This window comes from Leptonychotes weddellii, chromosome 9, assembly GCF_054177405.1.
Source record: "Leptonychotes weddellii isolate Sample4059 chromosome 9, ASM5417740v2, whole genome shotgun sequence".
Classification (NCBI taxonomy): Eukaryota; Metazoa; Chordata; class Mammalia; order Carnivora; family Phocidae; genus Leptonychotes; species Leptonychotes weddellii.
This window is the reverse complement of record NC_138377.1, coordinates 28,926,913-28,992,029: the sequence shown is the minus strand read 5'-3', so window position 1 is coordinate 28,992,029 and position 65,117 is coordinate 28,926,913. Positions and strand designations below refer to the sequence as shown.

Here is a 65,117-nt window from a genome sequence, read left to right as displayed (position 1 = left end):
AAATGTGGCCTCCTCCAAAGGCTCCCGCACAAAGCAATGCAGCCTAGTGGCCAGAGTATGGGCCAGAGCCAGCTGCCCGGGGCTGAAATCAGAGTACCTGACCCACCCACCACTGCAAGTGACTTCCCTTCTCTAGGCCTCATCTGGAAAGTGGGAGTAATCCAAGTACCTCTTCTTTGGGTTGCTGTAGGGATTACATGAGTCAATACATGTATAAATATATACATGCACATACTTAAATACATACTTACTATAAACAAATAGAACATAATACCCAATCAACTTGAGTTGTCCCCATTCTTTGGGAGTTGAGATACCCTTGATGTCCACTGCTATTAGGAAAATACATGAGCACAGCTTCTCCCCCTACTCAGGCAGGGGCTGAGGCCTTCAACTCCCCATTGCAAGACTGCTGCACCCAGGAGCCATGTACTGGGGAACAACCAGCACCAGGAACAGGCGAAGCCTGCCTCAGTGTCCCTGTGGGCCCCTCCGGCACCCAGGAAATCCTGCCTGCTGAGGCCAGGGCTGGGTATTCATACCTAGATGCCCCAGAGTCCTCAGACAGTAATGTGTCAGTGACATTGCAAGACTGGAGCTACCAGTCTTGGGACCCTTTGCCCTGCAGAGAAGAAGCCGACTTGCAAGAGGACCCTGGGAAGCAGAGCCCTGCTTGCCCACGAGGGTGGGTCCCCTGAGAAAGGGGTCAAGAGAGTACCCAGAACACCACTGATTTTACTCCGGGGAAGAGCAAGAAAATTCTCTGAACAGGAGAGGCACCGAGGTGCAGCGGGAGAGCAGGGGAAGGGCAGGGAGGCAGAAGGGGGGTTCAAGCCCTAGCGCCCTTTCCCTGTGTGAGCCACGTATCTTCCCTAACCTCAGGCTCCTCATCCCACCTTGGAGGAGAGTGCCACCCCTCTGCAGGGGATACCTGCTGCTGTAAGGAGCAAAGGGGAGAGCAGGGGAGGCCCCTGGGGCATCCGGCCTTTTCTGTCCAGGTCCCAGGCCACTGTTCTGGCTGTGGGCTTGGCCAAGGGTAGGAGCCCCAGTCAATACAAAGGGCCCTCTAGGGAACAAAGAACCAGGAGGAGGAAAACAACCTCTAGGGCTTGGAGAGGCTGCCTATGCCCCGCCCCCCAACCCCTCACTCCCGGGCCACTGGAGCTGGGCCTGGCTCACAGCCCTGGAGGGAAGGAACCCGCTCCTTCTTGCCCCATCGCTCCTGGCTGGGCTTCCTGGTACCTTGGTCCCTCTCCTCCCAGCACCTCCCGGCACCAGCAGAACTGAGGAGGGCAGCGGGGGGTCAGGAGGCTGCTGGGCTGGGTGCCTCTCCATGCAGGGCAGGGAGGGGTGGGTGGACAGCCCTTGGCCAAAGCCTCGGGGAGGAGGGCAGAGCATTCTTTTGAGTCCATTCAGCCACTTAGCTATTTCCTGCCCTGCTCCAGCACCCGGCATGCTCCACCTGCTCTTACTTAACCATTTCCTGTTTACTGCCTGCCTCCTGCAGCCTCTAAGCTCCAGCAGCGCTCAGCAGCCCAGCAAGAGCTCCCCGGATGGATGCCTGGACAGAACAAGGCCAGACCATGCTCTCTGGGAGGGGCACCCGGTCCTTCCTTCCAGGCACCTGATCAACCCCAGCACTAGGGAGCATGCGCCCTGGAGGAGGAAGAGGACCCTTCCGGGGCCCAGGCTGACTCATGGCAACATTAGTCACCCCTCCCAGGAATCAGTCGCGTCCTCTGGTAGCCTCCTCTTTCCTAGCGGCCCAAAGCCTCTCTCCTGGTCCCCCCTACTCATACCCATACAGTTCTGGAAGACACAAGAGCCCCTGTGGTCTTTTCACTTAGAAAGTTCCTCTATGATGCTGACTTCTTACAGGAGTAATCTTTGGCGGTGTTCCAATTACCGATTTGGGGGCCAAGGACTTGGTCCCAATCTCAGCACCACCCCTTCTACCTACATGACTTGGGCAAGTTACATAACTACTCCGGACCTCAAGGAGTAACAGTAGCTATTTCATAGCTTGTGACAATGATACCATATCATGTGTGTGAAAGTTCCAGGTACAAAATAAGCAATCAATTGCATGGTGGTGAATAATGGTTATCATATAGGGGATGAAAGAAAATAAAATGTTCCTTCATATATAGCGTTTTTGGAAAAATGGGAGGAAAGCCCTTGCTTCCTGGCCCTTCTGAAACTGTGGGCTGATAGGAGGCAAAATAAAGGAAGGTAAGAGGATTTCTCAGCATCTAATACCTGCTGGCTGCAGAAATGCGCCCCCCTCCCAGGGCCGGAATTGTGGAGGTGGGGACGCGGGGAGGACCGTGCGGAGCAGGGCGAGGGCAGGGAGACGCTGGTGGCTCCCTGTGCGGACCCGCAGGGGCAGCTTAGCTTGCATAGGCTGCACGTGCGCCCTAAGAACAAGTCATCCCCCCGACAAATGAAAACCTGCTTAAGCCCACCTCTCAGACATGAGGCCCCTATCCCAGCCAGCCCCAGCCTCTTTTCTCTAAAGGAGGGTTTTTCAACTTTGGCACTGTGGACACTGTGGGTCAAATAATACTTTGTCGTGGGGGCTGTTCTGTGCATTGGCGGGATGTTTAGCAGCATCCCCAGCCTCTACATCCTGAATGCCAGCAGCTCTCCCCTCCCCCTGCCAGTTGTGACAACCAAAAACACCTCCAGACATTGCCAAATGCCCCAGGCAGGTGAGGGTGGAGAGAGGAAATCACCCTGCCTCATTGAGAACAACTGCTGTAAAGAAAGGCTATGGACAGTAGAAGGGGGCCCCTTGGTCTCCCCCAGGCCCATTCCCCATCTCCCTACATTCTCCTGGGCCTTTCTCCCCCGCTCACCCTACCCCCAGGCCTGGCTGGGCTAGCTCCCCCAACATTCACTGGAGGAAGCCATGCCAGTTCCCCAGCAAACGAGCCACCCAGAGTCGGCCTCCATGCGCAGGCAGCCCGCTGCATCTCGGGAAGGCAGCCTGGCCAGCTGGTGGCAATTAGCAGAGGGCTGACTCAGCAGGAAAGGCCAGGGAGCGGTCAGTGGAGGAGTCTGGGGGATAAAGGAGGAACCCAGTGCCTCCGAGATGAGCCAGAGAAGGCGGGTGTGAGGCTGAAACAAGCCACAGGTGGTGTGCATGGGCACTGACCCGGGTACTTCCTGCTTGGGCAGCAGCCCCCCTCTGGGGAGGCCACTGGAAGCGGAAAGGGAAGTCAAAGCCCTGGTTGCAGGCATTGTCTCCCAGAGACCCTCCAAGTCCAGCCAGGCTAGACCCCAAACATTCAGTGGACCCGGGCTGGGTCAGGGAGTAACTGTGGAGACTTGCACAGGGCCGGGAGCTGGGGACACAAAGCTTCCAGAGCAAGAGGTTTTGTAAGCGCTCTCTCCAGCAAAGGGACAGAAGAGAGCCCTCAGAAGAAGGCGTCAAAGGAGAAAACTGGCAGGCTTCATGGGAGAGATGACTTTGGGGCAAGTTTTGTCCCCTAAGGAGTTCTCCAGACAGAGAAGTTGATGGAAGAAGGACATTCAGGGAAAGGGTACACAGTCCATGCAGAGGCCAGGGCTGCCAAAAGAATGGGGAAAGGCTGCCGGTCTGTGGGGCTGGGGTAGGACCCCTAATGGGCATCACGGTTTAGCTCTTGGGCAATGAGGTGTGAGGGTAAAGTGAGCCTGTGAGTCTTTCCCATGGGAAAGTGGCTGGCACGATGAGGATGAACGGGCAGTTTGCACGTTGCCTCCCCCCCGCCCCCATTCTCAGCCCTGAAGTTCGGGTCACCTTGATGCCAAGGTGAAGCCATCCAGGCGTGAGCAAGCTAGCTGTTGTTACTGCAGGAGACATGAGCCCAAGTACACCTTGGCCTTGGTCAGTCCCCCAGGGAAGACACACACCCACTCTGCCCCTGGGAGGAAGAGGCAGCAGTCACCTGGCCTAAGACCTGCGGGCAGCAGGCAGGAAATGGTGTGTTTGAGTTAGGGTTTGAACACCTTGCATTCACTGAGTACTGATCCCATGCTGGGGGGTGGGGGGATGGCTTAATGTTCTCCCTCCTCCCTGGGGCCACACCTGTCCTCCAGGCCATTCTGGAAAGTCACCCTTGCTATAAGCCCAGCCCTCAATCACCCCAGGGTAGGGAGAAGATCAGATAGAGCCAGGGACCCAGGTCCCTGCCCCTGCTGGAGGAGCCTCCTCCCTCCTGCCCTGCCCCTGTGGATCTGTCCCGTCCCACCCAGTCCCAGGAAAGGGCTGGAACAGTTGCCATCTCCAACATGTCTGGGCCTCTCCTTTCTTGCCCAGGTAGCTCTTCTGGGAAAACCTGGAACAGCTGAGTGGGCTTTTCAGGATTGGCTTGGCGCCAGGGCCAAAGCAAGGGATGAGCTGGTCACGTAGCAGCAATCTCATGTGCTGCCAAAGTACTTTTCTTTGGAGGATCTCAAAACATTTTACAAGAAATAGGGGTTGTCTTAGCTGCAGGAGGACCCACAGAAGAAGGGTCAGCTTTGGCAATGGAATGGATCTTTAAGGGACTGGCTGGAGGCAAAATAATAGAATGCAAGGCTGAAATTGCATCCCTAATAAATATTATCTGAGGTTAAAACGAGTTCATTTTCTGTGGAAACCTATATAAACCGAATAAGCAACAGTGGGGTGTGTGTGTGTGTGTGTGTGTGTGTGTTGCAGAGAGGTGGCTTCCCACCTCTCTACCCTTCTGGATCCTTCCCTCCTATCCTTAGGAACCAGCTCTTCCAGGAAGCCTTCCCATCACAAATCTCCTTCCACTAAGTCTGTTGCCCAGAAGATCGCATTACCTCCTTGGATTTACATCCAGAACTCTCCCTTCTCCAAAGGCCCCATTATCTGTACTTCTCGCTCTGTCTTTATTAAACACACTGCCTGGGTTGTGAGCTATTTCCCCCAAGAAATTAGGTTGCCAGATTTAGCAAGTAGAAATACAAGACTCCCAGTGAAATTTGAATTTTAAATAAACAACAAAATTCACTAGGATAAGTATATCCCCTATAATATTTGGAACATACTTATACTAAAAATTTATTTGTTGTTTATCTGAAATCCAAATTTAACTGGACAATCTTGTATTTTCTTGAGCAACCCAACAAAACAAGCACAAGCCCTTGTCAGGTGCTTTGTATCTCCCTTGGGCTATGACACTCAGAGGAGTTCCTCAGGACCTGTATTGCAGATCGATTCCTTTTTTATTGAATAGAGAATTCCTAGCTTTCATCTGCTGTTGGTCCCAAGACCCGGAGTCCATTTGGCCCAGTCTAAAAAACTGTAACTGTAACAAGCTCACAGCCGGCCACCTATGAGAATACCTCTTCCTTCACTTCCCCATTTTCTCTTTAAAATATTCGTCCTCAAGACTACACTGGCAGCAGACAGATTTCGGGTAATAAAACTGAGTGTTTCTCTCTAACCAAAGGAGGCAGAAGCTCTGGAGCTGACCTACCTGGTGTCAAAGTTCAGGTCAACTGCACAGTGCTGTGAGGCCTCAAGGAACGAGTTAGCATCACTGGATCTCAGTGTAGTGAAGACTAAGTGAGACTGTGCACGCAAGTTGGAAAGTCACCGACTCTCATATGGAAAGCACCAATAGATGTGAGCTGATGTTGTCAGGGATTATCTAAGACTCTCTGTGGCCATTGGCATCAGCACAGGCCCCTTTTGAGGGCTCTTTCAATAGCCACTATGCTGTCAGGGTGAAACCCAAAATGGTGGCCATGTGCAAATTTGCGTAAGCAACAAACTACGACAGAGTCACAGAGGAAGGTCACCCAGGGGAGAAAGTAGATTCTTGTGGGGAAGTCCCCCCTTAGGTGAGGGGTGTAAGACATACGGTGGCTCCCTCTAAGAATGTAATCTGTCCCCACTTCTCCAATTGCATTGCAAACCATTACCTTCCTTTCTGAAACTCCATAGAATGGGTCTTAACATCTCTAACAGTGGTTAAGGGCTGCTTTCTCCCTGTGATGAAACAGTCGGCAGGCTCCAGCCCCCACTGGATGTGGAAAGAGGAAGAGCTACCATTGGCCTCCTCAGGACTCTCAGGGTGAGTATCAGGACCTCTTAGGAGACACCTCCCACACCCAGATCCTTACTCAGCCTGCTGACCCAACCTTAGCCTCCTAGACCTTCACCTGCTCCTGAACCTCAGCGTAGCCCAGAGTCCCTTGGGCTTTTCGAGAGGACTCTAGGTCAATTCAACAAAAGTTGAATCCCTCAAAGGATCAATTTGCTGAATGACAACTCTGAATTCACTAAATTTACTAATTTCACAAAAACTTCTTGAATATTCTCAACGAATATTTTTTTTCTTAACAGCAATTTAAGGAATATTCCATTTTTCAAAAACTCAGAGACCTAGAATGACTTAATTTTCATATAAATATATCCTTCTTATGAAATATTTTCTTTTAAGTATGTTATTTAATGAAAATATTTTGCAAGAAATATATTCATGAGGAATATATTGAATCAAATAAGAATATATTCTGAATGCATAGTTCCCAACATATTCAGGCAGAATGCAATCAGATGTTCATGGAGAATATATTCATTGAATATATTTTGGAAGATTACTGTTTAAAACAAGTTTAAAATAAGTTTGCTAAGTTGAAAAATTTGGTCTGCTTCTCAGGAAAGAAAATCAATTTCTCCCTCTTGTCATTTGTTCACAATTTGATTCTGAGAACTTCTACAACAGTGGTTCTCAAACATGAATGGGCATTAGAATCATTTCACAGCCTGGCTGAACTTCTCATTCTTGGATTACTGTTGCAGGGGATTCTGGTCCCAGGTGAGGCAGGGCCCGATCAACGTGTTGAAAATGATGTCAAGGTCACCCCACGCCTCACTTTGAGAATCAATTTTAGGGTCATAGGGAAAATGGCTAATCATTGAAGGGTTACTATGATATTTTAAAGTAGCATTTTTTTCTTTTAGAGTGCATTTAAATTACATTTAACATTAACACTAATTTTGTAAAATAATAAAATCCCCAGCATTCCACCATTGTAATACAATTATCTCTTTTGCAAACAGCCTTCAATATCAATGCATACCTTACAGATTGCCAAAATATACGTACTTGTTTATATTCTACCTTTTCCATTTACTGCCGAATAAGAAATATTTTCCACCATTCTGCAAAGGCATTCTTACTACCATTTCTTATGGTTGTATCTTGTACCATTTACAGATTTGCTATCATCTCCTCAACTAGCTTTCTAACATTTCATATCTCCTATGTGCTAAGTTGTTTCCCATTTTTAACAACAGCAAGCATCGTGGAACATGCAGTTTTTTGCTTCTGTTGAATAATTTCCTTAGAACTCATTCCCAGAACTGGAACCAGTAGTGTGGTGGGCATCGACAATGAGAACAGAGTAGAACAAGGTCCAAAGACCATTCCTGGGATGACATGAAACATGAATATTGTAATGCCCCATTAATTCACTCTCTTGGAGCCCTAGGAATAAGAGTCATAGTTAGTTTTACAGATCAATTTAAGATCAGGTCATTGAAGAAGTTGGACAAGTAGGGATTCCAAGCTTCTTACAGAATTATGATCTTCTGTATCAGGAAGCCCTGGGACACTGTAAGTATTTAATGTCTTCCAGTATTTGATGCATAATAAAGATACAGCACTTAGCTCATTAACAGCCTGGCATAATTGAATTGCATCATTAACACTCCTTGCCACATCACCCAACATGTCTAGGGAATATCCAGAGGCGTCCCACTGAGTCCCAAGACCTTGGGAAAGGTGGAACCACCTCCCCCAGTTCCCATGCTGCCCTCTCTCCAGCTGCTCTGCCAGTAGAAGTAGGAAGGGAGATCTGGATGTAATGAAGACCATTAGCCAGTCTCACTTCCTCTTTAGAGCTGATGTTGTAACAGTATGCTGAGGAACCATGGAAAACTCTGGTTGCTCTCCAGATGTGTAACATAAGGAGCTTATTCTGATTTCACTTCCATGGAAACATGAGTTGCTCAACAAATAGTTCTTGATTGAGTAAAAGAATTGATGGCTTTTGCCCAGCCTGATAAACCCTTGGGCTCCCTGTTCCCCGGGCTGCCTCTCCTTGATGTGCTCTGTAGGGGGCGCTCTCACTGCAGCCTTCACTGCAGCGAACACCTGGGATGCAGGAGGCTGTGTCTTCCTCCCTGGCATTGCTGACCTTGGCTTTATATATCTCCTGGATCTGACCTCTTGGAAGCTGTCGACAATGCTCACCCTCAGCAGGTTTTCTGAGCCTGACAAAAGGCAGACGGATGGGCGCACCAAAGCATAAACTGTGTGCACTACGTTTATTAGCTGGTTGACCACTCCGGCAGCTCCTGAGTCCCCGTTTCTTGAGGCATCACGGGAGCATCCTCTGTCTGGATGCTGGAACCCTGGGTCTCCCTCCTCGGCTGTCTTCTCTGCCTCTCTCCAGGCTGCTGGAGTTTTCCTCTCTGACTGCCCAAGTAGCATCTCCCTGCAGGTGTTCACCTCCTCTTCTGAGACCCAGCTACCCACCCTGGAAAGCCAGCTTGTACACTCAGAACCAAGGTCATTCTTCCTTTCCCTATCCTCTGCCTCCTCCCAGGCCTAGGATATCTTGGAGCCTCATGCGGGACACCCACAGCCCCCACTCTTGTTTTACCACAATCAGGAATCAGTTAAAGGCAGAGCTTTGGTCCCACCAACAGTGGGGGAGCCACCTGCCTTCCCCTTTCTGCTTCCCTCTCCTGGGATTCTGAATCTGTGGTACACAGTGAAGAGGAGTGCTTCCTGCCCTGGCCCAGCTGTCAGATGAGCTGGAGAGGGCGGCCTCCATCCAGTTGGCCCAGGTTGAGGCGCAGACAGTCATACACCTCCTAGTTCCCACGCTCAGGCAGCAGGCCTCAAGCAGAACTGGTTTCATAATCTCACCTCTGCCGGTGCTTTTTGCATAATGATCTGCCATTTGGTTCCCACATCACAATCATAGTATTTATCTATGCAAAGCAGCACCTCATTAAAAAAAAGAAAGAAACACACCACCGTTGGCCCAACCTCTCATTAGAGTATAATGCACATGCTCTGGGCGCACCCAGGGTGGAACCAGCACCAGACTGGTCGCGTTTGGGGCTTCGAGGCCTCCTTGGTGCTCCTCATACCGGCTCTGTCTCCACGCTCGCCTCGTTCCCTGAGTTTGCTGTGCAGCTCCTCAAATCTGTGCAGTAGGAGATGACAGAGGAACCTTTTGGGACCAAGAGATGGGTCCACTGGGGGCTCCTCTCTTCCAAGGGGCCTTCTCCCCTGCAATGTTAGCTCTACTTAAACCCCTTCTTATTGTCGTCAGCCCAGTTTGTACAATGATTTTGCTGACTACTGACCTATGTTTACCTTTGTTTATCATTAGGATGAAAGCTCCAGGAGAACAGGAATGTGTCTATTTTTTAGGGCCTAACCCAGTGCTTGACACATATAGGCCCCCATTAACTATTTGCAGAATGCCTGATGTAATTTTTGACTTCATAATAATGAATTCCATGATTGTTTCTCTGCCAAAGTGCTTTCCTCCATTCGCACTGGAAGTACACCCCTTTCTGGTTCCTTAAACAATCCTTTCAGTCCTTAATGCCCCAGGTATTAGAAATAGTAGTTTAAATTCCTTCATTTTCAACAATAATCTAATGCTCTGGAGATTGTCTTGAGTGATTTGAGTTTAGTGTGCAGTATTTAAGATATACAGTAAGGAAATCAAGAAAAATATAACATCCATGCACTCACCAACCAAAAAAAACAAAAACAAAAACAAAAACAAAAAACCCAAACCAGAAAGCCTTACTATTACAACTGAAGCCCCCAGACAATCCTTATGCCACTCATCCCTCCCCCTTCTTCCCCATCTGAGGAATCTATATCCCAAATTTGGTGACCATCGGAATTTTTTACGGTCAACAAAAATTACGTTTACCATCAGATAAATGACAAACATTATTTTCCTTCTGAAGCCATTTTTTCCTGCCGTTTGGGTTTAGGTGTGAATGTGGACAGGACAGGATACAGTATGACCTACAAGCTGGGGTCAGACTTGTGTTCTCAGCCTCACTCCACGCATGCGCCACACCTGCTCTGAGCCCCCGTTTCCCTATCTGCAAGATGGTGGTAATAATACCACTTCTCAGAGTGTGCACATGGACGAGATAGATGTAGAATGCTTGCAGCATCAGGAAGAGAGGCGCTAGATAACCCCACGGGGGCAGGTAGTACACGAAGCGGATGCCCAAAGCAGATTTCTCATGACCAAGAAGAACATGCTGAGCGCTCTATCACAGCCCCATGGGAAGGCCTCCCATCAGTGCTTGTAGAATCTTAGAGCTGTGTCACTAGACAGCATCACCTTTGGGCCACAGGGGACTCATTTCATAATAGAATCAGTGATCTCTCACCTCACTGCACCTGGACCTTTCCTCTCTCCCTTCCTGCCTTCCTGTGAACCAGAGCCATGGGACCTCCGCAGCGAGCCCCTACAGAATGGCAGGGATCAGGCCAACTGTACTGGGGGGAAATGGGGAGGCAGGGAGGGAGGTCCATCTGCAACAGTCCTTGGCAGTAGCGTCCCGGCGGCAGGAGTGTCTGTGAGGTCCGTGTGAGTGTACCAAGAAACTAGGCCACAGGGATCTACAAAGTTTAAGCCTCCCTGCTCCCAGGACCCTGAGAGAGAGAGAGAGAAGATCAAAAAACCCCCCAAAAAACGCTAAGGTGACATCAAAATCCAAGCATAAAAAGTAGATCATTCCCACCCACGGCCATCTACCCACATTTGTACCAGAAGGCTTCAAGTGTGGGGACCCTGTAGGGTGAAGCAGAGTGTAATTTGTCTGGCTGGCCCACAAGACTCCAGAAGGCCAACGATGGGAGAGGCAGGATAGTCAGCGGACAGAGGCCACAGACAGCTTTGTCCAAGATGGCAGCCGCTGACTGAAGCACAGGAGGCCCCCGAGGTGTGTGACCGTGTGGTGGAAGAAAGTGGCAAGCTTGGTAGGTAAAACAGTTTACAAACGCAGATGTTATCTCTGGCGGAGAAGAAGTTACTGTCATCGGAAAATATTCCCACATGTGCTAAGTGCACTCGGCACTCAAGCGAGAAAGGTGATTCAGAAGAGCTGGTGCTGCAGATAAGAGCAAGTACGGCAGCAGCTTCTGGCTCCCTTCCTTGGACGCTCCAGGATTTGCTGCGAGTTCCAGGCATCCATCCTGTGGCTAGTACTCAAGACAGCTCTCAAGGCAGACAGGGCTCTAAGAGAAATCCCAGAGAGGCGCTCTGCTGGGAGGAACTCCAACGTGGGATGTCAGGAGTGGCAGATGAGAACAGGGAGGGTCGGGATTGTAAAGCCAGGCCACTGTTGGGAGCCCTCCCAGTGGCAGAGCGGGGAAGGCAGCTGGTGGTGGCTGGGAGCTGAGTTCCAGACCTAGCCCAGCCACTTCCCATCTGTGGGACCGTGGGCAAGTCATTTCTTCTCTCTGGGCCTCAGTTTCTCATATGTGCCACAAAGGGATTGGGCTAGGTTGCCTCTAGGGTCCCACTGTATTAACATCCTAAGGACAGTATCAAAGGACAAGGAAGAGCCGGACACTGGGATATCCCTAAATGGAACACTCAGAGCCACCTGAACAGAATACAGTGCAGAATTAGAACCCTTATTTGAAGACTGTACCAACAAGCGGGAAGGCTGTCCTACCCCCATCAGCCCCGCCTCCCACAGCCGCACACAGGATCCTGACCTCATGGCCCTGACGGTCAGAGTGTGAGCCAATGGGCTCCAAGTTGGGCAACCCAATTCTGGATCCAGTGCCTCTGCCGGCTGTGTGACTTCAGGCAAGGCACTTATCTTTTCGCCATGCATGTTTCATCTCTAATAACCTCCGCCCCTCCTGCCACCTGAGGAAGCTGTGAGAATTCACTGAGTAATGCCCGGAAAACACTTAGCTTGCAAGGGGAGAGGAGTCCCACATAAGTAGGAGATGGTGCTGATTGTTGAGACAGCTGCTGAGCTCCCTGACCTCGTCCCCAGCCCTTTGTGTGCTGCTGACGGAAACTAACCTGTTGTGAGTCACCACGGTCTTGTTCTCAAGGTTGGTTCACAGAATTCCCCTTGAGCATCATGTTCATGTCTAGCCCCATGGCCAAGTGACAAGACATCGGAGAACAAGGCTGAGAAAACATGATGCCACAATTTCCTTGACACCTGATTCCACTTTGCCTTTTACCCACTGGACTAAATGCTTCATAAGGGCAGGGATATCTGGGCCACCATGTTGCCGAAGTGCAGGGGGCATCAATTGCTAGCTTTTAGTTGGCACTCGATAAAACTTTGTTGAGCACGGGTGCTGACTGGCTCAGTTGGTAGAGCGTGTGACTCTTGATTTTGGGGTTATGAGTTGGGGCCTCATGTTGGGTGTGGAGCCTACTTAAAAAAAATTTTTTTTAAACACAACTTTTTTTTTTTTTTAAAGATTTTATTTATTTATTTGTCAGAGAGAGAGCAAGTGAGCACAAGCAGGGGGAGCAGCAGGCAGAGAGAGAAGCAGGCTTCCTGCCGAGCAGGGAGCCCGATGTGGGACTCAACCCCAAGACCCTGGGATCATGACCTGAGCTGAAGGCAGACGCTTAACTGACTGAGCCACCCAGGCGTCCCCAAAAAAATTTTTAATAAATAGATAAATAAGCTTTTGTTGAATGAATGAATGGATGGATGGATGGATGATACAAACTTCCTTTGAGTGAAAGGATAGAAATTAATATTTTTAAATGCCCACCCTGTGCCAGGAGCATTTTATATTTTTATTTCACTTATTCCTCTCGGCAACCCCATGGAATCAAAATGATTCTCCCATTTTATGGTTGGGCTAACTGAGGCTCACGTATTATGTAGTTTGCCAAGGTCTCATACCATGTAAGTGGTAGATGTAGAATATGAAGCCCCAGGACTATCTAGCTGGGTTCCAGCCACAGTGCCTTGAATATGGGTATGGGAAGTAGGCAACCTCCTTGAGCCAAGATAAACTGAGACACCTTCTTCAACAGGTATTTCGACTGGACCAACCAAGCAAACAAGGACAAATGGCCCAGGCAGGCTTGGGCTGCCTTAAATCCTATAGGACTTGGCTTGGTCTGTCATGGACCAATAGGGTAAGAGCGTGGGAACAGTGTTGCCTGTGATCATTAACAAGGCTCTAAGGCAGGCCCCAAGGTTGCCTGCTGCTGGTTGAAAAAAAGCCCAAGTTTTAGGAGGTTGTCAAAACTTTCAGGGGAGCCAATGGAACTTGAGCTATCCCTCCTCCCCCTTTTTCTGCCTATTTTTACCCCTACCTTCCCATCACATCCCTACACCCCAAATTGCTGCTACAAGGTATCCCCCCAAATACACAGGCACACAGTGTCTATTCTCCTTTACCCGTAAAACTCCTTGGCTCCTAGGAGACCGGTGACACTGAGGAGTGAGAACGTGGCCACTATGAATTCTATCAAGAGCACCGGATGTTGCTTGGCCTCAACATCACTAACATTCAAGAGTACAGGAAGTAACCTTTATTCTCTACTCCCCACTGGGACATTTTCCTAGGGCGTACCATAGCTCCCCAGCCTGTGGATTGACCAGACTCAGCCCCTCCATTCCTGAACTTTGTGAACCTTCACTGGTCCTTTGATATAGGAACAATAATCTCTGGTCTGATATCAGAAGGAACTTGGGCTTTTTAAAAACCTACAATGGGCTGTTTGAGTGAACAGTCTTTAAAAAAAGCTCATGAGAAGTACATATTTACTCAGGCCTGTGGCACTTGTAAAGGAATTATTGGCAGTTGAGAGGCACTTCCAGCTGAATGTCTCTCCCCAGATATGGTGACTCCCCCTCACCTGGGGCCCCATGATTGCCAGGTGCCCTGTCAGTCGGCCAACTGCTCAAGGCTTCCCTAACTGTAGGGTGCTGGGACTGGGTGAGTTCACTGAATTCTTCTTGTTCTTCCCAGAGATCCACCTTAGTCATCTCTTCCAATTCCCAAAAGATGGGGTTTTGTTTTGTTTTTTAAAGTAGTCAGCATTGAGCCCAACATGGGGCTTGAACTCACAACCCTGAGATCAAGACATGCGCTGAGATCAAGATTCAAAAGCTAGACCAACTGAGCCTCCCCAGGCTCAGTGAGAATCCCAGGAGGGGGTTCTGGGCTCCAGGCGGACACATCTTCGGGGGTGTCTTTAATGGGAAAACTTCCCCAGAGTTTTGCTAAGACAAGACCTCGAGGACAACTTAACTAATCAGGGGGCAGAGGACCGAGACTTGTTTTTAACCTCTTGAGGCTACATCTCAGCTCTGTCGATTCCTACTGTATTCGTTTGCTAGGGCTGCCATAAAATCTCATAGAATTAAACATATTTACGTATTTACTCAGGCCTGTGGCACTTGTAAAGAAATTATTGGCAGTGGACAATGATCTGAGTGGCTTAAACAATGGAAATTGATTTTCTCACAGTTCTGGGGGCTAGAAGTCCAAGATCAAGGTCTTGGTAGGTTTCATCTCTTCTGAGCACTGTCTCTTTGGCTTGCAAATGGCTGTCTTGTCACTATGTCCTCACAAGCCCTTTTCTCTGCACATGTCCCCCACCCCCACCCCCTGGGTCTGTGGGTCCAGTTTCCTTTTCCTATAAACACACCAGTCAGATTGGATTAGGGCCCTCCCTAATGGCCTCATTTTAACTTAATTACCTCTTTAAAGGCCCTGTCTCCAAAAATAGTCACTTTCTGAGGTACAGAGAGATTAGAACTTCAACATACAAATTTTGGCTATAACTCAGCTCCATAATACCTGCCTTAGCTGAATCATGTTCCCATTCTGTGCCTTCATTTTCCTCACCTAGAACCCATTTCCAGGCCAGTGGGCTTTCTGAGGAAGACAGTGTGGTTGTCTGCCTTCAAGAAGATGTGTGTCATGAATGTCAGAGTGGAAAGGAGTAAAGAGCCCCCTGTGAGCTGTCCTTGAAAGGCCAGCAGCATCTGCAGAAGGAACACCACCCAGCCAGGGACCACTCTCTTTGGAATTTCTCCTTACTTTGAAAGGTGTTGTTTGTAGATTTTGATTTAGACACTTCCAGGTGAACTCCGGCCTCTGTCAGTTAAATAAAGGAGACAAATTTTCTGTCTCCATAAAATATCTGATGCTATTTCAAAAAAAAAAAAAAATTCCAAGGCCTCAGGGATAAAGAATTGAGCTAATCATGCTGTTCTACTCAAGGCATCACCATGCCCACTGCATTGCCCTCACCCCAAAGGTCACTACACAGATGTGTTTCTAGATGGCCTTAGTTACGTATATATCCTTACAAAATATATAGTATTATTTTGTGGAGAGTTGTGTTTTTAATTTATGAACAGTATGTGCTAAAGAGCATTTGGTTGCCTGCTTTTTTTTTCCCAGCTCTAGGAAAACTGTCATATTATGGAATGTGTCTGTAGTTCCCTGCTTCTAAAAGCTGGGAATAGTCCATAGTATTTGCCTGCCACAGTTAACTTACCCATTCCCTTGGCGATGGATCACTAACCTGCCACAAACAAGGCTGAAGTGAATATTCTGATGCCCCGTGCAAGAAATGCGCTGAGAATCCCAGTAGGGGGTTCTCGGCTCCAGGTGGACATATCTCCACTACACTGAGCCCTTCCAGATTGCTCTCTGAGATGACTGGACCAAACAGAGCTATTTAATTAGGGGCTTAGTACAGTGCTACTAATTTTATCAACTATTAACAAAAGAATCCTACACTGGTACCTCAGGGTGTAACTCAGCTCTGCCCCAGGCTGGCCGTGGGATCTAGTACAAGCCACACCACATTCCTAGGTCTCAGGGTCCTCTTCTGCCACATGAATATTCCAGACAAAATCAGCTCCCAGGCCAACGCTAGCCCTTGGAGGAAGGCACCTGAGGGGTAGAAGAGGGGGAAAAGAAACAGCCGTGGACCCCAATTCCTGGCTTTGGAAACTTTAGCAAGTTACTGAAGAAGAGAGTTTCCTCATCTTTCATGTGGAAATGCCCGTGTAATAGGACTCCTATGACAACTAAATGAAATGCTCTACATAAAGTACTTGGCACTTTGGGAAGATGTTCAAGCAAATCAGATCTCTTCTCTCTTTCCTTAACTCACATGTCTTTCCCTGTTGTTTTCAGTTGAAGAATCCATTTACTCTTCTCTCTCTCTTTCGAGTGTAAATACACACAAAGTGCACTAATCTTTTTTTAAAAAAACAATTTTATTGAAATGTAATCCACATACCATAAAATTCACCCTTTTTTAGACAGATTTATTTATTCATTTGAGAGAGAGAGCCTGCACGAGTGGGGGGAGGGGCAGAGGGAGAAAGAGAGAGAGAGAGAATCTCCAGCAGGCTCCCCACTAAGCACGGAGCCTGACGCAGGCTCAATCTCACAACCCCTAGATCACTACCCACTAGAGGTGAAGCCAAGTGTCAGACGCTCAACCCACTGAACCACCCTTCTAAAGTGTACGGCTCAATGGTTTCTACCATATTCACAGAATTGTCCGAACCATCACCACTGTTTGAGAACATTTTCATTCCCCCAGAAATAAACCCTGTACGCATTAGTAGTCCCTCCTCCTTGCGTCAGCTCCCGGCCGCTGGCAACCATTAATCTACTTCCTGTCTACCATCCCAGACATCTCACGTGAATGGAATCATTCAACATATGGCCCTTTGTGACCAGCCTCTTTCACTTCGCATGTTTCCAGGATTCATCCGTGTTGGAGCAGGTATCAATACTTCATTCCTCTCTATTGCTGAAGAACATTTCACTGGGTAGATACACCACATTTTGTTTATCCATTCATCAGTTGATGGACATTTGCGTGCTTATCACTTTTCGGTGAGTGTGAGTAAAGAAAGCTGCAATGAACATTCACATCCAGATATTTGTGCAGACGGATGTTTTCAATTCTCTTGAACATATTCGTAGGAGTGGAATTGCTGGCCATAGGGTAGTTCTGTGCTGAACTTTATGAAGAGCTGCCAAACTGTTTTCTAAAAAACCACTTCACAATCCCACCAGCCATCTACAAGGGCTCCAATTCCTGCTCATCCTCACTAACAAAACACTTGTTATTGTCTTTTTTGTTTTCCTAGTGGTTGTGAATGAAGTGGTATCTCACTGTGATTTGAACTGCACTAATCTTAAATTATCAGCTTGATGGATTTTTGCAAATGCATACACCTATGAAATCACCACCCAGATTGAGATACAGAACATGTCCTTCATCCCACCTCCCCTTTCCTACCCCCTACCACAGTCATCATAGTTCTGCATCATCATAGATTCCTTTTCCTGTTCTTGAACTTTCTTTAAATGAAATACTCTTTGGGGTCTGGTTTCTTTCATTCAAAAAATGTTGTGGTGTCAGTCATTTCAGCTGTTTGTTTGTTTTTTTATTTCCGTGTTGGATTCCATTGCAATCTACTTATCCATTCTCCTATTGGTGGACATTTGTGGTGGGTCCCCGTTTGGGGGTGCTATGAATAAAACTGCAAAAGCAGTCTTGTACACATATCTTTTGCTAACATGAACTCCTTTCTCTTAGGTATATCCCTAGGAATGGGATTGCTGGATCATGGGCATTCTAGCTTTACCAGATATTGCCGAGCTGTTTCCCAAAGGGGTTGTACCAATTTACACTCCCACCAGCAGTGCATGAGTTTGCAAGTTGCTCTACATCCTCCCCAGCACTTGAGTATCTCATTCTTTTTAAGTTTCAGCCATTCTGATAGATGTGTAATGGTATCTCAGGGTCTCTTTGATTCATATCCCTCCAGTGACTAATTGAACACCTTTGAACATCTTTGTTCATTGCCTTTAGTTTGAAATTTAGCTAAAGGGATCTGATAGCTAATGCTCACCTCTCCTTGCTGATTGCTGGAAGAGCTGAGCATTGGGTCCCCCAGGGGATTCCATCAAGGGTGAGGTCTTCATATCTCAGATCATTGACACACTCTACTAATAGAAGTGAACACTGATATAAAGTCAGTTAGTATGCGTTTATTCATTTTCGAATTATCAGATTTTACTTTCAACTCCTAGAACTCTCCTTGCAACATACCCTTAACCCAAAAGAGAGAGAAAGGGTGTTCTTAAAGTAACTGTAAGAAAAAAAAAAAAAATCACCCAGTCAATCTTTGCTTCAAGGCAAAGATTTAACTTTGTTTAAACAAAAGAACATTCCACTTAAAAGTTAAAGTCAAAGTTATAATCTAGTACTTAATGGGTGTTTAGGCTAGTGTTTCTCTTTGTTTTTTTTTTTAAATAGAAGGTTTTTATTTTTTACGATAGCTCAGTGGAGGGAGCACTTGAAAAGAGAGTCAGCTTTCAAGGAAAGTTCACTCTGTCCTCAAGTTAGGTAAGAGCTTCCGAGGATTCCTGAAGATATCCATATTATACAGGGTCCATGAGAAGGATATGGAATTGACAGGGGGTTGGAAGAATGCAAGAGGAACTGCTGAGGTAGTAGGTTTAAGGAGCAGTCAGGCTCCAGACCACTTCAGCTGTGTCCACCATCCAAGACTGAGGTAAGATATCCTTTGGGTGGAGGAATTTCTGGGTAGGAGACAAGATATGGAGTTCCCAACTTCTCCACTCCAGGCCCCATGTAACCAGCACCTTCCCACCCAGCAGTAAACTCCCATCTCTGTCCAACAAAGAGCACTGATGTGTTTATGTCTTGTCAAGCCATGGAGCAAAGGGGTAAGCCCCACGTTAGAGCAAATAGAGCAGAAATCATCCTACAACCTTTGTCAAATACTAAAAAAAATTTGAATGTGGAAAATTTTTTCTTAATAGGGAAATGGAAAATTACAGATATAGAATCATATAATCTTAGAGCTGGAAGGAACGTTGGAGGTCATCAGTTGAACCTCACATACTTCTGGAATTTACATTACAACATCCCTGCTGTCCTCTGCATGCAGGGTCTTGAGACTAGACCCTTTCTCTGCACCTTCAAGAAAGCTTTCCCTTCATTGCTGGATGACTGTTAGACAATTGTTCTTATATCAAACCAAAATACTCCTTCTGGAAACTTCCACCCTTCCACCCTTAAATAAGTCTATTTCCTCTTCTCCATGGCAGCCCTTTGAGTATTTTAAAGCTATAAGCCTGATCCCCCCTTGAGAGTACCCACCCACCCCCCCAAGCTAAGCATCCTCAGTTCCTCCAAGTAATGCATTCTAATGGACAGGCATCAAATTTGCTGGAGTGGGGCTTTCCTAATATTTCTTTCTCTCATCTTGAAGACCAGATCCATGTCAGGAATTGGGGCAAGGAACCCACTCTCGGGGATTCAACCGAAGGTACAGGGAGGATTCTGAGAGCTGTGAGACCTACACCATGGTATAGTAGGATTCCATTAAAAAAAAAAAAAGTTTTTAGCAAGTTGGGCTATTTTTAGGAAATAAGCATGACACTGTTGACCCCATTCTGGAACAAACCCAAGCGGTTTTCCCAAGAGAGGGGTGGGTTCGTGCTAGTCTAGTCTCATACTCAAACTCACTATCCTCCAGACATCAAAGAGGATACCAGAGGAGCTCTTTCAGGAAACTACTGGAGCTGGAATTTCCTTAGGCCTTTGTTTCATCCACCTGAGCAAAGTGACCCAGACCAGTGCAGGTGAGGAAAAGGATGTGGATGCTTTGGAGCAAGAGTTGGACACAAACAACATTCCATGTTCAACTGGAGGCTTCACCATCCCATCCCCCACAACGAGGATCCCAGCTGGTGGTATATTTGTGAGCATGTGCACAAGTGTGTTATAGACACCCACACGTCCTCAAGGCCTTTCCTATCAGCGCGTGCCGCCCTTGATTCAACTGCCCATCAGGGACAGGAAATAAAAACCAGGTCATGGCAGAAGAATCCTGGCCTCCCCTTGGAGGCTGAAGGATTTTATGGTACAGGCAATTTTGCCAGCCAGCAAAACAAGACAAAGGTCTTATTTGGTTTATCAAACCCAGGTTACACCCATTGTTCAGTGGGCCAAGCAGCGTTAATCAGTACCCAGACCTTTGAATAGAATCTTTACCAAATAAATCTGGGTAGATATTCTTGCTACATAACGATAAAAGTGCTATTCTGGGGAGGAAGCAAAATCACGAAGATTTTAGGCAATAATCTCTCCTTGCCTGTATAAAATGGGAAGTAATGCCTGCCATGGAGATATAAAGGCAGAGAAACCCATAACTTAATGATAAAATCCATTACCAAAACAGTGCCAAATGGGGCTTTCTGGAAAGAAGGCATTGCGATTGAAAGTCTTAGGAGAATCCTGTCTCCTGAGCTCCTTTTTTGCATGCCCATACAAACACACAAGGGGAAAACTGCATGGTTTTGAAACCAAAGTATCCCATACAAAAACAATCATATGTCAAAATTCGAGAATGCAAAAGAATTCTAATTACAACACCAAGAGGAAGAGTTATGAAATACCAATAATGGTTGATAAATGCTCAACCTATTCAGGGAAACACATAAACAAACCTTTGGCCAGAATCATGGACATTAACAGGTCACCATCAGGGTGATAAAGGCTCGGAACACACCTCTGACACGGGGGAAGGTAATTAGAGAACCGGGTGTCTCCCCTTTGATAAATGCTGCTCTCTGAGAAGCCCAGCTTGACAGGGAGCTGGAAATAATCAACCAGTGTTTTGGAAAGGGCTCTCTTAGATCCTCTTGGGTTCTCATGCAGCCCATTCTACCGGCCTCCCATCTTCCCTCCTGGTTGGCAAAACAAGTCTGTGGGAGAGGCGTTCTCAGGAATGTATGATGCTTTGTTTAATATGGAAAATGAGCCTCCCGAGGCCTGGGAAGAAATGAAGAAGCAGATTTTCTCTGAAACCTTCACAACACAATCTCCAAGGAAAGGGGCAGTTTAACAGGGTATTCAGAAAGGTGTCAGAGTTGTTGCTCCTTCAGAAAGTAAGTGCCTCTGAGTTTAATTGTAGGCATCCAAAGGGTTAAGTCGACTCGGTGGACTGTGATTCCATCTGAGCTGTTCTCTCTCATTCTCTTCTTCTAAGGATCTTATTAAGATGGGAACTATTTACCCACAGCTTAGAGAAGGAGGATGGGAGGAAAGTACTCTCCTTTTCTGATGCATAGAGTTACCACCCTCCGTAAGGGTGATGGAATTTTTAAAGGATTGGCATACAATGAAACACTATTGCACTTAACCAGGCTCTTCATTCTGAATCTCAGCCTCCAGATTTACAGCTGTAGGCTCTTACTCTCTGAATCTCCATTTCCTCACCTATAAAATGGGGTTAGAACTGACCTCCGAATGATTGCAAGGATTAAATTAGTGAAACGAATGAAAATGTCATCTCAGCACCTGGTGCATCCAAGAAACAGTAGCTATTATTATAATTGACTTTTCATTGCTGACTCATTCCTAAGCCCTATAAATTTTGTGCAGAAGAATCAATAATGAAGGGGCTCCTGGGTGGCTCAGTCGTTAAGCGTCTGCCTTCGGCTCAGGTCATGATCCCAGAGTCCTGGGATCGAGTCCCACATCGGGCTCCCTGCTCAGCGGGAAACCTGCTTCTCCCTCTCCCACTCCCTCTGCTTGTGTTCCTGCTCTAGCTATCTCTCTCTGTGAAATAAATAAAATCTTAAAAAAAAAAAAAAATCAATAATGAAAATCAGTTATTGTGTAGGTAGGCAGGATAAGCTTTCAAAGTATAGAGAAATAACTTAGTAATAAAGTGCTGAAATCCATGTGATTTTTACCCCTGAGATTCCTTTTTTTTTTTTTTTTTTTTGGATCCATGTCTATTTTACTGGAGATTTACCCCTGAGATTCTGAACAGACACGCTCCTACAAGATCCAACTAGTATATTTCTACTACGATCCAATGGAAGGGCCTGGGTTTTCAGCCAGGCAGACATGAGTTGCAGTTCCAGCAACACTACCATTTCATCATGGGATCATGGAAAAGTTACTCAGAAAATAATATGGAAAGTTATAAAGCATTTACATGTTTTGACAATTTTATAATGCCATGTTTTCTTTTTATAGTCGATGGTATTTTAATAGCAAGACCTTGCACTTTTAAAAAACTGAAAATTTAAGCACAGTTTCAAATTTTGGGTTTTTGTTTTTTTTTAAAGATTGTTTTTTTCTAAGTCATCTCTACACCCAACATGGGGCTCGAACTCACAACCCCAAGATCAAGAGTCGCATGCTCCACTGACTGAGCCAACCAGGCGCCCAGTTTTATTTTTAAATTAGAGAACTATAGGGGCACCTGGTTGGTTCAATCAGTAGAGCATATGATTCTTGATCTCGGGTTTGTGAGTTCAAGCCCCATGTTGGGTGTAGAGATTACTTAAAAATAAAATCTTATTTATGTATTTATTTATTCAAGTATTTGAGAGAAAGAGGGAACATGCGAGCAGGGGGTGGGGAGGGGCAGAGGCAGAGGGAGAGAGAGAATCTCAAGCAGACTCCCTGATGAGAGCAGAGCCCAACACGGGGCTCGATCCCACAACCCTGAGATCGTGACTTGAGCTGAAACCAAGAGTCGACACTCAACCGACACTGCCACCCAGGCACCCCAAAAATAAAATCTTAAAAAAAAATTAGAGAATTATATTGCATGGTTTAGAAAGCAGAAGAGAGAGAAGAATCATAATTTAAGCCTCCGAACACAGTCACCGTCTCCATTGTGGAGTTTCTTGTGTTGAAAGCACTATCAGGACCACAGTGTCATCTTTCTTACCTCTATTTCCTTCTCCACTCTTGCCGTTGTTTTACTAGGTTGTTATCAGACTCACACACACACACACACCCCACACACACAATACACACGCACATATAACACATACAACACACACAATAGAAAAAGCCAAAATATATAGACTTCAAAGATTCTATTGAATGGACCTGCACTGCCTTATAGCCCCTATCAACCTTCTATGGGCTCAAGAAACATTTGGCTCTTGGCTAATGTGGGCATTATCAGGAAGGAAACTGGGAAAACCTCAGAGAATCTTGACTCTCAGCCTGCTGATACTTAATCCCCTTGGGTCTTCATATCTGGATTCGTGGTACAATTAAATGTTATCCATTCTGAAGTCTCTAACAGAGACCCGAGGAAAGGTGATTCCCCCAAATGGGAGGAATATATAAGTTGGTCATGGGAAAACGTCTGATGTGCCTAGCACTTTCCTGCTTGGAAAGCCAAATGTGAATGTGGACCCCCATAGATTAAAAGAAAATAAACTCCACAGAAATACACCATTTTTCTGAAATATCAGGGAAGGGGACAATTAGTGAAGAGAGGTGAAGACAGCTCATGACACTGCTTCACACAGAAGAAAACGAACCTGGAAACTCTTTGCCCTGAGATATGCTACATGCTGACAGGTAATAAAAATCCAAATAAATAAATCCAAAGAGGTTCAAGTATGGAAGGGGGGGGGGGGGGTTGGTGTCATGAGATAAAATACAAGCCACCTAAGTTAAATTCTAATTTCAGATAAACCACAAATAATTATTTAGTGTAAGTATATCCCATGCATTCTTTGGGACATACTTACACTAAAAAATGTATCCGTGGTTTATCTGAAATTACAGCTTAACTGGGTGTCCTGTATTTTGATATGCTAAATCCAGCAGTCCTATTTGAGAAGGGGAAGCTAGGCAGAAGGAAAAAGAGACAGAGATTGTGGGCAATAAAATTAAGTAAATTGCTAGCAAAATGTGAAAGATAAAAAAAAAAAAGTTTGGGTCTCATTTATGAATAACAGGGTCATCAATGTTTACCAAAAGAATGTGAAGGGTTTCCTAATCAAGCCTCCAAAATTTAGACTATTTCCTGTCACGGAGGGCAAGTGGGTCTCCCCCATCAGTGTGTCCCAGGTGCCTCTCAGCACCAAACCCCAGGCCTTGCAGAGGGAGGTGGAGGTCAGCATTAGAACGCTGGTGTTCATGTTCCTCTCTGTCCAGTCCCTACCTTCTCGGAGGTCAACCCCTAATTCTGAGAGAGCCTGTACAACCCAGTCCTGCCCTCGATTCACAGGATCCTACTAAGCACTGGGCACGAGGTAAACAAGAGCAGGACCAGGACCCGGGGAAAGCACTCAATGTATGTAAGTGTTGAGTGAATACCTGAACCAACCCTTTCTCTTCAGAGGCCTGTTTTCCCCTCCCCACCCTACCCCCATTCTTTTATCATCTCTGTTTTCCTCGTAAAAACTCCTTAGCTTCCCTCCACCTTGTGCTCTAATAAAACCCGCACCTTGACCCAGATGAATGAATAAATGTTGGGCCATGTGGACGGGATGAAATTTTGTTTATGGGCCCGCCTGAAACTGCATGCTCTTCAGAGGCAACAACCACGTCCCGCTTGTCTTTAAGAGCTTCTGACCTCCCTTGACATATTATGGTGACTTCGGTCACTTGGGGAGGGGGGGGTTTCCCCGTGGTAGCTGTGTGTGAGAAATCATCTTTAAAAAGGAATCCTGTGCAGATGGGTAAGTAGGGACTATGCCCAGCATACGGCCCGACTCGGGCCCATGTTAAGTTTAGGTTCTGTCCAGGAAGGAGCTAGCCCGTGACATCAGATAGGGGGAGGAAGTTTGTCCCTGGGAGGGGCCCCTCACCATGGAGTCATGGAGACAGGAATGCTCACGCGGCTGGGGGGCTGCGCAAATGTGGCGCCCCCACCCCAGCCTTGGCCACGCCCTCTACTTCTTCACTCCCGTGCCACCGTGAGTCTGGCCAAAGCTTGCTGAATGACCACGTCCATTTAAAGGAACAAGGTGTCCCCGCATTGTTTGTGATTCAGGAGTTCCTACTGTTTTCGTTCTCCCGTTGTAAATGTATCGGCTTATTGAATGAGACACATCAGTTAGCGCACTGATGTGGGAAGATTTCCATTGACAGCCACAGGACAGTGAGGTCACAAAATCCTTTCACTCCCAGGGACTTTTTAAAAATCTAATTCGGTCTCTGCTCCCCTCGATGCCTTGTCTGTGACAAGTACTTAGCAGATATTAGCTGAATGACTGCATGAATAAATGAATGAGCGAATGGCGGACGTTGAAATCTTCTTAGACGCATGAAGAATGGAACTTGAGACCGGGCCACATGCCACTGTGGGAAAAGCCCCAGAGCGGTCACAGCTTTACCACATACTGGTCTTGTGATTAGGTCAAGTCACTTAAACTCCATGACCTTCAGCTTCTGAGGCTATAAACAGAAATAATCTCCCACCTTAATAAGTGGTTTTGAGAATCAAGTGAGATTTCATATCTGAAAGTGGCTGTTATGTGGATCTAAGATCATCAGATAGGATTCAAAACCCAGTTCTCTCTACCTTCAGCTATGGGATCTTGCTCAAGTGAATTAACCTACGCAGGCATCAGTCTTCTCATCTACAAAATGGGAATAACAATCACACCAACTTCACTGAACTGTCATTAAACTTAAATGAGACTGCATGTACTTGAACGACTACACAGATGTGGTTAAGCCCATGGTAGTCTCTCTTCTTTGGGTTCCCATTCTCTGTATACTTTCTAAATGGGTTATTATTCCGCGTTGCTCAGACTTATTCTCTGCCAATCCACCAGCTGGTAAGTAAATTAATTAGGGGATAAGTGATTCCTTTTTATTATTATTATTATTTTGATGGTGATGATTAAAACAGGCGGCCGTCTGATTGGCCACAGGTCATGCAAGCAAAGCAGCCGCAGTGGTATCTCAGGATTGTTTCCTTATGGAGAACCTGCCACCCAGGTGTTTCCTCATCTTAGGACCCACCCTCTAGGTTTCCTCAAATTGTGTCTTTCAGAGAAGACCCACCCACTGGAGTTCAGATTCGAAGGAACTGACCCTGGTGTGCGTGAGGAAGTACTTCACTGATGATGGCGCTGGCCACTCTTTCAGGGAAACTCGGTCACCTCTCCCCTGGCCCCTCCTCACCCCCAAATCCTCAGGCAAAAGCAGAAGAATTAAGCAAGATTTCCACTAGAAGCAACCATTAACCTAGTTTTCATTGTCTCTAAGACCTGCCTGGCTACACCAGATAGGAATCTGGGTGGGTTTTTTGTTTTGTTTTGTTTCTCATTTTTTAAAAGAAAATCATTTTAAGACTCCTGAACAATGTGCTGATTTACACTAGTCATCTCTCTTCTTAAGCCACCATATCAACTTACTGATTCTCTTGTTCTGTTTGGTAGATGCCCCCCCTTTGAAAGACATTGCAAAAGGTACTTTATCTGCCAATGCCAGGTTTCAAGCCCTCACCATAGAAAACCCCAGAGAAGGTTACGCCAAGAGTCCCGTACACCTCTGTGCTAGTGACAACACGCTGGGACCTCTAATCCCAAAACCCTGGGTCAAGGTCTCCTGTCCCTTATCACTTGTTTTCACTGAGGCTAAACGCATCTGTTCGGTATGTGAATAGATTTTTTAACTCCTTTCACAAAGTCTAGTGCTTGAGACAAAATCAGCCCAGGCTCTGCACTTTGTCATTATTTCAGCAACTCTCTTGCTTGATATTAAAAATAGCTTTGTCTGGTCCATCGAGATCAGACCCAGGAGACAGGCGCCTGCTATTCTAATCTCGGCTTCACAAATAGCTCTCTATGGGCTCAAGCATCTATCAACACTTCCAGGGGTCTCCAGTCATAAAACAGGGCCAGACCTTGGTACCTATAAAGGTAGGCTCGACTTGACTCTCCTGAGCCATCCAGGAAGTCAATGTGAGGCCTACACAGTCCTGTTCCCACCATGGACCACCAACTGTGGCTTGAAACTGCGAAGCAGTTAAGAGCATCCCCCACACTTCGGGTATCCTGCATTTCCCAGGCCAGCACCTACAAAAGCTTCCCTCAAACAACGCTGGTAAACAGGCTGCCCATCCCCCCCTTCCCCTCACCTCCCCCCATGCCGCCCCCCCCAACCCCTACCCCCAAGCCCATCGTGTACTCTGTGAAAGACCATAGACCCTGCCGTTGCCAAGGGAACCAAGCCTTTTATTCCAACCCAGTGACTGGCTGGTTGAGGCTGAGGAGTGGGGTAACAACTGGTGCCCAGGCCTTTGGAAGCCCCCACTGGACGCCCCCTTTTTCTCAAAGGGGGAGGGGTGGATGCACCCCCAGTGCCTTTTCACCCAACCCCAGCTGGTTGGGACAGAGCCCTGGGGCTCTCAGGAGCTTCCTGGCTGCGGGCTCGGGGAGATCAGTGCTCCCCAGGCCCTCCTCTGGCCCTGGCCCTTTCCAGAGGACAATAGCCTCCATGCAAGGGAAAATTCCATCGCCCAGGGTTCAAGTCTCCAAGGAGTTGCTGGGGCCTCTGTTTAGCCTGGAGTGGGCTGTGAGGAGCCGCTGCAGCTGCCCGGCTTGTTTTCCCCCTTGCTGTGTTTTATTTTTAACCCCTGAGCTGCCAAGGATTGTTTTTCCCCAGTCAGTGCCTGGGAACTGAGAGAGGAAAGAAATAAGGCTTTGTTCCCTTTGGGGAACTAATTGGGAGAGACAGGCGTTATGGCCAGCTCAGCCCCATTAGGGTGTGAGGCTCCCACCCCTGCACACACATGGTGCCCCCCAGCCCACGCCCAGGAGGCTGGGAGAGGGGGTGCCTCGACCAAGGCCCCGGGGCTAGGGCAGAAGCAAGCACAATTTCAAGGCCACGGAAGTAGCCAAGAATTCAGAAGACATTCAGGACTAGAGGGATATTGGGAACTGGAAATGTCTACTCTTTCCCATTTCAAACCCCCAAACCAACTCCCGATTTTCTCTCCCTGCTCCCTCTCCCCAGACCTGCATAAGGAACTCATGGAAGGAAAGTGAGGGACCTCAGAGAAAGTGAAAAAAAGGAAAATCAGGACATGATGCCTTTAAACACTAGGTTAATAAATGGGAAACACCTAGCAGTCCCACTTTGAAGTTTACCAAAAATTCTTTTTACTCAGGAATTTAGCGTCATGGCAAATCAGTTCAAAATCAATGAAAATTTGGCCCATTGTCATTTTGTTTTAATATGGAATGGATCCCAAGTAGGGATCCATAAAAGAATTTTAGGCTTATTTTGATCCCCTTTAGAAACAGAGCACATTTTTTTTCTTTTTCTTGGGGATGGGGTCATAATTACTTGTATTTACTGAATACCAGCTTTGTGCCACATGGGGGCAGGGGGTCCCAGTTCCACTGAGATATAATTGACATCAGAGCAAATTTCTAAGAGCTCATCAACCCCCTCCACTTACAGCAAGCCAACTAAGATGCATCCAGGTACATTCGAAAAGGCATAGCTCATCTTAGCCACCAAAAGTAGTTGAGAAAAGAAAAGGCTCTGATTACACAGCAGGACCCAAGCCAGGCCTACGCGTTGGCTAGACGCAGTGGGGGGTCTGCAAAGGGTGTCTCTGTACCTGGGCCACACCTGCTTCACTCCCCGACGGAGGGTCCCTGACCCTGCTGTGTCGGCTGTTGGGCAAGAAGACAGAGTCAAAAGGTTCATGCTGACATTGGAGGAATGCAGACTGGTGCCTAATGCATAGACACATGCAACAGAAATAACAATTTTATTAAAACTTCAGCCTTGTTACCTTCACACATGCAGCCACGGCGCTGGCTTCCCCTGTTAAATCCTGCTGACTCAGGGTCCCACATTGTCGGCGACCTAGCCTTCCTCCAGTGTAGCAAGACTACATTTTCAGGAAGCTGTTAGGCAGAATGAAGCAACTCGCTGCTCAGGAAGAGTCTCAGGCCTGATAGAGGTGGGGTTTAGCCATTCCCCAGGAATTTCCCAGCACACAAAGGCCTTGGGAGTGAGAGCAGCAGATGCAGGGGTGAGTCAAGCTGAGACCCTGCACCCCTAAGCCTGGCCAAGACTCCCCGCACATCCTCCCACACTCCCTGTGTGCGTCAGGTCCGAGTACATGGAGCCCCAGATCCTGCACCTCAGTCTGTATTCTCCATAACAAGATCTGTGGCCACCCCGGGATGGCGCCAGGGCCCACCACACCACTCACTCAATGTCTTTGAGGAGCGGATGCTGCTCACAGGCCTGAACCAGGCCATCTCAGACCTGGGCTCCCTGCCACACAGCCTGTCTGGATAGGCAACCCCCCCCGCCCAGCCCCTAGCAGTATTGACTATGCATTTGGACCATCCGTATTTTTCTTTTTTTTTCAGCTCTTTTTTTTTTTTTTTTTTTATTTGAGACAGAGAGCATGAGAGACAGAGAGCATGATAGGGAGGAGGGTCAGAGGGAGAAGCAGACTCCCTGCCGAGCAGGGAGCCCGATGAGGGACTCGATCCCGGGACTCCAGGATCATGACCTGAGCCGAAGGCAGTCGCTTAACCAACTGAGCCACCCAGGCACCCTTTTTCAGCTCTTCTTAAGACAAACTACTGGCCATTGAAGGACTAGCCAAGGATAAGACCTCAATGCGGCCATTTTCACAACAAAGCCCACAGTTGGTGCCAAATCCTTCACTCGAATAGAAAGGAAATCTAACCAACCCATCAGACTAATAACTAACATTACAGAGGGGTGGCAGATCAAGACTGTCCTGGACGCCTTCTGTGTTTTAATGTATTTTCATCTCCTCATAAGCTATACTATTGTTTTTCTAATGTATGGCTGAGGAAAGCGAAGCGAGGTTGCAAAGCAGGTGATCCCAAGGACAGCCACGACGGCCTCCTCAAGGAAGCCCCATCAGGAGGCCTGAACTGTGTGCCCAGGGCCCCTCCTGGCAAGCCCGTGTTCCCCCACTGCAGCATCACCTGGCTTCTAGACAGGAAGAAAGATGCAGGGGGCCCTTCCAGAAGCTAAAGGAGATGGGCGTGTGGTTTAACTGGGTAAATGTGGCTGCAGGACCAGGAGACACGGGGTCCCATCTGCCTCGGCCTTTATCCAGGGGAGCACCCCCAACTGTTCTGGCTCCTAAGCTGCACGCCCCTCCTCAGTCAGCCACGAGGCCTCCCGGCCCTCCCAGGCTCCCCCCATCCGTCCTCAGACATTATGAAGAACGGGGACAGTCAGCACGTGTCGGCATGAGGACGGCCCCAGACAGCACCAACCTGACAAATAACCACTTGCCTCACACGTGAGCCTTACGGTGCACTTTTCAGTGTTTTGGGAACTATGTGTTCTTTTGAAATGTGTCTATTTGGGCCATGAGTAAGTATTGGGGGAGAGGGAACGGGTGCCTTTTTCCAGTTAATGAAGAGGGTTTCATGGAAGAAGAAGATTTTCTTAGTCACATTTCCTGTTTCACAGTGACCTTTTAAAAGGAAACCCACAAATAAAGCCGTGCCAAGGCCTGCTTACAAGATCTACCCACAGGTATAATAGAGATGATCTAAATAAAGACCACAGTGGGCCAAGCTTACCCTGAATCAGTGGAAATAATAAGACACTAAGGATACCTGATGGACTGAGGTCGAGGGGATGGTGGTGCTCTGTAAACTGCAAAAAACAACATCTAAGAGACTTGCCTGAGTGTTCGACAGGGACCCAAGCAAGAAAGCAGGGAAGCCACACGGGCGATCTTTTCACTGGTCTCTGTGTACTTAGGGCTTAGCCTCTTGTTATGTAACAGAGGCTCGAGAAATTGAGAGATGCTCAGAGTGATTTCAAAAGAAGCGTAATGACTGGGTTGTAAAATTAGTTATGGGAAACAAGATTATTTAGCCTGGCAAGGAAAGAACCGAGAGATCACTGGAGAAGTGTAAAGTTGGCCAGCCCTGGTCATTCGACAGAAATTGGCAGAGGTGCATTTCTACAGCTGCTGAGCGCAGGTGGACAGGCCCAGACAGGAGTGTCCACGTGGAATGTTCAAGAACGGCCTGGAGATGACTGGAGTGTGGGGCAAGGTTACCATGGCCAGGGACAGCCTCACCTTCTCCAGGAGAGTCGGACAATCAGATTTCAGAGGCTGAATCCTGAAGGAATAAAGGAGACCAATTACCATCAACGGTTACATCTAGTCAAGGACAGTTCCACAGAGATTTTAGGCTTGGAAAGCTTTGTTTGTTCTGCTTTAAAGCAGGAGGTCTGGAATTAGGCTCAGATAAAAAAAAAAAAACAGGCAAACGAAGCAATGAGAACGTTAGCAAAAATGGAGCGGGGAGGAGGGGGAGAAGATGGTAGCCAATGACCCAGAGAGCACCTAAGAGTTAGAGGGTTTGGGTTGGTTGGAGTTTTTGTCAACAGTGAAAAAGGACATCTTATTTTATTTTTCGGATAGGTAATATAATCACATGGTCAGAAATAAAAACATAGAGGGGCGCCTGGGTGTCTCAGTTGGTCAAGAGTCTGACTCTTGATTTCGGCTCAGGTCATGATCTTAGGGTCGTGAGATGGAGCCTCAAGTCTGGCTCCGCACTGGGTGTGGTGTCTGCTTGAGATTCTCTCTCTCCCTCTCCCTCTGCCCTTCCACCCCCTCTCTCTCCCTCTCTAAAAAAAGAAAAAAGAAAAAAAGAAGTAAAAGCATAGAAGGTGATAGGTCATGCCTCACTCCTATCTTGTCCCTCATCTGTCCAGTTCTTATGCCCACATCCTTATCTTTATTCATTTCTTACATATTTTGCTTGTGTAGTTACAAGCAAATATGATTACAGATAATTGCCCTTTACATTTTTTTTTTTTTTTGCACTCAGGTAACATAAGAGCATATATACATGGTATTGTGCTCCAGGCTTTTTCACCCAACAAAGTATTCCAGAATTCTTACCCTATCAGTAGGTAGGGAGCTTTCGGATGCTTTCTGCACAGGGAGAGAGAGCGAGAGCCCTGAGGTGTTTCTGACTGAAATACCTCAGAGTTTCTTCCCAGCCAGCTTCCATGTCTCTCTCCCATCCAACTCCATACCTAGAATTTTCACCCAAACCCAGAGTTATTTTGAAATCCTCTGCCCGTCTCAAGTCTTCCTCAACCTTCTGTCCACCCCAGGAGATTTTGCGCTCAGGTACCACATCCAGCAAGGTCCCTGTAAAACTTAAAACAGTCTGTTTGACAGAGAAGATAATGATGTTGCGAAGAGAGAACTGTCAGGCCTCCATGTCCCAGAGAGTCCCCGGACCTTTGCCACCAGCATGGCCCCTCCACTGCCAGACACAACTTCAGGTGGCCCCTCACTGCGGGACTCTGTGCCACAAAAGCCGATGCCCAGGGCCGCGCTAATCGTGAGGAAACCCCCCCAGGCTGCCCCTCCACCTCAGTGTTTCCTCAGTGCCCACCTCAGTCCTGTCAGACCTGGCTGCCTTCTTCCCACGCCTGACGTCCCAGATGGAGAGCCTCACTTCCTGCCCTCCTCCAACCCCGGCCAGCCTGGAAGCTGAGCCCCGAGGATGCAGTCTTGGGGATCTGGAGGCACTCTCTGCCCAGTCCCAGTCAGGTGAGGCCTGAGAGCTGGTCAGATGGTGTCCACAGAGCCTGCGCCCCTCAGCAGGGCATGGGTGGGACGTAGGGAAGGCAAGGCAAGGTAGAACTCGGCTGGGCCATCATGCCGCAGCTCGCGTCTCCCATGTGGTTATTCCCGGGGCCCTTACTCGTCAGCACCACCCCTCAACAGCTTCGTGTTCCCAGGGGGTCTCCACTTGCTGGTCCATGACTTTGAAAGGTGGCCTTTCAAAGGTGGCAGTGGGTCCTGAGTTTAGGGTCAGGCAGACGTGGGTTTGTGTCCCAGCTCTGCCCCTAACAAACAATATGACCTGCCCATTAACCTCTCAGAGTTTGAGCTTCCTTATCTACAAAATGGGAATAATACCGGTTCCAGAGGATCACTAGGAGAATTAAACTAAGGTGGTTCTGTGAAAAGTCAGTCTGGCATAATCACCTGCTCAGAGAGCGGTCACCCTCATCTCTCTTCTGCCTGCCCTGCAGAGCCCAGGCCCCCAGCGCTGGTGACGGGTGAGCCCCAGGCCATGGGCACAGGCTGGCTTTGAAGAGCCTCGCACAGGTGGCAGCTGCAGGCGCAGGAGAGCATCAGGTGGCCAAGTAAGTTGGCGATCTCAGGATGGGCCTCTCCATCCTAAATTTCAAGGGACAGAAAAGGCCCTTCTGCTCCTTGCTTGGTGTCTCCAAAAGCATCTTCACTGCCCAAACCCATGAGGCTCAGAAGGCAATCTAGAGGGGGCCTCGCCTTCCAGACACAATCACTGCCTGCTCAGCAGCCTCTTTTTTTCTACAGCCCTGACATGCAGGCCTGGAGGAGGATCAAGCCTGGCTACGACATGGCCTCTTAATAAACTCTGACAGGGAGCTAGAGGCCATGCTCCACTTGCACCCACGTTATCCCTCCTCTGTCGAGCCACCCAGAGGTCGTACGCTGGCAGGGTCCTCACCCTTCCCAGGCCCTGCACCCAGACCAGACCCTGCCTATGTGCCACAGTGCTCATATCCCAGCATGCTTAGACACAGTGGCCCCAGGAATTCATCCCCATCCCGGGTCCTCCCTACCCCAGCCTTTTCAGCAGCATCGTGAAGTGAGATGGGGACCCACAGCAATCTAATGCATGAGCACTGCCAGGGTTTGCCAAGGGAAGGAGTCAGGAGGACCCCCGGCCTAGCCATCCCCCCAAGGGGTCACTCCAACGTGCTGTGTGTCCAGTCTGTAAGTGGACTGGATGGTGGGGGGGCCCCTAAAGAATCTGAACAGAATACATTCCTGTGAAGCCCAGCCATTTTTGTCCTTGGGTTCCTGCTTTGTATACTTAGAAGTTAGCTTAGCTTAACCAATTCTGTACCATTTTAGGATCTGCAAGGAGGATTGGCAATGCAGGATTCTAACTGGACAGATCCATTAGACTTCTGAGTTCCGCAGGGTAAGGTATGGGGTAAACCCACCCCATGGTCCAGCACCTTTTACAACTTTCCTGCCATAGCCCTTGAGACCTTCTCTGACACGACCCTCCCCGCTTACCAGTGTCATCTTGAATCACTCCCTCCTGTGCTCCACCCACAGGACCCCCCCCTCAATTACTCCAAGTGTTCCCTCTTACCCTGGATCGTCAACCCTCCATTCACCCAGCTAACCCCTGATCCACCCTCTATGTATACATTTGGATTTTAAAATGTAAGTGCAGGGGGCGCCTGGGTGACTCAGTCGTTGGGCGTCTGCCTTCGGCTCAGGTCATGATCCCAGGGTCCTGAGATCGAGCCCCACATCGGGCTCCCTGCTCCGTGGGAAGCCTGCTTCTCCCTCTCCCACTCCCCCTGCTTGTGTTCCCTCTCTTGCTGTGTCTCTCTCTGTCAAATAAATAAATAAAATCTTTAAAAAAAATAAAATAATAAAATAAATAAATAAAATGTAAGTGCAGGGTTTAGGTTCATTTTAGCCAGTTGAGATCTTTCAGGATGCTGACCCCAGCCCCCAGTGTCCTGCCTGCATATCTCAATGTGCGATGCTCACAATTTTCAAATGATCCTTCTGTGGTTTTTATCACTCCTGCTGTCGTGGCTCCCTGTAAGTCACCATTAAAGAGATTGGATAGGAAGGGGTCCTGCAGCCCACTACCAGAGACTTCCCTCCTAGAAGCTGACAATGATCCGCTCATCTTCATGCTAATGGCAGAAGGATACGGTGGGTTTCCAGTTTGCTATGGAGCAAACCACCTCAAACTTGGTGATATAAAATGCCAACCATTTTATTATGCTCACAGATCCTGTGAGTCAGAAATTTGGACAGAACATAGCAGAGACGGCTTTTCTCGGCTCCATGACTAGGGCTCCAGCTGGGAAAAGTCAACTACAGGGGGAGGGAGGGTGACCTGAACAGTTGGGGGCTAGAGTTATCTAAAGGTTTCTTTGGGAGGGTAGGGGGATGAGAGAAATAGGTGAAGGGGATTAAAAGGTACAAACTTCCAGTTATCAAATAAGTAGGTCACACAGAAGAAAGTACAGCATAGAGAATATAGTCAATAATATTGTAATAACTTTGCGTGGTAGCTACACTTATCATGGTAAGCATTTCATAATGTATATAATTGTCAGATCACTATGTTGTACACCTGAAAGTAATATATCATATTCAACTATACTTAAATTAAAAATTTTTAATGTTTCTAATAAATTAAACAAAATATCAATAAAAAATCAAAGCGATTTATATACCAAGGAAGGAAGGCAGGTTTCTTTGTTCACACGTCTTGTACCAGCGTTGGGATGACCCACAGGCTGGACTCAGCTACAGCTGCTCCACGTAGACCTACATGTGGCTTCTCCATGTGGCTTGGGTGTCTCATGGCATGGCAGCTGATCTCCAAGAGCAAGTATTCTAAGAGAAGCAGGCAGAAGCTGTGGGACCTTTTATGAACCACACCTTGGAAGTCACAGAGTATCCCTTTTTCCATACCCTACTGGTCAAAGCCCTCACAAGACTATCAGATTCAAGGGGAGGAGCACAGATCCCGCCTCCGGATGGAAGTAATGTCAAAGAACTTGAGCACAGACGCAGCAGCATTGGAAGCCTACACCCAGCTACAGAAGTACTTAGAGTCCATACTCTCTCACCAAGCCGGGGCCCACAGTCTAGCCAGCAGGCTACTCAACGGTGATAAGTAATCGAGGAGAAGCAATATTCCAAAACCTCTGACATTCCTGCAGAGAGGAACATAGGCCAGGCTACCATGATAAGAACCCTATAATAAAGCAGAGATTCAAGGTGGATACTGAGTCTCCTGGAAAAGGCAGAATCCCAGTGATCGCAACTGGGACGTGCACAGAGTCAGACCAGCAGCATGTGACATGATGCTATCACATGGGTTCAGCTGAGCACCTTCAGTTCCTCTCCTGAGAATGCATGGGAGTTCATGGCATGCCTGTGCTGAAACTTAAAAGTATTTCTATGGCCCATTCCTGATCTGACACCTCAGACATTGTATCAGAAAAGGGAAGGGGACCAAGGTTCGTTCCTGGTGAACCCATGCAAGCTTCTAGTGATCACCACGCCTTTTAGATTTTTTTTTTTAACTAATCTCTACACCCAGTGTGGGCTCGAACTCACAACCCCAAGATCAAGAGTCACAATCTTCACCGACTGAGCCAGCCAGGCTCTTTCACCGTGCACACAGACCATCTTTAATCATCTCAGCTAAGAGCAGTGCAGATCCCACCAGACTGGGAAGGAGAGTGGGAAGTACACAGATCAAGAGGGAAACTGGAGAAAGCAAATGGAGGAGGTCTTTAGAGTTATTCCCAAGTCCCTCTAGAGACGCTAGAGGGAAAGGGAATCCCAGGGCCCAGTGATTCCAGAGGGTCCCAACCTGTCAGCAGCCTGACTATCAGCTCTTCGTCAATGTCCTGCTTCAAGGCAGGCCCCATTTCTTCAGAAAGCAAAACATGTTCACTGACGTGGGGCAGCTTGTAGGCCTTCCTGCTGCACAGGCTGCAGAATCTGGGACTGCGTGGAGGAGTAGCAGAGATGGGTCTGGGAGACAGTGAGGAAAGTGAAATTGACTTTTTGGAGGGTGGTATACAGTTCTTCTGTGGAAGCTTGTGTGCAGTAGCCCAGGGCACTAACACTCACCACAGGTCATCAACTTCTAGGGGTCTGGCTCACATAATCCCAGAAGGCCAGAGCTGGGTGATGCCTGCTCTGAGATCCTATTGTCCAACCCTCCCACTTGAGAGATGAGGAAACCGTGACAGAGTCCATTTGCGTTCACTCCCCTGCATTCCTCAGTCTTCCTTGCAGGGAGGTAGGGATCGTGTGATGAATTATAGCCAATAGACTATATGTGACAGGTGTCACTTCTGGACCCAAACAGTAAAGAGATGATGTGTCTCCTCCATCCCTCCCTCTCCCTGCCATTGTGAACTTACAGCTCACAGGCTCTGACAACATGGCGACAAGATGGAAGAGGTTCTATGCATGCTCATCAAAGCAAGAAATAAAGTTTGATTGTGCTAAGCCATTGAAACGTGGATGTTTCTTTGTCACTGCAGCATGGTCTGGCTTAGCCTGATTAATATGGAAATCGAGGCCTAGATAAAGGAAGTATGGATTGAGTAACTCTGAATGATGCCTATCAGATCCCTCCTCCATCAGGAAAGGAGAATCTATGCAGGTAAGATGGAAGGATTTTCTGCTCTGGGGGGATGACCCAGCCGCATTAATCTCTCGCCTTTGTGTAATGCCTTATAATTTACAAAGCACGTTCATGGACCCCATCTCGCTTAATCCTCCCAGCAACCTTGGCAGGACCATCTTTAGCCCTACCTTATTAGGACTTTAAGAGACATGTCCAAAGTCATACAGTGAAGAAATTGTTGGAGCCATTTTTTCAAATAAATGACAGTTTTGGCATGCCTGGGTGGCTCAGTCTGTTAAGCATCAGACTCTTAGTTTCAGCTCAGGTCATGATCTCAGGGTTGTGAGATGGAGCCCTGCCTCAGGCTCTGAGCTCGGCACAGAGTCTGCTTGGGATTCTTTCCCCTCCTCCTTCTCCCTCCTCCTCTCCTCCTCCCACCCCCTCCTTGCTCCTGCGCTCGTTCGTGCTCTCTCTCTCAAATAAATAAATAAATAAAATCGTAAAAAAACAAAAAAAGAATGGATGACAGTTTTTAGAATACTGGCATCTTTTTTTATTTTTTATTTTTTATTTTAAGTAGGCTCCATGCCCAATCTGGGGCTCAAACTCACAACTCTGAGATCAAGAGTTGCATGCTCCACCAGCTGAGCCAGCCAGGCACCTCTAGAATACTGGCATCTTTAAGAAAAAATTATAACTCTCTCTCCCCTCCCCTCTCCAAGGAAATACTGGTTAGGTTTATATAGGTTTATTTCTTTTCATAGGTCTATCTTTGCAGTAATTTTTTTTCAATATTTAAATTTTGACTTAAGAAGGTTCCAGTAGCCCTGGAGATAACTAGAGGCATCCCAAGGAGTCACGGAACCAGGGCTGGGAAACTCCACCCTCAGGGGTCCCTGGCTGAGAGAGTCCCCTTGGCCAGTCCCTGAGGAGGCATAGCAACCACAGTCTTTGTTAGGACAGCAAATGAAGAAGTTGGATAGGTCTACATTAAAGCAAGATTTCTTCAAAAAATCCAAATCAGATCCAGGTTCCTCTTCTTCACACCACAGAGAGTGGGTAAAGGGGATCTTCTAGGATTGCTTCCTCTTTCAACAGAAAGTGGAATGGCTGCAGGCCTAAGGGTGGCCCCTTATGTCTGGGAGTAGGTGACAAGTTAAAGCCAAGGTTGGGGACCCAGGCTTTCGGGGGTCCTGTGCTCTCCAAACTGCAGCCTCAACCACAGGGAGCCCAGAATCCCCTAAGAGGTCCAATCACTCTACAGCCCCCAACCCTGGCTATCTACCTGGGCCTACCTGATCTGAATGTCACTTCAGACCCTCACCTGTACTCCCCTCCTTATCAACACCCAGATGGATAACCAATCCTGGGGTCCCCTTTCCCCTCCAGTTTTTTCCTCCTTGGGCCTCCATAATCTGGTCCATCTTCACCTTGCTTCTGAAATTCTTCCCACCAAGGCCATACCGAGATGCTACTGGAAACTAAGAACCTTAGCTTCCAACCAGGCCCGATCACTTACAAATTTGTGACCTTGAGCAAGCTATTTACTTTCTCTGGTTTCGGTTTTCTCATCTGCAAAATGGCGATAATAATAGGACCTGTCTCGTAGGGCTGTTGTAAGGATAAAGTGAGGTAATGTGGGGAAAGCATTCGGCAAAATGCCTGGGTCACATGGTCTGACATGTGATGAATATAGGTTATCAATCCTTCATCCAAACTCTTGGTCCAAAGATCATTTTTCTTTTTTTTTTTAAATTGAGATAGAATTGACATATAACATTGTATTAGTTTTAGATATACAATTTAATCATTTGATAGATGTACATATTGTGAAATGATTGCTACAGTAAGTTCAGTTAACATTCATCTCCACACATAATTACAATTTTTTTTCTTGTGATGAGAGCTTTTAAGATCTGTTCTCTTGGCAACTTTCAAAGGTATAGCATAGTATTGTTAAGGATCGTTACCTTGCTGTACCTTATATTCCCAGGATTTGTTTCTCTTATAACTGGAAGTTTGTATCTTTTGGCCACCTTCCCCCATTCTGCCTACCCCGGAACCCCTACCTCTGGCAACCACCAGTCTGTTCTCTGCATCTATGAGTTTGGTTTGTTTTTTGGTGCTTTGTTTTTTTAGATTCCACAAGTAAGTAAGATCATATGTATTTGTCTTTCCTTGTCTCACTTATTTCACTTGTTTTCTCTTCTTCTTTTAGGAAGTCATGGTGCATAACCATCTCTAACATACTGCCCTCGCTGGGCCCTGGAGCAGTGCCCACCATCAGGCACATTCAGGATTCTGCAGTGAACACACCAGCATTCACTCGGAGGGGTTTAAGTAAGAACAGTAAAGAGCCTCTCCAGTTCAGGTCAAGTTTTGCTGCCAGATAAGATTTGGTCCAAAATAATAACAACAAAAAAAACCAAAATAAAACTTTTTTGGGGGGAAGGGAGGGTGCCTGGGTGGCTCAGTCCGTTGAGCATCTGCCTTTGGCTCAGGTCATGATTCAGTCAGTGGTCCTGGGATGGAGCCCTGCTCAGCGGGGAGTCTGCTTCTCTCTCTCCCTCTGCCCCTCCCCCCAACCCGAGCTTGCGTGTGTGCCTTCTCTCTCAAATAAATAAATAAAATCTTTAAAAAAAAAACAAGAACTTTTTTTTGAGATCTTTGAATCTCAGCCTTGCAGTTTTGGGATTGTGACTTTGTACTAATATTGTTTATATTTACACATTTGGGTTTTTCTGTCATAACGTAATATGTGCTGGATGACTCCTTCCCAGGAAGCCCTGGCCCCAGCAGTCTTCCACTATCTCACCCCGACCCTGAGTTGCTCCCTCTGTATCTCATAGCCCACGGGGTCGGTGCTGTCCAGTCCGAGATCCTTTGAGATCGGTATCTGCTGCATAGTCCCACATAACTAAGTCATCTTTGAGGGCAGGAATAGTGTTTCTACTTATCTGATCTTCTTAATAATGAGTCCAGAGTTGAGTATACAGCCGGTGCTTAATACATGTGCCTGCATGAACTCTGCTGACTACTCTGATTCTCTTGGTCTTGTCTTGGCACTAGGAGAGAGGACGTGGTGTAAGGATATCAAGATCTGCTCAAATCCCCACTTCAAGTCTTTGGAGTACATACCCAGGAGTGGAATTGCTGGATCATATGGTAACTTTCTGTTTAATTTTCTGGAGGAACCACCGCTCTGTTTTCCACAGTGGCTTCAAGACATTTTAGTTGTTATTATTTCTTCATCCATGCATTCATCAGACAAATAATGAATGGGTGTCATCTAGGTATGGGCACTGTGCTAGGTTCTGGGGATACATGGGGAGGCCACAGTCTGGAAGCACATAGTAGGCCCTCAGGAACTGGCGACAGTTATAAATGCACATGCTGCTGCCCAGCCTATATCCGCATTTAACTCCCCTCACCTGATAACTACTCCTTGTCCTCTCTGCGGCTCTCCACCAATTGGACGACCCTTCCCCAGCATCGGTCCCTCCTGCCCATTATCTCTGAAACAGAGTTTGAAGCTCCCTCTCAGACTCCCCCTGCTTCAGCCTCTCTACTTGCCTCAAGACCTCTTTGAATCAAATCACTTTCCCTGAAGCTCTCGGAAGCTCTCAGCTATTATTAAATTCCAGCTCGCCAATCGTAGATTTCCAACCTCTCTTTACAGTCTGGCCCCCTAAGCAGCCCCCAAGCATCCTCACACACCCCTCGCCGGCCCTCTGCGCCTCCATGCTGGGGTCTCCCCAGCTGGCCTGGAGTCCCTGAGGGGCCCAGCCTGCCTTCAAATTATAGTAAATGTTGGATTTTCCATTCAGAAATGAGAAATCCAAGTCACGTGCTTTTGTGCCGTCTTTCCAGATGGATTCCACCCTGGAGCTACAGGTACTTCTTAGTTTACCAAATCAACATGGATTTAACCAGTTTCTGTACATGAATCCTCCCCCACCACCTATTTCCACTATAAGCTGGAGGACTGATTTGAAAGAAAATGAGTTCATGATCACTCTAGTGTACACCTGAAACTGATAGAACACTGGATGTTAACTGGAATTAAAATTAAAACTTAAAACAAAAAAAGAAAATGAGCCCACGGAAGGCCTCCCAACGTTCTGCTGGGGCAATCATGGGACCTTATCCCAGTGACCTGGAGGGCCCCTTTCGGCCCGGTTCCGCAGAGGTGGGCTTCAGGAGGAGTCAAGCTCAGCCTCCCAGAGGCAGAGCACCAGCATCTGCCCAGAGGTGAAGCAGGTCCTTCCTCCTTTTCTCCTACTGTGTGGTTGGAGAGACTTTCCGAAGGGGCTGTGCTCACTGCTTTCAGCCCTTTGAAAGCCAACTTGCCTCTGGATGGTTAATGGATATATTCCCTTCTGATGTCTCCTGCTCACATCAAATCACACCGTTTCCTAAATCCTGGTTTTCTCAAACTGAAACAATGGGGAACTTCTGTTTTCCCTTCTACTCCCCACCTCCCACTCGGTTCCCACAGCTTCCTTGTAGGCCCCTCACCCCGTAACTGGCTGGGAATTCTTGCTCAGCCAGCCGGAAACATTAGCATACCTAAAACCCACATTTACATTTTATTACTTTGTAGGAAGACGACTTACAATACAACCTACAATAAATTGGGGAAAAGAGAAATTGACACACGTTCTCCCGGGCAGAGAGCGGGGGCTATCTACCTATGTATTATTTTTGAGACTCTTTTTTTTTTTTAAAACATGAGAAAGTGGTTAATGAAGTAAGCAGGCCTGTGGTGTGCCGGGTGTCTTACGGTGCCGTGTTTCTGCCTCATTTACCCAATTCTTTTTTTTTTTTTTTTAACCAGAGGAATTTTTCCCTAATGGGGAATCCCCTGATTTTGCATTCAAAGCTCTCCCAATGTAGTTCCTCCCCTCTTTTTGTCTTGTGTATTTCTCTGTCAGACGCAGCCAGGCTGAGAAGGTATACGCTGGGGTGCTGGGATGGAACCCGCAGGGCTTCCTGTGGGCTAGGCATTTCTTAAGTTCAGACCCTGAAGAAGAGTTCATCACCCCAGGGCACCGATTGGCCAATTTTATGCATTAGAAATTCTACAGTAAAACTTGCTGGAATTGGTTCACGGCTATCTTGTTGGTTCACTGCTATCTTGTTGGTCCAATAAGCTGATGCTATGTGTCCCCCAAGTCCATCACGTGACAGCAGGGATTTCCAGGGCCCCTGAAAAGCAAGGGCCACACAAGTCTTCAAGGAAACTCCCCTTAGTTGGTGCAACTAACGCTCTCCTACTCACTCAGCTCCCAGCTCCGCAAGCATACAGCCTAGGCTGACCCGCACCCCCACCATCAGCTCTTCTCCCCTCAGCCTGCACCATCAGCTAAAGACTGGTGACACCCAGGGACAGAACCGTGCTGCTCCGAGGGCAGCTGCCGTAGACTCTCAGGAAGGCTGCAGGGGGCAGTGGCTGTCAGCCCACCTGCAGAGACCCCAGGGCCAGCCCTGCGCTCTGCCTGGACTCCATCCCCCCCCCCCCCCGCCCGCGTTCCCCAGGGGTGGTACCGTTTACTGGGTGCGCTAGCCCGGCCCCATGCATACGCGTGTTACACTACCTCCATCTTAGAAAAAGAAAAAAGAGCTTTTGGGACTAGGTCTCTCTTGGAGCACCACCCTATTTGTCATCTTCCTTTTAGAGTAAAATTCCTCAAAATAATTATTGATTTTCATGGTCACTACCTCCTCTCTTCCCCTTTTTTCTTGAACCTTTACCATTGGGCTTTGCTCCCACCATTCTCCTCTTGCCAAGGGTTACAACGGTACCTACCAGCTTCTTCTCAGTCCCCATCCCCCCACCGGTCAGCAGCATTTGGCCAGGTAAAAGCTCCCTCCTCACAGAAATACTTCCTTCCATGCCCCCCACCTGCCTGCCTCTGATCCCAACTTCCTAACTACTGTTTTCAGTCCACTGGGCTAGGTCTTCCTTAACTCCACGCTCCATCTAAGTCTTCTCTTTCTCTAGGGCTGTGCTTACACCCAGTGAGACCCCATCCCATCCCTGTTTTGAGAACCATCCATGTGCTGATGAGCATCCACCCTGGCTCTGATCTTTCCTAGGTGGGTGACCTTGGACAAGTCATTTAACCTCTCTGTGCCTGAGGCTCTTCATCTGTAAAATGAGGATAATAATAGCACCCATTCATAGGATTGTTAGGAGGATTAAGTAAGTATTCATAAAGCACTAAAACAAGCCTGGTGGGTTTATATAAATGCTCTGTCCACCCCTTTGCCTGGCCAAATTCAGCTCACCCTTTAGGTCTCAGTGTAAATGTTATTTCTAGATTTCTGGGCCCTTTCTTCTCCTTGTCACACTTATAAAAGTGTGATCCATGCATTTCCTCTGTATCTGTTGACTTTAGCTATCTCACTGCTGCCCCGTTAGCGTCTGGAAAGCAAGGAGAGTGTCTTCCTTTGTTACTGCTTTATCCCCAGCACCCAGAGTGATGGGGTGGGGATGGGGGCAGGAGGGGCTTCAATGAACAGTCACTAGACGAAGGAATGAATGACAGAACACATGAATGGATGGGTTCTAAGTGGCCACTGTGGTCCTTTGGGGCTTAGTGAAGGGGTGAGTCTCTCCTTAGAAAGGGGCTACGGAAGGGTCTTAATCAGGACACACTGAAAGGCCTGGGATGTGGAGGAGGCTGCAAACTCGCCTCACCAAGACCCCTACAGAGTCCTCTCTGTCCCCCTGTGCCCAGCTCCTGGGCCCTGGATGACACGGCTTTATCCCACAGCTGTGGTGCTTCTGAGGCACCTGACATTCCAGCTAACCGGTAAGGCATGGGAGCTGGGGTTCTCTGTATACTTGGACCTAAAACTCAACAATGGGCTGACATTCCTGACGTGGACTCACTCCGGCCAGCCTGATGCCAAGGAGGCGGTGAGCGAAATGCGGTCCAGCGGACCTGCCATTGAGTCCTGGCCCTGCCTCTGATCACCTATGTGACCCTGGAAAGAAATGCCTGGAACTCTGGCTCTTCTGTTAGAAAATAACAATACTCCTAGTGCTGTTGGGAGGATAACATGAAGCACCATGCTTAGCACATTGTGGAAATGCACAGTTTGACTTCCCTCCCTCCAACATGAAAGATAAGTCTTCCATAGGTCATGAAAATGCAGAAATTAAGAAGCTCTAGGAAGGAGGAAAGCTTTTGCTCCATGAATCACACACATTTCACCTTGGATAGAGAGAAGACAAGCATGATTCTATTCAATTCAACTCAACTCAATGAAAAACTACGTATGAGGACCCTACGGTGGGCCCAGTATAGGCTATAGCCTCAAGGAAAGGTAGCAAAATGCCAATTTCACACCTCTCCCTTTTTTTTTTTTTCCTAGAACTTTGTGTCTAAAGCAATAAAGGACTTCTTAAAGTCTTTAAAGTCCCGCCCTGTCAATCCCATGATTCAGATGGAACAAGCTTCTAACGAGGGGAGGAAATTAACATCGCTTGAGTACCGACCCTGTCAGGTGCCTTCACATGCTTTTTAGTGAAATCCCCACCACCGCCCTGTGATGTAGTGATTCTGAACACATCACTGAAATGAAGCCCCATCTCAAGAATCCCAGCAGGCAGGGCCTCCATGAAAGACTGGAAAATCCCAGAGCCTCAGAGCACGCTTAATCTGCCATGACTTGGGGGTGGGAGAAAATGCCAGAGGAATCGATTCAGACTGATTCTTAAGCCCTAAACATATGGCACCATCTGCGGTGGGATTCGAGATAAAAACACTATGAAAAACTTGCCTCTATTCAGAAATAAAAATCGCTTCTTTCTATGTGTTTCCAAACACAATATTCTGCATAACTTTATCAGAGCTGCATTTTTTTTTTTTTCTCATTGCTTTGGGGCCCCAGGCTCACTGGTACCCTAAGAGGCACTCGGCCTGCCTCCTGGGTTGGGCAGAAGCCAGTGTCTGCTGTGTCCTCACAAGATCAGGGGTGAATGAGCTTAGGCAAGGCCAGCCTTCCCTGCTGATAAGGAGTTGATTGACTAAGCGTTTCATAGGGGCACCCCTTATAAGCACTATTTAGGGAAGCAGAAAAACCGATCAGATGAGATAGACAGATAGCTAGAGAACTGTTTCAAGGTCAGTGGGTCCGGTTGGATGCTCAAACTCGCCTTCATTTCTTTTCTCCTCTCTCACATGAAAAGAAAGACAAGACATGAGCTTCTCTGTGGGTCTGTGCAATAACTGGGTTCAGGTAGAAAATCCCCTCAGATAAGCTCCCAGTGCTCAGAGGGCTCCTTGAGAAATAAATTGTTGACAAATCCCAGTGGTCTTGGACCCAGCTGCTTCTCTCCAGTAGGCCTTGTGATCATGATTTTGAGTACCTCTGGGAAGATATTGAAAGAACACAGTCTCAAAAAAATAGGCATCCTTGACATTCTAGAGAATGCACAGCAAAAAAAGAACATAACGTCCATTGTTGGCAAGAATATGGGGAAATACAGTTGCTCAGAAACTGTTGGAGAAAGTGTAAATTGATACAATTTTTTTTTTTTGTAGAGCAATTTACAAAACTTATGGATGTTTTAAATGTGTAAATATCCCCTTTGAGTCAGTTACTTCATGTCCAGAATTTCATCCTACAGAGGTCCATTCACACAAGTGCTCACAGGTACTCACCGCAGTCGTTTTTATCATGTTTTGTAAAACTGGAAATAACTTAAATGTCCATTAATGAAGGAATATATCCATTTTATGGTATACTATGCAGCACTAACTTTCAAGATCCATCTCCCTGAGAAGACATGGAAAAGAAGGCCACAGTTAGTCATTAAGTTGGAAACACACGTTTTCAAACAATATGAACCAAATTATCATTTTTTTAAAAGTATGTATACACATATTTGTATAAGCATAGGAAACACAGGAAGATATTAAGTCATGGGGGCAGGGGCCGAGGGCGTGTCTCCGGATGGTAGGAAGGAGGTAGAATGGTAGGAAATGGGGAGCTTTTATTTGTTGTTTTTCTATATCCAATTTATAAATGTTCATGTAAGGAACATATGTGACCTTCATAATAAGGTGGTTTTATTTATTTATTTTTTTTTTAACAATGTCCAGAGGCCTTTGACTAGGGCCCTTATGATGGTGCTTCATCAACAAACGTACGGCACAGAGTCAAGCCTCCCTCACCTTCTGGAACGCTGTTTCTGAGCACGAGTGAACCCAAAGCCTTCAGACACAGACTCGTGCCCACCGGCTGCCGGGGAGACAGGATGGCCCCTGCACTGCCTGCTGGGGGAGGGGGGGGGACAGAACGAGCTTCGCAGTGTATACAGTGCCTTCCTTACCTTATCTCCGACAGCCTGGGAGATAGGACAGGACAGGAATTTTTAATTCCCGTTTCTACAGGGGAGGCTTGGAGAAGCTCCTGCACCAATTCCCCCCGCGTCACATGACTGGAAAGTCCAACAACCGGACAGGGAGAGAAGCAGGTTAAGCTGGGGCACATACCTATCACCAGCACCAGACATGTGGCAAGCCCGGGCCCGAGCGGCCTCTCTCCGGCCGGCGCTCAGTAAAAAAACAGCTCACACTGCCTCCAACTTTCCATTTTCAAGCTACAGGACACATTCCAACGGTTCAATCTGACTTGTCGGGGACCCATTTGGGCTCTTGAAATGAAGTCTGCCTTCTACCATCTGTTAGCTCTGTAAAGCTTTCCTCTGGGCTGAACCGTGTGTCTCCCCAGCCTCAAATTCATATATTGAAGTTCTGGTAAGCAGGCCCCCCACCTCAAAATGTGACCATATTTGGAGATAGGGTCTTTAAAGAGGTAATTCAATTAAAATGAGGTCATGAGAGTAGATTCTAATCCAATATGATTGGTGTCCTTCTAAGAAGAGGGAATTTGAACACAAACATGAACGGAAGAAAGATGATGTGAAGATGCGGGGGGTGGGGAGGGGGAGAGGGGGGATGACCCAGACATCTATAAGCCCAGGAGAAAGGCCCAGAACAGATCCTTCCCTGGGGCCCTCAGAAGGAAGCAACCCTGCTGACCCTCAATCTCGGACTTCTAACCTCAGGACCAAGACAAGAAATTTCTACGGTTTAAGCCGCCTGGTCTGTGGTACTTCCTTACAGTAGCGCTAGCACACTGATGCGTGCATCTCTCAGCAAACAGCTGTGCTTTCTCTATCTCCACCTCCCTGAGAGAGGACGTCACCATCCTGCACAAATTGTAATCTCATCGAAAATTTTCTCAAGACACCTTCACTGAAATGGTCCAGCTCCCCAAAATAACCCGCCGTACCATCCCATGCTAAGAATTCTTTAGATGGGGGCGCCTGGGTGGCTCAGTCGTTAAGCGTCTGCCTTCGGCTCAGGTCATGATCCCAGGGTCCTGGGATCGAGCCCCGCATCGGGCTCCCTGCTCCGCGGGAAGCCTGCTTCTCGCTCTCCCACTCCCCCTGCTTGTATTCCCTCTCTCGCTGTGTCTCTCTCTGTCAAATAAATAAATAAAATCTTTAAAAAAAAAAAAAAGAATTCTTTAGATGGAAACTCTTTTTTTTTTAAAGATTTTATTTATTCATTCGAGACACAGAGATACAGAGAGAGAGAATGAGCAGGGGGAGAGGCAGAGGGAGAGGGAGAAGCAAGGCCCCACTGAGCCAGGAGCTGGACGTGGGGCTCGATCCCAGGACCCTGGGATCATGACCTGAGCCGAAGGCAGACATTTAGCCATCTGAGCCACCCAGGCGCCCCTAGAGGGAGGCTCTTAACAATGACTTGGGGGGTGGGGGGGGGAACAAATGTGTGCTGGATAACTCTAGAAGTTTATTAACTGTCTGTAGCTGAAGCCTGGCGGTGAGCGCTTCCAAGAAGGGTCTGGGCCCCTCAGAGGATGAAGAACCCAGCATTGCTTTGCTTCAGGGTCCTTGGTCTGTTTATAGACAAAATGAAACCCCGCAGAGTATGAATCCCCCAAAATGGGGAGCCTCTTCATTTGTTGCAAAAAGAACAGCTTCTGTTTTAAACATATAGGTTTGACGGGGTTTATGATAAAAATAATACTCAGTTTTAGAAATTTTGGAAAATATAAAAAACGAAAAAAGAAGAACATCGCCATAACCCTACCACCCTGAGACTGCCTCTGTTTACATTTTTATACATTTTTGCTTTGTTTTACATAGCTTTATTTCATAATTGGATGCAGAGTTATATATACAATCTCACATACTTTTTTATTTTAAAGCATTCCTCCATGTTATTACAATCTCTCTATAAACATCATTTTAAATAACTGCAAAATATCCCATTACGTTGATCAGTTTTCTCAAATGTGAACTGCAGAACATCTGCATCGGAATTATATGGGGTATGTTAAAAATGCAGATTTCTGGATCTTATCCCAGACCCATTAAATCAATCTCTAGGGGTGGAGGCTGGGAATCCTCATCCTAATAGGTTTCTCAAGCAACTCATAAAGCTACACAAATTTGAAAACCACTGGAACTGGTATAACCATAGTTTTATATCACCTTACCCCAAATGCTGGACATTCTGGCTATTTGCAATTTTTCCTTTTATAAATAACTACATGAAGAACATCTTTGTGCATAAAACATTTTGTAAATTTCCTAGCGTTTCCTGAGGATGGTTTCCCAGAGGTGATATTATTTTGAAAGACGTGAACATTTTAAAGGTTCTCAACAGACACACAACACGCCTATACACACATTTAACCACACAGTCTGCTCGGTTTCAGGGAGAAATAGTTGCTGATTACTTATCTATATTTGTGGTTTATACTAGCTTTTATTTTCCAGCATTCTTTTCCACAGTGTTCTATCTTTACTACTGAAAATACTGAGTTAGGCACACCAAACAAAGTAGGCAAAAACCGAGCAGACGGTCAATAAAATATCCTTCATTGATGCATACAAGACTCTGGCCTGGCCCCATGGCAAACCAGCGCGGCAGTTATCCACGGTACTCTGAGGATTCCAGACAGAACCCAAAATGGACACTGCGGTGCCCCAACACACCCGTGTCTCCCATGCCACAAGAACAGTGCTCTGCTGGGTTCAAGGCAATGCCCAACCCTGGAAGGCAGATGCACAGGGAGGGTGGGTGTAGACAGAGGCCAGGTCCACCCTCCCTGATGAGGAATCACCTTGCAAAGGACAAAGGACACAGCAGCTGGCAAGATTTGGGGATCCCAATGAGGAAAATTGGTGCACAGAGTCATGGTGGGCTCAGGGTAAGGTAGCTTGCAAGCTGCCAAGGGGTCAGAAAGAGCCATGCAATGAAACGTCAAAAGCATGGAAAACGTACTGTTTTTAGACTGTGTGTTGAAACGGCTTGGGGGAGAGGAAATAATATAAATATACAGGCAACCTAAAGCAGCCCACTCTGCTGCTGGATCAGGGCAATGAGAACCCATTCATTTGTTTAACTAGCCTTTATGTAGCATTTACCATGTGCTAGGTAGGCATTGGTCTAAAAGCTTTGCAAATGTTAACTTATTCAGTCCCCACAATCAAGTTGATAAAATATCACGCCCATTCCACAGATGAAAGAAACTGAGACACAGAGAGGTTAAGTAACTTGCCCAAAGTCACACAGCTAGTAAGTAATGGAGCCAGGATTTAAATCCAAGCAGTCTGGTTCCAGAGCCCTTGCTTTCGGCCGCTACCCCATTCTGCCTTGGGAGACAGGACTAAGATGTTTGGGAACCCAGCATACAGAAAGAAGGAGCAGTGAAGTAGATAAATAAAGCCAAAGCCAGAGTCAACTAAAGTGGCGTTCAGAGAAGAGATGCCATCTGCCGACCCTCACACGCCAACATATTTTAGAAAACTCAGGTTGTTCATTACCAGCAAGCCTTTCCGCACCGTCTTCTCCTACCCCCACCCGCCCCACACCTTTGCTCACCCGGCCTGCTGGCCCAGAGCGCCCTCTCCCTGGTACAAAACTTCCCTGAGGGACTGCCTCTGCGCTTTATATGAAGGACTGCAAAATCCATCATCCGAACCCCTCGGTCCTTGCCTCCAAGGCCTTCCACCACTGCAACTAATTATTTCTGCTGTAAAGTCGCATGTGGAAACAATCTACAGGGTTTCCCATCAAACCTGGCTGGCTGGCAGCTCACACACCCAGGCGAGAGTAGGCCTGCCTCCCCTTTTAAACAAACATATTAAGTTAATAACAACACCGACCACGTTTGACAGCCACGTTTACTAATTAATTCTCATTTGTTCCTTCTGTTAGGAAGAGGGTAGGACTTGCCCAGTCTTCAGAATTGAGGCTCCAAACCAATTTCTCTTAAGGTGGCCCCACAAAGTTATTGGAGACTTTGACTGAGAACCTTCCTCCCTGTTGTTCAGCCTTGCCCTCTGAACTGGTGGCCCTACGTACCTTTAACCTAAGCTCCTCAGAGGCCGTGTTTGAGATGGAGAAGATCCTAGAATCTCCTCCTACTCACTCCAGGTGGTGGCCAGCCCTGCCCCTTGACATGAGCGGAAGCTGCCGCTTGCAACCACTCCTTCCATTCACCAGGCAGGACCAATGCACATGGTGATCTCATTTCCATCCTCACCAGCATTCCTAAGGAGGCTTGATTATGATCCCCGTCACAGATGAGCAACCCTGGCTGAGAGGTCAAATGACATGCTCAAGGTCACCCAGCTCAGAAGCAGCAAGACCTATTTGCCTCACCCTTTGCCCAGGGATGACTGGTTAAGAAATTTGTTCCAGTTGATGTAACAAGCAGCTTCCGGGAGAACAGAAGTCCCTATGCCCGGCCTTAGGCTCTGACCACAGAACCTGCCCTCTCTCCCCATACTTGCCTCCAAAGGCCTTTGGGCTCTGAGCATTTCAGTGATGAACTGTTTGTAGGCTCTGAGGGAAGGAGGGCGGATGCCTGTGAGAACCTGTTCCTATTCTACATCCTCTGTCCCTTTAATCCAAATAACTTTATCCAAAGAATGCCATTGCCTGGGCCAGAACGCTCCCCCCATAGACTAGTGTCTTTGGGTCTCCACTGGACTTCTACCCCAAGTTCACGGCATCGAAAGGTTAGGAAAGATCATCTGCCCACTCCTCTTGCCCTCCACTCTGTCTTCTCTCCCTTCTCTAACAGTTACTGAGCATTTTCAGCGTGCTAAAGCTTCCACCAGGACCACTAACATTCTCGATCATGTTTAATTCTTGCAACAATCCTGTAAGGCATGTATTATTATTATAGTGCTGGTTTTATAGATGTGAAACCTGAGGCAGAGAACTTTTTTGTGTGACAAAGGTCACGCGGCTGGGGTGCAGCCCCCAGGGATCTGCCTTCAGACTCCGGGGTTCGGACACCTGTCTCCAGCTGATAGGAGACACCTCACACAAGTCCCCACCTCTTACCCTTTCATCACAGAGGGTGCTGACCGCTCAGGGCCAATGGCCCTGCAGTCCCATTTTTCAGCTGCTCATGGCCTGCAAGGCTGGTTGTAGACATGTGTCATTTTCCAAGAAGACTCAGGGGCTCCCGTGCAGAAACCAACACGCTCACTCTCTCCTGGCTGCCAGGCAAGGGGAGTCAGCTGACTCCAAGGGCTGAGTTGTACTAAGAAAAAAAAGGAAGTGCACTTGGCTTCCTGCTCTGTCTGAGCCTGGCTAACCACATCCCACCTGGGACCAGCATGGTGGCCAGGACCCAATGAGTAAATAACACCATCGGGCTCTTCTTGAACCTCATACCTCCATATTTTCCTAGGGCCTCACTAAGGACCCACAGCTCTGTGACCAACAGGACCTCTTGTATCCTCATGATACCCTCATGAGCCAGAGGGAGAGGGGTGGCCAAAGGGACCCTTCTCCTTCTAGAAAAGATGAAGCCACTGCATCACAGAGGGGAGATTGAGTTTGCCAGGAGGGGGTAGCCAGAACTTAAACTCAGGTCCCACAAGACCCCTCTGCTCTGCACCCTGGTCCGAGAGAAAAAGGAATCTAGGTCTCTCTGGACTAGAGGTGGCTGCAGGGCACTTGTTTAAAGAAGGGCAGTGGTCCTCATGGGAAAGAGCCCCGAGAGCTGGAGTGAACAGTGACCTGCAGGCCTGCCTGCCTCCCCCTTCCCCTCCCCCTCCCCCTCCCCCTGAACCGCCCTGCCTCAAGATAACAGCGGTGGCCTCCTATGGACTCCGCCTTTCCTCCATGCTGGGATCCAAACACCAGATAGCGAAGATACTGTTTGCTTAGAGAGCTTGGTTTTAACCCTGTGCTAGCCTGGCCCTGGCCATGCTGGCCTCCACAGTAAGCTCCAGCTGAGGGATTTCTCTTCTCTTTGCCTGCCTCAGACAGATCGGCTCAGCCGAGAGCAGGTCAGACAGGCCTGCAGAGGAAAAGAGGCCTGTCTCCCGGTAGCTGGCTCCAGCCTCCTTACAGGATTTCCCCAGCCTGTATCTGGGCCTTAGAGCCTCCTTTAAGGTAGCCCAGCAGGATGAGCAAGGCCTGAGGGGTTAGCCAGGTATTCTGAGTTCCTCTTCACAGCCCCAGCTCCTAACTCTGACCTTCCAGGCCCTCTCTCCCGACTCCTTTCCCTCCACTGGCTTCTATGACCCACTGCCCACCCACTCGGTCCCGTCATTCGGGCCCATCCAGGCAAGCCCCTAGGCTTCACTTTCCTCGCAGGCTTCCCAGCCCACCACTGGTGAATGGCCTCCGTAGAGAACACTAGAACTGGAAGGACCCCAAAGAGCCACCATCAGTCTTTCCTATAGGAGGAAACCATGACCCAGAGAGGCTAAGTGACAGGTCCAGGGCCACCTTTTGGTAATAGCAGAGCCAGACTGGTTTCCAGGAATTCAAGAAATGTTTGTGCCACCAACCTGCACACAGAAAATCAAATTAAGGTAATCGGGATGGCAGGTGGGGGTGAGGGGAGAGCAAGGTTTATCCATTTACAGATGAGGACACGGAGGCCCAGAGAGGAGAATGGGGCTTCCCAAGGCCCCACATTCACACTGTTTGTTGGTGTCATGTCTTAGAGACAGACTAAATGGATAAGAGGCTCCTAATCCTATTGGTGACAGCTGATGTCCAGACAGCGTGATTTTGTAACCTCAATTAGTCACCTATTAACAAGCAACTCTGAACTCCTTCTGCAGGGCTGGCTGCCACAAACCCTCCAGCTGGGCAGGACTGTAGAGCTCTGTCCCCAGGGAGCTTTTCCCATGGGGCTCAGTTCCCAAGTCCGAAGAGAAGCCGATGAATCTGAACAGGAATAAGAGCCAGACAGTACCGTCATCTTTTAAAAATTTTAAGGAAGAAAGTTCTAAATTATTTGAGTGACCCATCACTAGTTGCCTGGAGAACGCCTGCTCATCGTCCAGTTGTGGGTACCGTGGCACTAGAAGGCCTGGCTTGACATCCCAGCTCAGGAGCTGTGTACACTTGGTCAAGTTTCTTAGCCCCCTTGAGCCTCAGTTTTCTCATCTGTCAACGAGGATTATTACCTCCCTTCCCGCCTCTTTGTGAGACTGAAATTAGAAAATGGATGTAAAAGAATGCTGTGATTTCTCAAATGTTGTACAAACAAAAAATTATTCATTTTTTTAGAGGGGAGCAGGGGCAGAGGGAGAGAGAGAGAATCGTAAGCAGGCTCCACACCCAGCGCAAAGCCCGACACGGGGCTCGATCTCACAACCCTGAGATCATGACCAGAGCCAAAATCAAGAGTTGGACACTTAACCAACCGAGCCACCCAGGCTCCCCATAAAATTATTCATTATTAACATAATATTCTCCTGGTGTCTGAGAAAGGCCCTTTGTGGAGGGAAGTAGAAGGGGATTTAGGTGACTCAGCCAGGTTGCTCCCATCAGCCTAATTGAATGAGCCGCAAAACCCCAGTCATCGAAGCTTCTCTCTCATTGTGCCTGGCTTGTTCCATCAGCTCTTTCGGAACACTGCGATCCCCAGCTCACCCACCAGCACGTGCCACCGTTCTTCTTCCCAACAGCTGTCAGGCCACACTGACCACAGAGGACAGAGCCCCCAAGGGCTCCCAGGAAAGTGTTTCCGCCTTGCCTTCTCCCACTCCCAGGTCCCCTCCCCTGGGCCAGCTGAGGAAGCTGGCATGGCCCGGCCCTTCCCTGAAGAGAGACAACTAGAGGCTGGCTGACCCCCTTGACTTCTTTAAAGCAAAGTAGAGTTTCCAGTCCTCTCAGGTAGGCTGGGGGCTTCCTACGGGAAGGCCGGAGGGGGCTTGGGACAGCCTGGGGGCAACAACCCCTAGGTACCACCCATTTTCTGAACCCCACACTACATCAGAGGAAGGGGCAGGAACTACCATTTATTAGTCCTCTGTTATGTGTTGGACATTTTGCCCATGTTAGTGCTACTTCCCATAACCCAGAGAGGGCATTATCATCTCCATTGAACAGATGAGGAGAAACAGGTTCCAAGATGCTATCCACAATCACACAAGGTGGAAGGAGTGTAAAGCCAGCATTCTTATATCTCGGCATGGATATGGGGGTGGATTGCATACACCACGGTCATTTCCTGAGTCTATATATAGCAAGTTTACTAGAGTAGATGAAAAGAAAAGAAAGTCTAAAGTTCTATGGACTTCTGGATTTATTCGTATTATTATTTCATGATAAATACTGGAAGTGAATATAAAAATAGTTGCTGTTAGCATAGATAGCTTTAATTTTGTTGTGTTACCATCTCAGTAAAAAAACTCCAAAAAGATTCCCTCCTAACAATTTCCTGTTCCAAAGTAAGCAGCTGATGTATATAAACAGTAGTAACTAATATTCAGTGACTTACTGTGCTCAAAACCTTATACAGGAATCTCTCCTTTAATCCACCAACAGCCTATGCAGTAGGTCCTATTGCTACCTGCTTTACAGATCAGGAAACTGAGGTGTAAAAGTGATTTCCTCCAGGTCACGGAGGTGGTTAGAAAATTTGAACCCCCATGGTCTGAAGTTGGAGCCTGTACCCTGACCCACTAAACTTAATGTTACCGGCTCTGGGACTTCCTGGACTGAGAATAGAGCTCGAGCCAAGGAAGGTACCTAGTGTGTGCTAGTTCCAGAGAGTCAATAAGCACCCAATAACCATTGAAGGGAAGGGAAGGAAGGAAGGAATGAGTACGGGGCAAATGGATGAGTTGTTGACGGGTCTTGGGGGTGACAGGCAAATGGATGAGTTGCTGACGGGTCTTGGGGGTGACTCACACACATACGAGCTTTGAGCCTCGTATTTCAGCTCAATTAGCAAGGTATTCTGGATCCTTCTAACTGCTGCCCTATGAGGGCAAGATGGAGATGGTGGGCAGCTTCAAAGGAATTAGGTCCTACCTGGGTGAGCTGCTTCAGAGATGCTGACCACTCAGGACAACATTGCCAGCCTGGGGTCATGTCACACCACCAGGGCTGGGCGGAGGGACCAGAAAGATGCCTACCACAAATGAGGCTGAGACCAAGAGGAACCCACGGGAGGCAGCCCCAAACCCACAAGCATTTGGGGAGCACTGACGCAGGAAGGCAGCCAGCTGAGGCTGGCGAGGGCTCAGCCCCAGGAGTTACCAGCTAAGAGTATCTCAGAAATGACTGTGGTTCTCATTTCTCTGTGGAGGAAGGTCTCCTGGAGTCTTTCCACCTCCCACCCCAACCAGTCTGCCATTGCTCCCATTCTCTTCCTCCCTCCAGGTCCCCCTTCTTCCTTCTCCCTGCCCGCCATGACCCAGCCTTGCCTATCTCCGCAGCCCCATCTCTCACTACTGCTTCTTCTCACTCTGGGTCTCACAAAACACTACTATTTTCTTCCCCCCCCCAAATACCCCACTTTCTTTCTCTTCCCCCCAGTGCTTCCATCTGCAGTGTTTCCTCGCCTGGGATGCTCTTTCCCTGTATCTCTCTCAGTTGTCGAGACAATCCTACTCACCTTCAGAAAGTCTCTCCCAACCATCAGGAAGGTTAGGTGTCTTCTAGGTGCTTCCATAGCACATCCTGCCTTAGCCCATGCTTCACAGAATCACTTAACTGCTTTGAATCTCCATGAGGGCATGGACTGTGTCTATTTTTTTCATTACTCTGTGCCTATTCCCTAGCATATAGCAACTGCTCTTTGATGGTTTTCAGCTCCTCAGATAATAGTTCAGTTCAGACTCCATTTCTTCAGGATGGCTGAGGAATGCAGTGCAGAAAAAACAAGGTAGGGAATATTTGGATTAGCTCAAGCAGGTTACCATAAGGCTTCCTGGGGCTGGAGATCTTTACCCAGGTGCTCAGACACCCAGGAGGCCAGGTGAGAGGCAGAGTCACCAAGCCCACTGCTTTTGGGGTGAAAGGCCCTACTCCAAGTGTGGAGAGCCTCGTATTTCAGGTCAAGCCATTGTCTAGCTGGCTTCTTACAGGAAGTCTGGGGTGGGGCTGGGAGGTAAGAGAAGATCTGTATGCCACCCAGACCTCAGGCAGCTGAAAGCAAGTCTCAGTCCAGGAACCCCGCACTGCCTTCCACCCACAAAGCTCTTTCACCCCACCCCCAGGGACCAGCAAGAACCCAAAGCTTAGGTAAACAAGGCCACAGGAAAGCAAGCATCCTTATCTGTTATCAGTTTTCTTTCTCCAGCTCAGCAACTTGGTTGGAACAGCAACCAGGAGGTGGGAGCTGGCCAGACTCCTCCCCTCTCTCCCTTATCTTTTCTCCCTGACCAGCTTCTCCTCCCCCAGGACTTGAGCTCCCTGGGGTCAGTGCTCCCACCAGCTGGAGAAGAGAGGCAGGTCCTATCATAACAACGCAAGTCAAGGCCGAGTCTCTGTCTGCACTGGGGAGGCTCCCTCCTCCCTCCTTCCTTCCCCCAGGTCCCCTCAGGATGGGGTCACAGATGTGTTTATCTTGTTGGAGGAGATGGGGAGCGGGGGCGGGCAGCAGTCTGGAAGTTAGCTGAAGGATAGGATGTGGAGTGTCCATGGGGTCTGAAGCCCCGCCTTTGATACCTAGGACAAGAGGGTTGCATTTTGGTCCTCATGATGTTCAAATGTCCAGTTGGGGCCAGGTGGAGGAGAGGCCATCAGGTATAAGGTCTCTTCCTGCTCTAGAATTCTGTGACAACCAGCTAGAAGGCTGCGGGGGGAAGGTTGTTGGCCGGGGTGAGTCTGTCTCCCCACCTCGTCTTCGGACTTCTAATTACATAAGCCTGCTACTGACCCAGAAAGAAGGGGTGGCTGCTAATTACCCTCCAGACTGTCACATCATACCAGAGGCATTCTGGCCTGAAAAAAAATCTGTGATTCTGAGGCATCAGGTTCCATGAAATGAAAATATCTGAGCCACATCCCCAAGAAAATAGATTTCTGTACTTCTCAGACCAACTGAACTGTGAGGAGAGGGGCGAGCTCCTCCTCCTCAGCCAGCCATGTGCCCTTCCCTTCCCCCCATGGCAGTCTGGGGGGTCCCTGGAGCAAGTGAAATGGGGAGAGTGGGTGCATGCCCCAAAGGCAAGGCAGATGGGGATACCGAGGGAGGGGAGCACCTGGGAGTTACAACAGCACAGCGAGAGCCAAAACCTGGCCAGATCAGGGTGTTTGGGGATGGACCTGCCTCCCTGGACAAAAATAAACCGAAGCCCTAAACACCCCCAACCAGACATCAGGACGTTTCAAAACTACAATTTCGTGGCACTTCATTTTATGCAGATGAGAGTGATAAATGTATGCCTCTAACATGGTCCTGAAAAGGACTCCCCCCCCTGCCCCGGGAGAAAGCAAAGCTTGAGAAGCCAGCTTCATGGCTAGATTAGGGGTAGGCGAACTACCGCCCCCAGCCAATTCTGGCCCACTGCCTGGCTTTGCAAATAAAGTTTTCTTGGAACAGAGCCACCCTCAATCATTGACATACAGTCGATGGCTGCTTTGCCCCACAAGAGACTTGCGTAGTTGTGACAGAGACCGTATGATATGGCGTGCAAAGCCTGAAATATTTAATATCTGCCCTTTCCAGAAAAAGTTTGCTGACTCTTGGGCTGGACACACAGCATCCCAAAGCAGAAGGTGAAGCCCCAACTCATCTGGATCCATCAGAGAGACACAGGTTCTCTGAGTGTGTTTATCTCCACACCCAAAGAAGTCAGTACATGGGACACAGATACTCCTTGGCTGAGGCAGAGAGGGTCATATTGCGTCTTGAACCCATGTATAATTCATTCGGCAATAAAGATATGTTGAGGGGCGTGTTCTTAGCCTTTGGGATATACCAGTGAATGAAATACATTTGTCCCTCCTGGGAGCTTCTACTCCTGCAACGGGTCTATAACTCCATCCTAAGACAATTGTCCACAACTAAATTCTGAGGTCTCTACATCTCACAAGAATTAGTGAGGTGGACCCCAATTATGGCCTAAAGCAGAAACTGACTTTTAGGACTTTTTTGAGGTCAATTTATTATTGTTCATTAGAGGAGAATTATCCTTTGCTCTCCCAGGAGAGGTTAGGCTAGGCCATATGACTCACATTGGCCAATGAAATATGAGCAGAAGTGACAGGTGTCACTTCCAGACAGAAGTTTCGAGGATCAGTAAGTGATTCATCATGTCTCTTTTCCCTCGGCTATGAAACCGTCAGAATCCCAGATCAAAAAGTCCCAACGTTTGTCCATCAGCCCAGGAGTGAAAACCACTGAGCAGACCTACAGCCAACACACAACAGACACGTGGTACAAATGAAAAATAACCTTTGTTATCACGAGCCACCCAGATTTTGTGGTTATTACCACAGCGTAACCGCACATACCCCGACTCTGTTTCTGCACACTAGTTGTGTCCCAGCCAAGCTGACTGTATGCTTTTCTTCTAGTTCCCCACTGACTCTCATTGGGGAAATGATCACCTGATTCCAGTGGATGACATCAAACTCTCCAGACTGCAGTACCTTCTACCACTCTTCCTGTACGGCGCAGCCCTCCACATAAGACTTCTCATTATGCGTGGGGCGCCTGGGTGGCTCAGTCAGTTAAGCGCCCGACTCTTGATTTTGGCTCAGGTCATGATCTCAGGGTCGTGAGATCGAGCCCCCTGTCGAGCCCCATTTTGGGCTCCGTGTCAGGCTCTGTGCTGAACGTGGAGGCTGCTTAAGATTCTCTGTCTCCCTCCCCCTCTGTCCCTCCTACCCATTCACACATTCTAAATGAATGAATGAATGAATGAATGAATACTTATTATGTTACATTCACAGTACCCCATACTTCTTTTTGTGACTCCTAAGGGACAACGTCTTGTGGATCTGGGTTGCAATAAGATATTTTTTTAAATAGGTGGGACCATCTAACTCACACCTTTATGTCCTAGCCTGAAAATTCTAGGTGAGGCCACTGGACATTCAAAAACTACATCCATGTCCTGATCTGCCACTCTGGTTAGTTCAGAATCATATACAACAAACTTATTTGTGCTTTCCATGTAGCCAGACCAGATCTGCTCATCTGGGCCCAGCCGACTTTCGCCTTCTTCACCCTACACTCAACGAAGTTCACAGTGCCTCGTGTGGCCCCTTTGTCCCATCTCTCCGAGAGAGGCAGTTCTCCCCTGTGGCCCTCCATTCCTGTTCTCTGATACATGCCCCTGTTTCTTGTCAAAAACATGTGTCTTCTGGGCTTCTGTATACCTTTCCTCTGACTCTGTTACATCCCTTGCCAGCCCAGGGCGGGCCCGCAGATGCTGGGTGAAGTTTCTGAAGCTAGAATCCCTAAGTTGGAAAGATTCGTGTGCTGGTGGAGGAATATCGGGGCATTTACCAAGGCCAGGATTGGGGCTGCCCCATGTGCCATCTGTCAGGAAGGAGGCTGAGATCTGAGTCAGTGTGGGAAACGGGTTCTGACCTTTGGGGCCGGCAGGCCCACAGAGCCACTGGCAGAGCAAGACGGAGAGGCCAGGGGTGTGCCCAGTAGGAAGAACAGGTGAGGAAAGAAACGGATTATTGTGATGCCAATAAGGTACTAGAAGCTCCTAGCCCAGAGCTCCTCCCTTCTGGGAGACATAGAAAGAGGGGTTCCGCCTCCCTGGCCTTCCTGGGAACCCAGGTGAGCCAGGTGTGGGATCACATCCCATCTCTCCAAGGTGCAGAGCCTGTCCCTGCTCTCACCCTGCTCCAGATCGGCACATCCCAGTACAAGTGCTCTGTCCCAGAAAGTGGGAGGAGAAATGGGAGGGTCAGGGTTAAGGCCCTCCCGGAATAGATGGGGTAGAGGCACCTGAAATTCTCCCCCCTCTCCCTGTTCCTGAGCTAACAGGTGCAAAAGCCCTCTGAAAACTGTGAAACCCCACACTTGTGTGTGAAGCATTGCTATGGCCACCATTGTTATTCATTCTCCCCTTCACCCCAGGGGTCAGCCCAGGTCAGTCAACCCCAGGCCTCCATCCCTCCTTAAGGACACAGGGCACGGCCACATCCCCAGGCTTGCAGGAAGCCCTCCCGTCTGGGGCATTCTGAGTTCTTGTCTCCCTGTAAAACTCCTGGCCTGGAGGCTCTGCCCACCCGAGGCCCCATTTATCCTGAAACCACATCTCATTTGCACTTCTCCTGCACCCCTTCCCGTCCAGCTGGAGGTCAGCTGGAGGTCAGCAGTCACCAGGTCTGAACCCCACGCTGACACAAAGAGAGGCACCATGTCGGGGGTTCCAGGGATGGTTCTCAACAAAGCTCTGAAGGCCGTTGATTGTCTTTCTTGTCTTTAGGCTCCAGCCCTTTCTCCCCAGGTTACTACCTTCTCTGGCTGTCCCCAGCACTGAGCTCCACTGCCCTGCCCCACTGTGGAGCCCACTTTCCTTAGGCAGCACCCCAAACTCCAGCCCTCCTTGGCTTCCTCAAAACCTACCAATGCAGTGAGCCATCCTCTGAAGCTCTGCTCCCCTCTTAGGGGCAGCCGCCTAACTACCACAGGGCCTCAGTGGATGCTTGAGAAATATCCAGCGCCATGCTAAGTGATGTGTGGCTATCACGTGGGACGTAATCCTCACCTTCAAGGGAGTTAAAGAAATAAACACATACCTGGAGAAAGATAGTCGTTCAAGGCCTTAGCAACCATGGATGGGGCTCTATGTTCTATCCGTGGAGGTCTATGTAGGTCTGTGCAGCTCAGTCCTTCATGGAAGATGAATTTCACCTGGGCAGAGAGGTCGGGTAGGCCTTGCTGCTCTAACACATTCCAGAGAGATGAAACTCTATCCTGTTTGTGAAAGACCTCCAGGGTGAAGTTTTCACGGCAGCCCAATAATCAGCAGGCCGTTTCCCTTTGCCCTCTACCAGATATGGCTGTCTACTGCAGCCTGAGCTCCCCGCTTGGCTCCAGGAGATGGACAACAGCTGCTCACCAGCCCCAGGGCCATCACACTTAGTGGCCAAGAAGACAGGTGGTCGAGGAGCGCCGATGTTGCTGAGCTGAAGAAACCAGCCCAGATGGGCCTTTTGGGAAAAGGCTGAGCGAACAGTCATCTGATATCTGCCTCTGGATTCTGTGACTGACAGACACTTAATTAACCACTATACCAACAAGGGGGTGGGAGATGTTTGGGGTTCTGCTGGAGACAAGAGAATCCCAAGTGTTCTGGGTTAGTGAAGATGGCTAGGAATTAAAACATGGCCAGGTCATGGGAGGAGGTGGCCCCGCGGTCCCGGAGCCATTGAATTTAAGCCTCCACACGGAGGAAGCTGCAAAATGAGCATGGTTCTGTCGTGGCCGAGGGCGTGGACCCACCTAGCGTCACTGATGGCTAGGCCCGTTCAAGAAAGGAGCAGGGAGGGTGCCCCCCGGGGCGGGGAGGGGGCTGGCTGCTCACCACCCCAGGCCCCAGGACCGGGCTTCCTAAGAGAAACACAGAAAGAGCCAAGTGGGAAAGGATGTCATCTTCCTGTCCTTTCCCCACCCCGTCATACCAGCCTGTCACAGGCCCGTGTTTACTGAGCACTTACCTCCTGCTCCTCATTGTGCAGAGACCTCATCTGACCCTCCACTAACTCACACGTCAGACGTGTAAACCCCACTGCAGACGTGAGCAAACCTCAGGAGGCTGGTGCTTTTTCCAGAGTCACACACAGCAAGAAGTGGCCCCGAGGCCCCCACACAGACCTCCTGCTCCATCACTCCCACATGACCTCACCTAATGCCCACAAGCTCTCTGCGAGGACATTCACTCTTAGGATCTGCAATGATGAGGCTACTGAGGCTCCCCTTGACCTCTGGGTTTGAAGGGGTCAAGCGCCTTCCCCAAGGTTATACAAGGAGTAACAGGGCAAAGTCCAGATCAAAACACCTGGCTTTCCAGCTTCCCAGACCACTCTTGGTTTCTTTTTGTTTTTTTGGGTTTTGGGTTTTTTTTTTAAGATTTTATTTATTTAAGGGCGCCTGGGTGGCTCAGATGGTTAAGCGTCTGCCTTCGGCTCAGGTCATGATCCCAGGGTCCTGGGATCGAGTCCCACATCGGGCTCCCGGCTCAGCGGAGAGCCTGCTTCTCTCTCTGACCCTCTCCCCTCTCATGCTGTTTCTCTCTCGCTCGCTCTCTAAAAAATAAATAAAATCTTTAAAAAAAAAAAGATTTTATTTATTTAATTGGGAGAGAGTGAGATAGCGAAAGAAAGCAGGAGCAGGAAGTGGGGGGAGGGAGAAGCAGGCTCCCCACCGAGCAGGGAGCCCAATGCGGGGCTCGATCCCAGGACCCTGAAGGCAGACACTGAACCCACTGAGCCACCCAGGCGCCCCCAGAGCCCACTCTTGCAATCACCAGTCCTTACTACCTCCCTTCCCATCCCCCACATAAGGAGCAGAGAAACAGCCTATTTCTTCCAAAAAGAATCACCTTCTCGGAGGGTAATGTGATCTGTAACATGAAAATGCACTTGGGGGAAACACACCCCTGTAGGGGCCACAGAACAGTGCTCCCGCCGACACAGGTGTGAGCTTGGCAAGCACAGAGACAGGACGGCCCCTCACCCCGCATGATTAAGTGGACTGGGCTTTTCATCTGCTCCCCTAATTTTATTTATTTATTTTTTAATTTTTTTTTTTTTTTTTTTTTTTTGCGAGAGAGAGAATGAAAGACAGAGAGCATGAGAGGGAGGAGGGTCAGAGGGAGAAGCAGACTCCCTGCCGAGCAGGGACCCCGATGCGGGACTCGATCCCGGGACTCCAGGATCATGACCTGAGCCGAAGGCAGTCGCTTAACCAACTGAGCCACCCAGGCGCCCCATGCTCCCCTAATTTTAAAAACAGATCCCTTTTTAATGTCATGTGGGCATGCAGCATGGAGTGGGCTATCACCATGCTGTCTCCTTTATTGCTTCTTACGGGTTCATTGTTACTGGGTGGGGAGAAAGCGGCCTCTTGGTAAAGCATAAGGGCACACATACCAAGAGGCTGTGTCCCCCGACACCAACGTGCTGTCACAGCAGACAATGTGCTGTAAGAGAGACTCACCTCACACGAAGGGAGGGCAGGGGAGTGCAGGAACACACCCAGGCCTCCAAGGAAGCAAGGTGGCCATGCCTGTCGGGGCCTTGCAGGAGCCCCGCCCGGGAAGTTTGGGGAGGGCCTCATCTTCTGACTTGCCTCCATACTCTTTCTGGAACTGTCTCTTCAACCCAGGAAGGTCCGCCTGACTCAGCCGAGACTAAGTTGTACAAGAGGAAGCCAAAGAGGGAGAAATAGATCAGTGACAAAGGGCCAGCTCCGATCCCAATCCCCCCAGCCCACAAGGGACTTAAGAACTGGCTTTGTTTCCTGAGCTTCCACGCTCCCTCTCCCTGCATGGCACCAGCACTCCTGCGGCACGTGAGTGGGGACACTCTAGCAAGGCAGGCTCCCAGCTTGGGTTCGAGGTCCCATAGAGACAGCTCCTATGGTGCTTCAGCCCTGGGCCCAAGCAGTGGAGGCAGAGAGGGGGCGCTGGGGGAAGGACCGCTGGGGCAGAGGAAAGCAAGCTCTGGCCAGGCCCATCCTCTGTCCTGCACCTTGTTAAACAAAATGGAGAAAAACTCAGGCCTCCCCGGAAGCCCCTCACCTGCAGGTCTCCAGTGCAAGTCTGAACAAGGGTCCTCCCTGTTGCCCGTCCCTCTCAGGTGGTCAAGCGCCACATTTCTCACTCTCTGATTCCTTGCACCTTGGTCTCTCAGGCTTTTCTCATTTATTTAATTTTCCCAAGTAATCTCTACACCCAACGTGGGGCTCGAACTCACAACTCCAAGATCAAGCATCGCACGCTCCTCTGACTGAGCCAGCCGGGTGCCCCAGTCTCTAAGGCTTTCATCACCTGTGCTGTCATTTAATTTTCTGCGTGTGTCAGTGTCGTGTCTGAGAGGGAAGGGCTGGGCTATGTGCATAGCTGCATCCCCCATAATCCCCCACGGGCACACAGTAGGTCTCAGGAATAACTCAGGGAGCATCTGGACGGGGCCTAATGTTCCCTGCTCTTCCCCCACCCCGCCACCACGGCACCTTCTCTCTCGGTTTGTTTCTCTGCCTCTGCAGGGCCCTGCACTCGCGTCCGCCCCTGCAGGGCCCTCCCTTGCCTAGCGCACCGCCCAGCACACAACTGCTATGAGTATTCATTCACTTCCCATGTATTCCATTCCTTCCACCATTTGTGTCTTAGGTGCTTTGTACACATTTCTTTGACTTTTAACCACAACTCTGTAAGACGCCATAAGTTGGGTATTCTCCCATTTTGCAGAAGGAAAAACTGAAGTTCAGAGAAGTTAGCCGAGGACACCCAGCTCATAAGAGGCAGAGGCGAGATTCAAACCCAGGCTTGCCTGGTACACAGAGCCAAGGTCCTTCATTGGGGCCCACTGCCTCCTCAGCCTCGGCCGTCAGCCCCTTCGGGCCCTGTGGGCTACGGACTCCCCAGTGCGGGGAGCCGATTTCTGCTGGGACCCAGGGAGAGGTCTCAGGGAGCTCAAGCCTGGAGCTTCCCCCCTCTGGTGCTGGGAGTATGGGAAGCGGGTGTTTTTCTTCCTTGTGGCCGGCGTGGCTGATTCC

General features: G+C 48.4%; 2 long non-coding RNA genes across 2 annotated transcripts; one reads left to right on the top strand and one right to left on the bottom strand.

Annotated features, from left to right (window-relative positions):
• The first annotated feature begins 24,417 nt into the window (after positions 1-24,417).
• On the top strand, positions 24,418-26,207 carry LOC145723249 (uncharacterized). Its single transcript, XR_014148172.1, has 2 exons — positions 24,418-24,584; positions 25,907-26,207. It is a non-coding gene; the product is annotated as an uncharacterized LOC145723249 (long non-coding RNA).
• Positions 26,208-44,047: 17,840 nt separating this feature from the next.
• Positions 44,048-61,462, bottom strand: LOC145723404 (uncharacterized). The gene is made up of 3 exons (XR_014148407.1): positions 61,136-61,462; positions 45,773-45,887; positions 44,048-45,479 (listed from the first exon to the last, which is right to left on the bottom strand). It is a non-coding gene; the product is annotated as an uncharacterized LOC145723404 (long non-coding RNA).
• Positions 61,463-65,117: the final 3,655 nt, after the last annotated feature.